This window comes from Ziziphus jujuba, chromosome 12 (genome assembly GCF_031755915.1).
Source record: "Ziziphus jujuba cultivar Dongzao chromosome 12, ASM3175591v1".
NCBI lineage: Eukaryota > Viridiplantae > Streptophyta > Magnoliopsida > Rosales > Rhamnaceae > Ziziphus > Ziziphus jujuba.
In genome coordinates this window covers 24,851,482-24,923,570 of record NC_083390.1, presented here as the reverse complement: position 1 = coordinate 24,923,570, position 72,089 = coordinate 24,851,482, and the positions used below count along the sequence as shown (strand labels likewise).

The 72,089-nt window shown below is 33.2% G+C and overlaps 2 protein-coding genes and 1 pseudogene across 2 annotated transcripts in view; 1 reads left to right on the top strand and 2 right to left on the bottom strand.

The window, feature by feature from the left end:
- Window positions 1-960: 960 nt before the first annotated feature.
- LOC132800177 (TMV resistance protein N-like) lies at window positions 961-2,730 on the bottom strand. Its single transcript, XM_060813206.1, has 3 exons — window positions 2,705-2,730; window positions 2,040-2,456; window positions 961-1,435 (listed from the first exon to the last, which is right to left on the bottom strand). The coding sequence occupies exons 1-3, from the start codon at window positions 2,728-2,730 to the stop codon at window positions 961-963; spliced, it is 918 nt and encodes a 305-aa protein (XP_060669189.1).
- Window positions 2,731-51,245: 48,515 nt separating this feature from the next.
- LOC112493115 (oxysterol-binding protein-related protein 1C-like) lies at window positions 51,246-66,143 on the bottom strand (annotated as a pseudogene).
- A 5,245-nt stretch (window positions 66,144-71,388) lies between these two features.
- Window positions 71,389-72,089, top strand: part of LOC132799086 (disease resistance protein RPV1-like) — an 8,978-nt gene continuing 8,277 nt past the window's right edge. Inside the window, exon 1 of the mRNA XM_048462078.2 lies at window positions 71,389-71,864. Coding sequence (XP_048318035.2) covers window positions 71,389-71,864 — 476 coding nt within the window. The remainder of the gene's footprint in view (window positions 71,865-72,089) is intronic.

Here is a 72,089-nt window from a genome sequence, read left to right as displayed (position 1 = left end):
AAATAAATTAAAATTAATTAAATAATATTAATAATAATATTATTATTTAAAATAATAATAAAATAATATGATATTAAACACGGTTGACATGTGGCATCTCAACATGGTGACACATGGTCACATTTATTAAGTCACACGTGGCACATCGTTACACGTTTAAAAATAATATTAAAATAATACAGTATTTGAAAAACTCTACAGGTCCATAACAACCACATGTCCAAATCGGACGTGCCGCTAGTTTACGGACTCGTATCGACGAGCACTTCACAACCATGCATGAGTCAAAACTCAACTTTGCATGAATAAAAAGTCAACTTCGGCACCCTTGGATAATTTGGACCCCAACTTGTTTTGCTCATAACTTTCAAATCGTAGCTCCGTTTTCGACGTGCTACTAGTCTATGAACTCGTGCCAATGTGAACTTCGTAACGGTACCTCAGTCAACCTAGAATTCCATCCGAGTCAAAAAGTCAACTTTTGACCCCCTTCGGTCAACGGTCAACGGTCAACCTCCGATGTGATTTGGGACGGGGTGTCACATGCACTCATATAAAAATTTGAAAGATATGGATGGCGTGCAATGACATAAATATTTATGCAAAGACAATGTTCTAATTATATAGGATAATTCAGCTTGCTTGACATATACAACTTGCTGCTTTCACTGAACTCTTATGAAAAATTCTGCAAAAACAGAGTCATTGTGAAAAAATAGAGTCCTGACTGTTCTTATTGCAAATTGCAATCACATATGCTCATACTTTCAATGATCTACAAAAGAGGCACCGATTTATCTTTAGTAACTAGATCAAAACCCAAATAATTTTGTACATCGTAGAGTTCATCCACCCTTTAGAATAAACATGCTATGTATTCAAAACACATTTTCTTAACGATGCCATCACCTAAACAGATCTATCAAAACTGACTTGAACTGTGTAGGATTTTCCTTTAGTTTAGCTATTGTGTCTAACCATCCATCCATTGTTCTCCCAAACAAGAAAGATGCCAAACTTTGAAGAGTTAAAGGATGACCTTTTGCTGCACAGCTCTGTATAGTCATCCAAAATACAGTTGTCCTTAAAGGCCTTCCAGTGTAAGAGTTGAAGAGCTTCATTGTTGGTTAGTTTATCAACCTCGTATATGTTGCCCTCTTCATATCCCGGCAACAAGTGATTCTTTGTAGTCGTCACAATGACTCGACTCCTTGGACCTAAACAATCATGTTGCCTTCTCCAGTTTCCTACTAAAGTTTCAAGTTGCTCCAGCTGGTCAACATCATCTAGAGTGATAAGCACCTTTTTGGATTTTAATCTGGTCCTTAATAGATCGATTGCAATATCATCGCTCCAGTTGCATTCGTCAATGTCCGACAAGATTTGGTAAAGATGCTGTTGTAACTGAATTTTGTCATATTTTTCAAATTTCTCTCTTACATTGTTAATAAAGGTGCAAGATTCAAATTTGCCATAGATTAACAATTGTCTTACCAATTCCTCTCTCACCACATATTCCAATGGTGCGGACATCATCATCCAGCGCGCCTAAATTTAATAGTGACTCCATTTTATCCATACGAGAGTCCATTCCAACCAAGAAGTCTTTGTTATCACATGGGAAAGTTCTCTTCAATAGTTTGAAAATATCTCTAACAATTTCCTCAATAAAACCTGATTCGTGGCTGGAAAAGAAAGAAATAGATGTTACAAAATATTTCTATTGTCAAACCTAAAGGCAATAACTAGTTTTATTTTCCTATGTTAAATGTACTGCAAGTCTCAAAACTACTAAAACTTAAACTAAAAAACAGTTTAAGGACTAAAGCATTAGAAAATAAAATTCAGGGATCAAAGTGCAAAAAGAAAAGAAAAGAACAAGAAATTCGAGGACAAAATTTTAACTATAGGCCACAGGACGAATAAGAAAATAACATTATGTTAAATGAATAATTTGGGTTTCAGAGGATAAATGCTGGATTTGTAAACTGGAGAAGAGTAAAGAAAGCAGGAAATAATAAATTTGAATGTATATGTACCTATCTCTCAAATCCCATCCAGAGATATTTGCCACTTCAGTCAAAGCCTTTTTCCACTCGTTCACTTTCTCGATATTTTGTTGGAAATCTTGTTCATGTTGAGAAAAAGTCTTTCCACACTCTTCGGATTGCCGTCTTAAATGTGCTGGATCCATATGATAGAAAATCGGAAAAACAGTCAGTCGCAGCTGGTTCTTGAGATCAACAATCTTGACAAGTTGATCCACCAGCCGAGTTGAATCGGCATATTTCTCTAAAAGAACGATGATTGCAAACCTTGATTCTTCAATTGCATTGGATGATGAATTTTGTGAAGCAAGATTTTGATCTTCGTCCCTGAATGGATTGATTCCTTTCTGATTCAAAGCATGGTACAAATGATCTGTGAAGCTTTTATCGGTGTCCTCCTCTCTGAAACTGAGGAAGACATCATATTTCCATGATAAGACTGATGAAGAATTTGGAGACTTTTCGGTGGGCACGTTGGGAACTTTGTTATATGGCTAATGGTGTCTTGTGAAGCCATTCACCGCCTATTTATATCAAATGGAAACGTAGAGATGACTTTACGCTGCCACACATGTGAATGAATATATAGACGTGTTCCACACGTGTGAATGAATATACATTAATGAATTAAATAAAATATGATATCGCAATTTTACCGACTATCTATACCAAGGATTTGCATCGTAAAGGAATTAATAGTACTTTCAGAGGTGTTGGTTCACTATTACTACAACTACTACTACCACCCTTTGAAGAAATTGAAAAAAAATTAGGATTTGCAGTGGCGGTTCTTTCATTTTCAAGGAAGTTTGATTGTTCAATAGGGTGCTTGGATTAAAACCCGGAAAACTTCATTTCTTTCCGAAATTTGGTTCGGTTTCAGTATCACCGAGAATAATTAGGTTGAATATTGTGGAACGCAAAAAGGAGCAGCGACTGACTCTTTTTTTTTTTTTTCTCTCTCTCTCTCTCTCTCTTGGTTATCTACCATAAGGCCCCTACATCAATGGAAGAGGCAGCTTACAAAATGAATTTTGGGAGGCCTTTGCTGAACATGATCATGTTTCCATTTCCACAGACAATATGACTAGTAGTTGATATATTGGAAAAATTGAATCAAACATGTCCACGTGGTTATAACAAGTTGTTAGTTGGAATGGGTTCTCATATGAAGAAAATGGATTCACTCTTGGATAATGAATCTAATGATGTTTGCATAATAAGGATATTTGGTACACGAGGAATTGGTAAGACAACTATTGCTCATCAAGTTTTTGAAAAGCGTCAAACACAAATTTGATGCTACTGCTTTCATTGCCAACCTAGCAGAGGATTTGGTATATTTCACTTATAAAGGCGTCTTCATAAAGAATCCTTCAACATTCAAGGTTATGTACGGAATGATAGCCCGGTAAAGAATATATTAGAGAGAAATTGCATTCTAAAAGGGTGTTATCGTTCTAGATGACGTCTATTCGTCAAAGTAAATACAAGATTTAGTTGGAAACTGAAAAGTTAAATATTAGTTAGGTCCAAGTAGCGGAGTAATTGTAACAAGTAAAAATAAACACTTATTCAACCAATTTGGAGAGAAGTTGTAACAGCCCAGTCCATCTGCATGAGATATTGTTCGTTTTGGGCACCCTCTTATAAGGCATGCTTCGTTCCCCTTTCCAACCGATATGGGATCTCACAATCCACCCCCATTGGGGCTCAGCGTTCTCACTGGCATACCGATCCAGGTCTAGCTCTGATACTAACTGTAACAGTCCAGTCTACCCGCATGAGATATTGTCCGCTTTGGGCCCAGCTCACACGGTTTTGTCAAAACGCATCTCAAGGGAAAGGTATCCACACCCTCTTTTTAGACATTTTTCGTTTCCCTTTCCAACCGATGTGGGATCTCATAGAAGTACATTTATGAAGTTGATAAACTAACCTATGATGAAGCTCTTCAACTATTGCATGTGAGAGCATTTGCAGATAACTGTAATTTGGATGAGTATAAAGAGGTGTGCAACAATGTTGTAGAAATTGCTCATGGTAATCCTTTAACTCTTGTAAATCCTGGTAACTTCCCATATGGGAGATCCCCAGAAGAATGGTCTGACAGAATAGCTATGCTAAAGGAAGATGAAAAAGAAGATGAAGACGAAGAATGTAATTAATACATTATATATCTGAATCCATACTTCAAGAACCATATATATATGGACCTAAGTATATATGTTTCACTATAATTGAGAACAGAGTCAATCTTGGAGTTAGTTCGGTTTCGGTTTATTTTGTATCGTGTATGATTTTTTTTTTTTTTGAACAATATACCTAAATCACAATCTACCAGAATCTCACCCGTCCAATGACTTGAACTCGTACTCTCTTAGACCACTGGAGCTAATCCTCTTCGTCTTATCGTGTATGAATTTTATTATAAATTAATGTGGCAATGATCAGGCCCGACATTAGGATAAGGCCACCAAGGCCATTGCCTTAGGCCCCAGACTAATATATCTATATGTATATGTCAAATAAAGGCCCCCAATTAAAAAGTCTTAAATGATTATTAGAATTATTTAAAAAAAAATGAAAGATATAATATTTATGTGAGTTTTTTTTAATATTACTTTATTTTTGGTTCTTAATATTTATTAATAGGATCAGTATTATATGAGTTGAAATAAATTCATAGGTGATAAATTGATGGATCTATTTCAACAAGCTTTGAAAAAGTAAAATTGCAGTAAATACATTAATGGTTTTTCCAACCTAATTTGTAGGCAAATAATTGTTAATTATTGTAATGCATTTTTCAAATTTTCCTTTAACAATTAAGAATATATATTTTCATTCAAAAAAAATTGGCATCTCTTTCTCTTTGATGTAACATCCACAAATACTTCTAAAAGAAAAATAAAAAAATTTCATTATATTCAAAGTAAATTGAAAGATTTAGAATATTGCATCAAAGTCTTTTATTTCTTCTCTCAACTTCCAAAATGGGATTTTAATTTTAATTTATATATTTTATAATATTTTTAATGTATGATTTTTTATGAATATTTTAGTGTTAAATATTAAAACAATATTGAGTATAAAAATAAACTTTTTAAAAAAGAAAAAAATCTTATAGGGCTCTATCTTTCTTTCTTACCTAAGGTCCCAGTAGCCTTGAGCCGGCCCTCGCAATGATTACTTAAAGATAATTTTTAGGCTTTGAATTCAACATCTAGTCGTAAAAGCATTTTTCCAATATACTGTCAGGACCCGTTCAGAATTCCTCCCCGGAACCCTAGACAAGCCCTGATCCTAGGGAAATACCACCGAACCTTCCAACGGAAAATCCGGCAGCACCTCCCCTAAAGGTAGGACTAACCAAAAATTACCTGCACTGAAAACACACTTCTAAAAACATTCCCTTATTCCTCCCACGTTACTACAGATTGATTCCACAAATTTCAGCACTTCAAATAACAACAGCAGCAACCCAGTGCATAAAAACAACTACACGTCCAAAACAGTATACAGAACATTATACAATTAAATGTGGAATTTATACAATGACAGATAAAGAAACAATACAAGATGAAGAGGAAAAAGGGAATAAATACTTCTTGGACTTTCGGCAACGAACTGAGACGTTGAGCTCGCCCCGGACAATCAACGTCTCCAACCTGGACCTAGGGGAATGGAATTTAAGAGTGTGAGATGCTAATCATCTCCGTGAGTGACCCTAACTACCGAACACCTTTAACATTAATAATATAAAAATAAAGGAATTTAATTAAGCAATACCGAACAAATAAATAAATAAACATATTATTATTTAAAATAATAATAAAAATAATTTGATATTACACATGGTTGACATGTGGCTTCTCAACATGGTGACACATGGTCACCTTCATTAAGTCACACGTGGCATATCGTTACGCGTTTAAAAATAATATTAAAATAATACAGTATTTGAAAACTCTACAGGTCCATAACTTTCAAACCACATATCCAAATCGGACGTACCGCTAGTCTACGGACTCATATCAACGAGCACTTCACAACCATGCATGAGTCAAAGCTCAACCTTGCATGAATAAAAAGTCAACTCCGGCACCCCTTGGACAGTTTGGACCTTAACTTGTTTTGCTCATAACTTTCAAACCGTAGCTCCGTTTTCAACGTGCTACCAGTCTATGAACTCGTGCCAACATGTACTCCGTAACGGTACCTCAGTCAACCTCAAATTCCAACCGAGTCAAAAAGTTAACTTTTGACCCCCTTCGGTCAACAGTCAATAGTCAACCTCGGTTAACGTGCAAAAATTTCCGACATGGTTCGGGATGGGGTGTTACATATACTCTCTGAATTCAACATCTAGTCGTAAAAGCCTTTTTCTAATATACTCTCTGAATTCAACATCTAATACTAAAGTCTATGAAATTGCATTGCGCTAATAAGGCAGGCATTGAGATTGCACATAATCTGGTATAATATTGTCATACTAAATATGTGGAAATTGATCGTAAGTTCATCAAGAAGAATCTCAATCAAAAAATTGTTCAATTGCCATTTATCAAGTCAAAAGGTCAATTAATAGATGTAGTTGTAAAAGTTTTATCTGAAAAAATGTAATATTTCAATTAACAAGTTAAACATGATAGATATCTATGTTACAACAGTATGAAATGTTAAAATTAATTATTATATTATTTAAATAATTGTTTATTTTTATGATTGATTAGTTTGTTTGATCAGTTGATGATAGATTAATTGATATAAGGTAATTCTAATAATATTTATTTGTAATTAGTTGATTAATTGATATAGTGTACATATTGATGAGAGCTTTAGAATATTGCGTGCAAGTCCTCTTTTTTTTTTTTTTTAATATTAATTAGTTGCATAATTCTGGCCCAAAACACAAAACACAAACGAAAAAAAAAAAAAAAATGGTTGGCATTGGATATTGTTTACAATGGCCGGCCGTCTCTGAGTTCGAGACACTTTGATTTGGTGATTGGTGAACCACCAAAATATATATAATATATTTTCCAACTTTTCGTTTATTTTTTCATATTTAACGATTTTTATTTGTTTTGTTTATTTTATAATAGCTTAAAACATTTGATTCTCGCTAATAAAGATTAAAAAAAAAAAGCTTGAAAAAGTAAATACTGAAGAGGTCCGTGGCTCTGTTGGCCAATGATTTGCAGGGGAAAGAGAGAGCCGAAAAGGATAAGAAAGGAAAAACACACGGGACAAGACATGCGCTTCGGAAGACTAAAAATTAAAAAAATATTAAATGTAGTCCACGTATGGGTAAATCGGTCAATTTTACACATGTTGGTGCACTATTCGGTGGTCCACCAGCTGGGTTTATCTAGGGGCTGCATAGAAGATTTTCTCATTTTTAATTTTATTATTATTATTATTATTATTATTATTATTATTATTATTATTATTATTATTATTATTTTCCTCATCGGTGCACTTTGTTTTTATTGTGTAGTTAAAAAAAAAAAAAAAAAACTACAATAATACTCCGGATATACCAACTCCTGGTGGAATCCATACAGAAGTACACCTAAATTTATTATTTGTAATTTAATTCTAAATGTTGTTTAATTTAAAGACCAGCTTGATTCCTTTGGTAATATAAAATCATACTAGATGTAGAGGATATGCTTTAAAAGAAACTTTATTTTTTTGAACTTTATATACCACGAATATCTTAAAGAAAGTATCTATAAATAATAGAGGGTTAACTACATTTAGGGACCTCTAGTTTGCCTAATTTCAATTGAATACCTTACTGTCAAAATTTTCAATGAATTGCCTTTATTTTCATTTTGGTTTCAATTTATGCTCCATTTAGATTTTTGTTTTTTTAAAGAAAAATTGTTAATTTTAATTTTTCATTCAATATGGATTAAAATTAATAATAATTTTGATGAAAATAAGTATCTTACTATCAATTCAAAATATTATTAACATAAAATATTAAAAATTAAATAAAAAAAAACCCCTATCAAACAAGTTAACAGAAAGAAATAAAACTAAAATCAAAGATTGGAATTAAAAAAGAAAAAAAGAAAAAAAAGAACATGGAGGTCTAAATTGAAACCAAAATGAAAATTAAGATACTCAATTGAAAAAATTAAAACTTGAGGCATTCAATTGAAACTGGGGGCAAACAAGGTTCATAAGTATAGTTAATCCAGTAATTCGTCTCCTATAAGAACACTATGATAAAATTGATAGAGTCTCCAATATCACACGATATGTTGTAGGAAGTTTTTTCACACAATATATTGCGTAACATTGGAAGCTCTACCAAATTTTATTAGGTTATCCTATTGAAAGATTAATTAATTAATTAATCTAATAATAGACGTTTGATAAATTTTTCATTCACAATAAAAATCTATATAAAGTGGTATTAAAGCTTGAACCTAATCAAAAGTGTATTAATAAAGATATTGGGTCACAAAGGAAATGGATTTTAAGAACCATGAATCCTGAAAAATATAGGTGAACATTGTTGTGTAATCCCACATCATTCTAGAAGAAAATAGTAAAAAATAGTAAAGCGACACATATGTATGAACATTGCTCTCACTGGTATGTAACCTTTTGGACAAGCCACTAAAAGTTAGGCCAACAGGACATCCATGGAAACTTTCAAAAAATCGGAACAAAAACAAAACCAAGCGGACAAAACCAAGCCAGCATTAACCACATTCCTTCTCTCTAATCTTGAGGAATGCACGTGAGGATAAGACATCCATGGAAATTTTCAAAATATCCAAACAAAAACAAAACCAAGCCGGCATAACCCGCATAGACATATAACTTCTTTTTTTTTTTTTTTTTCCTGAAAATCAAGAAACATAGAACTTCAATTCGGTAATATGGAATATAATTTATAAGTAAAAATCATTTGCCTGTTTTTAACATAATTTTACTTGACAAAAGAGATTTAAGTCTCCACCAAGGCTCCAATCTTAATCATATTTTTTTATAAGTTTCTTTAATAAATGTGCTTAAGGTTCAATTATTTTATCGACTAAACACTCTCCATCAAATATATTATATTTAAAAAATTAATGAATATATTCTACTTTCCTTGGATAAATTAAATATTTTTGCTCTGCTATAAAAAAAAAAAATTCAATATTTAATATTAAAAATACAATTTGTTCAGCTGGAGTAAATGGTAATTCATAGTCATGAAGGATTAAAAAAATAAAATGCACCTCTTTGGAGTCTATTCATGCATTATATATATATATATATATATATATATAATCAGCAATTGTTCATTCTTTCATCCATATAATTAACACTGTTTTTCCAAGGCAGCTAGCTCTAGCTCTCCAGGTATGACCAGCACAGGAAAAAGTGCAAAATCATCGTCTTCATTATCACCATGGAAACATGATGTGTTCCTGAGTTTCAGAGGTGAGGACACCCGCACAGGATTCACAGACCATCTGTACCATGCTTTGGATGGGAAAGCAATTGACGCCTTCAGGGATACTGAAGGCCTTGTGAGGGGGGAAGCCATTTCACCAGGACTCTTGAAAGCAATTAAAGAATCAAGATTTGCAATGATCGTCCTTTCAGAGAAGTATGCTACTTCATCATGGTGCTTGGAAGAAGTTGTAGAGATTGTTAAATGCCATCGAGTTCGGGGACAGACTATCATTCCAGTTTTCTATCATGTCGAACCAAACCATGTGAGGAATCATTCTGGGACATTTGGGGAGCCCTTTACTCATAAGCATAAAGACCGAGATGTGAATAGGGTTAACCAATGGAGGGAGGCTTTATCTCTGGTGGCCAATATTCATCCATGCTAGGAATTGAAAGACGGCTTGTATGTAATTCTCCATTTTGATTAACTTCTCAATTAATTTTATACAGTAAACACTAGATATTATTCTTAATTTTCTTTTTTTTTTTTTGGGAAAGGAGATATTATTATTAAATAGTTTTTTTTTTCTTGTGGTGTTCTTTAATATATATATATATATAAATGTATATGTAAAATTAAGCTTCCAGAATAACCTAATAGTTTTAATATCATATTTTTTTTTATTTGCTTTTGAATCCTATTAAATATTAAAATTTAAAATTTAAAAATATAAGGATATGGATTTAGTGATATAAATTTTATTTAAAAAAAGTGAATCACATCGAAAAATAATGATTAATAAATATAATTTTAAATTTTAACATTTTATACAATTTAAACGTTGAAAAAAGAAATTATCATATTAATTTTAATATTAAGAATCTAATTTATATTTATATATATATATATATATATATATATATATATCAGAAATGCCCCTTAGGACAATGATTTAAAAGGTGCATTTTAACTGTTATAAGGTGGGATGTTAACCCTTAGGGCGCTATGGCATATGCTTTTCAGGAATTAAATTATAATTTTAAAAAAAACATTAAATAGATATCTAAATTGCTATAAAATTTAAAAAATAAAAAATAAAAATAATTTTTAGACTGCAAAATGACCGAATTAAAATTTACATAAATAAGAAATTAATAAATTATAAATAAATATACCATACAACATGCACTTAGAATTTATAAATAATAATAATCTATACATCTAAACAAGGATAAGATAGGTTTTTATAAAATAAAAAATAAACAAAGTACATTTGTTGTATCTGTGATGCGTATGGCTCATATTTGAAACTTAAAAAGCGCATTTTGATGCCCAAGTTATACGTTTCATTTCCTTTAGACATGTGTCTTACATATGTAATATCCAAATTTTTTTTTTTCTCTCTCTCTTTTTTTTTTTTTTTTTTTTTTTTTTTCGGTTTTTTGGCTCACCTTAAGGCTTGAGGCAAGCCCCACACATAGCCCTGGACGTGCCTTCTAAAACATTTGTTCATGGGAGCTATTTCCCAACTCATTTTGGAGGATATGTTGTTGTAAATATCAAAAATGGACCTATATAATCCCATATAAATTTAAATTTATTTTTGTTTTTCTGTTTGGTTTGTTTGTTTTTTTTTTTTTTTTTTTTTAATCTTTTGGTCGTTTTTGGTTAGTATTAATTAAATTATATTAAATGTGTATAAAAATATTATGAAAAACTATTAAACATATATATAAAAAATTATTAATAAAATTGTTCGGTCAATTTTGGTTAATTGTTGATTTTCCAAAACGAATATGAATAGTTACCACCTCCTTTTTTTTTTTTTTTTTTATTCGTTTAAGCTATCAATTGCGATTGCGTTTTCAATTTGGGTCAGTTTCCTGTTTAATTAGTCAGTTGGTTTTCAATTTTCCGGTTAAAATGCACATGTAACTTTACATGTTAAACACTCATGTCTATCTTTTTAGAGACATTAAATAATAGGATAATTTTATTCACACTTTACAAATTGATACCTATACATTCTATCCAGCTATATTAAATTTTTTTTTTTTTTTTTTACATTGATAAAAATATGTCTATGATAAAAATATGTCTATTTTATTCTAGAAGAATAAAATAAACTTAAATTCACTACATCTCTAATTTTTTAAAAACTCCAAATTTTCCAAGATATATTCACGTTTCCCTAATTTCTCACACACTCCAAATTTTCTAAAAAAAGAAGACATTTTATTTTCTTCATTTATCTTTGATATGCATCTAAAGAAATTCAAGGTTAGATCAAAACAAAAAGTATTGGGTTTCCTTCTACATTTGGAATCCCATGCAAGCCAATTTTTTGATCCGTTGCTCCTCAAAATCGAAAAGTTTTTTTTTTTTTAATTTAATTTCAAGAACTCGTTTGTCCAATTTTCATGAAACTAAATTGCAAAGGGGCTAAAAAGAAAACTTTTTCTTCATGGTGGAGGCTAACTTTTGGTGTGGATTGAAGAGCTTATGTATTAATTTGAGTTCGTTCCTTCTTTGCCCATTTGTTCCAAATCATATATAACGTGCACTAGCTAGCTGTACCTTTAATACCACAGTCAAATAACTGTGATCCCTATTGGTTGTATAGTCAAATAATTTTGATCCTTATTGGTTTTTAGAATTCCTACTTCCCATGAGTTCCCCTCGATTAACATTATTTTTTTTTCCTTTGATGTTGGATGAGTTTAAATACCTATCTGTTCCTATTCATAATCAAAACTCCATTGCCAAGGTTTATTGTTTTTTTCAAAAATGTAAAATACAAAGTAATTATCAATGGTCCGTTGGTAATTTACGTTTGTCCCATTTTTTAAAAACAAATCAACACAATTCAATCCGATAACTTAGATAATATATATTTTCACCAATATCATACTAAATATAATTTTACTAATGATTCTGAATAAAAAAAAAATCCACAGAATGTTTGGAAAAAATGTGAAAATTGCAAAAAAAAAAAAAAAAAAAAAAATTAGTTACCAATGGCTCATCGGTAATTTTTTCAACAGGCCCAAAGTTGCTGGAGAAATTACCAACGGTTTTATCGGTAATTACCGATGGTCCGTCGGTAATTTATGTTTGTCTAATTTTTTAAAATGAATCAATACAATTTAATCTGACAACTTAGATAATGTGTGTTTCCACCAATACCATACTAAATATAACTTTATTAATGATCCTGAACAAAAGAATCCACGTAATGTTTGGAAAAAGTGCAAAAATTACAAAAAGAAAAAATTTGATTGCCGACGACCCATCGGTAATTACTGATGAAAAACGTTGGTAATTTTTTCAGCAAGCCCATGTAGTTGCTGGAAAAATTATCAATGATTTCATCAGTAATTACCAATGGTCCATGAGTAATTTACATTTGTCTAATTTTTCAAAGCAAATTAACACAATTCAATTTGACAAGTTAAATAATGTGTGTTTCCATCAATATGGGTCTCAAGGTATTTGCTAAAAAAATTACCGATGGTTTTCATCGGTAATTACCGTCAGTAATTTACATTTGTCCAAATTTTTAAAAGCACTACATCAATTGCTAATATTACAAAATAACCAATAAACTAAAAGCAAACTAAAAAGCGATGCCAAAGTTTAAAATTGAGAATCAGACATATGACTTCACAAGAAAGAGTTTCTTAAGCTTGTCATGTAAGAAAGGTGATGCAAAACCTACTCTACCCTTTCAATCACTTTGGCATGAGAGCAGAAAACAAGTGACTCATGACACAGTCATTTTATGGTCATTCATAAATAACATTACATCAATTGCTGATATTACAAATAACCAGCAAGAACTCAGTATCCTAACTCCTCAGGACATGCTGGATCTACATTTGAAATTGAACTAACAACCACATCAATGGGTGGCAAAATTGCATGTAAGCCATGAGCCATCACTACCTTGGCTATTCCTCAACTTTCAAAGATAGCAATCCCTCCAATTTCATAGTCAATAGCCCCAAGCAATAGAGCAGTTTTAATCGCATCCTACAAGACATTGTGTATACACAAATTCACTTTGGTGGAGAATTAACTAATAAACATCAGTAAATGTTAACTGGTTTATAGAGTTGAAATCACATTATTTATAGCAACTTAAAGAATATTTTAATACTTGTCCCATTTAATTTATTTCTTCCATATGCATTTTGGCTATACAAAATCAAATAGGACATTCCCTAAAGTTTAAAATGCCTTTGATCCTAATTAAACCAATCCATCTCGCTAGAATAATTTAACCACGTCAATCCATTAGAGAAGTAACACCAAACCATCACACCCAAACACAAAATTAATCTATAAATTCTCTGATAACCAAGACTTCAGAGAGAGTTCTAGAAATTCAAATAATTACCATTTCACTATAAACACCATACCGAAACCCATATTCCATTTTCATAAGAAAATGCAGAATTAACAAGAAAAAAGCACAATTTTCTCCAAAAGAAAAAAAAAAAAGAAAACAAAAAAAACAAAAAAAGAGTAAAAGGGAAGTGCTTGACCAACAACGGCAGCTAGGCGGAAATGCCGTCTTCCATAAGGAGTAACATCTGGGTTCTTCTCTGGAGCTAGTACAACTCCATTTCCATTGTCAGAGTCAGCAGAAGCAGTAGCATTTACAGAAGCATGAAGATGACGGCCATGGAAGTGAAGGCGTTTGGAGTTGAAAGAAGAAGAAAAAGCAAAAGAGGGAGAGAAGAGACATACAGGTCTTTTAAAAGTTTTTTAAGAGTATAATGGATATTACAAGGTAAAACAAAAAAGTTTATGAATCGATGGGTATATATCCTCGAGACCCTTTTAAAAGGAGCATTGGGCCAAATTCTCCATAAAAATTTACCCCCGTGGCTGGGCCCAAAAACAAGCAGCTCTATTAAACCCTCCCAAAAAAAAAAAAAAAAAAAAGGCTTTTTCTCGGTTAAGGGAAACCTAAAAGAAGTGGAGGTAAAATTGGTGCAGGTAGAATACAAAAAGTGAAAGAAATTTTTATCCCCAACTAACAATTAAAAAAAAAGGCTATTTTTTTATTATTTCATTATTGTATATTTAAAAAAAAAATCCAAGTAATGATCAAATGGTAACAAAAAGATAAAAATTGTAAAATATATAGTTTTTTTATTTATTGTTTTTTAAAATTTCAAATCCTATATCCAAATATAAAAAATATATAATATTAATTTTTGAATAGAAAAAGCAATACGCATGTATCAATGAATTAAAGAAATATATATCTATATATAGGCAAAGTGAATTTTTTTATTTTATTAAACAATTTTGATTATATGTCTACACAATCAAATTAAAATCATTTTTATTTTATTAAATCAAAGTGAAAAGATTTTATTTTGACTGTATGGATATATAGATATGTACTTATTTAATTCATTGATGCATGCATAATGCTTTTTCTATTCAGCAATTAATATTATATATTTTTTGATATTTGGATATGGGATTCAAAATTAAAAAACAATAAATAAAAAAATATATTTAAAATTTTTTTTTTTTCTGTTTGACAGCTAATAGGATGTATGTTCTAACTGGATGTCTTTTCAAAGTACACGACAATAGAATAATAAAAAATAATCTCTTTTTATTGTTATTTGATTTAATAAATAAAAAAATTTTATTTTGATTGTGCATATATATATATATATATATATATATACACACATATATACTTCTTTAATGACATTGATATATGCATATTGCTTTTTCTATTCAGCAATTAATATTATATAATTTTTGATATTTAGGTATAGGATTCAAAACTTAATAAAACAATAAATAAAGAAACTATATATTTTACTATTTTTTAGTTTTTTGTTTCCATTTGATGGCTAATTGGATTTCTTCTCAAAGTATATGAAAATGAAATAATAACAAATAACCTTTTTTTTAATTTTACTTGGTGGACAAAATTTTCTTTTATCTTCTTCTATGCTTTGATCATTTGTTGATTGATAAATATTAAATATACATATATATATATATATATATATATATATTATTTCTATTAAGATAACTTTAATAGCGATACGATATTTTTTTGGTTTTCATTTTAGAGAAAGGTATGTCTTCATAAAGTAGACAACTTTTTTAATTGTATATTGGACATAACAATCCTAGCACAAAAATGTAAAAATGTTGGACATAATAAAATATGGCTATATACATATACCATTAGATCACATTAGTATGACATACTAGTTCTATTATCAGAATATTTTTATAAACTATAAAAATATATAAAAAAATAATAATAAAAAGAATATCATATTAATTATTATATCCACTATTACATCATCTATGACATAATATTATCAACTATCATATCTATTATTTTCTAAGTTTTACTAACAGAAAGCCAAACATACCCTTTAAGATTAAATGACTAGTTAGGCTGTCCTTCACATACTAAGCACATATTATTAATTAGTATACAAATATTTTAAAAGTATCATAATATTTAATTTGTTATTTGAACTCTTATTTTAACTCTCAATGAACATCCTCCCTATTGTTAATTGGGAGGCATAATTAATTAGAAGTCTTTCTTTTCTTTTCTTTTTCCTTTTTTTTTTTTTGTTTTTTTTGTTTTTTATATATACGTTCCATTTATATGCACGGCCGGCTCAAGCTTACATGGGGCCATTGGCGAGAAAGGAAGATAGGGTCTCATAGGAATTTGCTCTTTTTTTTTTTAATATAATTATTAGATATATATATATATATATATATATATATATAGAGAGAGAGAGAGAGAGAGAGAGAGAGAGAATTTATTTTTATACTAAATGTTGTTTTTGTATTTAACACTAAAATAGTTATTAAAAAAACAATTATACAATAAATATATTATAAAATATATAAAATAAAATTATAATTTCGTTTCGGAAGTTGAGAGAAGAAATAAAAAGATTATGATGCAATACATCAAATTCTCAATTTATTTTAAATATAATGTTTTCCGTTTTAAAAAAAATTTGAATATAATGAATTCTTTTTTTAGGAGTATTTTTCATGTTACATCAAAAGAAAAAGAGATACCAATTTGTTTTTTTTTAATGAAAATATATATTCTTAATTATTAAAGGAAAAACTGAAAAATGTATTAAAGTAATTAACAATTATTTGCTAACAAATTAGGTTGGTCAAACCATTAATATATTTATTGTAATTTTATTTTTTCAAAGACTTGTTGAAATTAATCCACCAATTTATCATCTATAAATCTATTTCATTAACTCATATAAATATTAATTTTATTAAAAATATTAATTAATATTAAAAACTCGTATAAATATTATTATTTTTATTTTTTTATTTGAAAATACTTCTAATAATCATTTGTAAACATTTTAATTGGAAACCTTGGTTTTACATATATATATATATATATATATATATAATTAGGACCCTAATAATTCTGGGGCCTAAGGCAATGGCCTTGATGGCCTTACCTAAAAACGGGCCTGTTCATATGTCCTAGGTCTTATGGATCATTAGTCATGCCTTGGAATATTATTTATTATTCTTCTGGTTTAGAGTTGATTTGTCGATCGGTATTCTATTAACGCTCGGAACTTTAGAAAGTGTGAAAGGCATATACAAAAATCCTTTTGGTCCGATGTAAGCAAGTCCTGATGGGATTGACTTCTAAAAGAGAGAATCAAAGGAAGGCTCAGCCACTCCCTCTCAAATCTTAAACTGAATATTTATTGATATATATATATATATATATACATGAATATATTTTTTTTCAATTTCTCATTACATAATGGCTCCATTCTCTTATCCTATCAGATTGTTCAGTTCATTAATTTTTTTAATAATATTAAAGTTTTATTTCAAAAAAATAAAGTCAATGGCTAATTAATTCACAAGGTATAACAATTATAATAATCAAAATACCATCTAAGCCATACGGTGGCATGGGCAAAAAAGTTGAATACAGCCTTACCTCTTTCTTCCTCTTCTTTTTTTTTTTTCTTTTTTTCTTTTGTTGGGGGGGGGGGGGGGGGGGGGGCGGTGGAGGAGGGGGGTAATAGATGTCGGGGGAAATTTTTGAGGTAGTTATATATATATATATATATATATATATATATATATATTTTGGGCTCTTTATTATTATATTTTTTAAAATTATTGGATGTTTTAATCTGAAAACCTTATATATGGAATATTGTGAACATTATTACTAAATTGTCTTCATAGGACCGGGCTCTCTAATTACTTCAAGTTTGGTAATCAATCCTTTACTTTGGTCCAAGGTTTATTACAGGCCCCTCAAACCGTTGCATTTTTTTAATCGGCAAAAGACCTTGTTAAATTAACCACGTTATTTATAATTTTATTGTCCATTTGTCCTGCATTAAAATCAAATTTTAAATTAAATGCCTCAATTAAAAAATGTCAAACACATAGATCTATAAAATATAATAAGAGAGTTTGCGTCTTCAAATTTTCTTCATCCTCTTCGTGTTTTTTTAATCTTTCATTGACCGTGATTTAAAAAGTGAGAAAGATATCTTAGTAAACATCTATCACAAATAAATCTAGCAAAATTATATTTATTAATTGTCCAAATTGTAAAAAATTTATTTATGTCATTAAATTTATAATTAATTATTTTTTAAATTTTAAATTTAAATTTTTATTTAATTTAATAATTATCAAAAAATAATTTTAATATGTGGCCCCATCTTTTTGCAACAGAGGAGCACAATTCATGAGAGTATTGAAATTTTGTTTTCATGTCTTGTGACCTTTTTGTGAGAAGATGATACCGGAGGATAAAATTCGTCCCTTGACTGAACCCAAAAACAGAGTGCTGTTCTGTTCCAAAGAAAAAAAAAAAAAACAAAAGCCAGAAAGCTTTTTCTCAGTTAAGGGAAACATAAGAAAAGGGTAGGTGGAATTGGTGCAGGCACAATACAAAAAAATAAAAGAAATTTTTGTCCACCAATTAACAATAAAAAAGGGCTATTTTTTATTATTTCATTATCGTATATTATAAAAAAAATTATCAAATGAAAACAGAAAAATAAGAATGGTAAAATATATAGTTTTTTATTTATTTATTGTTTTTCAAAGTTTTGAATCACATATTCAAATATCAAAAAGAATATACTATTAACTTTTGAATAGAAAAAGCAATATGCATGTATCAATGAATTAAAGAAATATATATATCTACATATAATCTAAGTAAATTTTTTCTTTATTTTATTAAACAATTTTGATTATATATCTACACAATCAAAATAAAATCGCTTTTATTTTATTAAATCAAAGTGGAGAAATTTTATTTTGACTACATAGATATATATAGATAAATACTACTTTAATTCATTGATACATGCATAATGCTTTTTTTATTCAGCAATTAATACTACATATTTTTTTATATTTGGATATGAGATTTGAAATTTAAAATAAATAAATATTTTAAAATTCTTTTTTTTTTTTTCCCATTTGACAACTAATAGGATGTATTTTCAAATTATACAACCATGAAATAATAAAAAATAGTCCTTTTCTGTGGTTACTTCGTTTAATAAAATAAAAGAGATTTTACTTTGATTGTGTATGTTTATATATATATATATATATACTTCTTTAATTCATTGACATATGTATAGTGCTTTTTCTATTCAACAATTAATATTATATATTTTTTGATATTTGGATATGGGATTCGAAATAATATATAAATATATATATATATATATATATATATATATATAGTTTTTTTATAATCTGGTCCAACCTGATTAAAATAGTATGGTCCAAAAATATGTCAAAAATTGTAGTCATTGGATTCAAACCCAACAGCATAGACACTTAGATTTAAAGTTTCCTCATGTAAAAAAAATTATCAAAATTCCCTTCCCCTCTACACCATGGCTCCTGCTCGAACCACCATTTTGGTTCCCGCTCACACCAAAAATAAAGCAAAACCAATAACAAATCCAAAGAGGTTGCTTACAGAAGGAGGAGCTTCAAAGGCTGCCAAGGTGGTCGGTGTACAGAACAATGGGATCAATACCCGTCAGACACAACATAACCATCACCACATTCCTCACCATCGTCTTTACAATTTTTTTTCTTTTTTACAAATAAAATTTTCAAGAAATGAAAAAAAAATTCAAAAAAATTCTAAAACAATGAGGCTTAGATTTCCAATGAAACCTAGAAGATTATTCACAGGAAAAAAAAAATATTTAAAAGAAAGAAAGTGTTTGCATAGAGTAACAGATGGAGGAAAAAAGAAAAGTGAAGCACTTTTACCAGCCAAAACTGAAAAAATTAATAAATAATAAATAAGTTTGTAGCGATACTCTTTTGAAAAAATGTTGCCAAGAGGGAGAAAGGCCGACTCTTATCTTTAAAAAGCATCAGCTATTATAAATGTTTTTAGCGATTCTTTTTTAATAAGTATCGCTAAAAACATATACAATAGCTAACGCTTTTACAAAAAAGCATTGGTTTTTCTTTTTTTTAGCGATGGTTTTTGAAATATCGTCTGTAAAACCCATTTTTTTATTTTTATTTTTTTTTATTTTTTCAAAATTGACAAAGGATGGATCCATTTGAGATGTAATAAGTGATTTTTTCTTTTGCAGATGGTTGTAATCCTTATAGGTTTTATCTTTACTCTTATGCTCATCTAATGTTAACAAATTGTCTCACTCAGTTTGACATAACCCAACTTATTCAAAACTTGTTTACCCTGACATTATTGCTCAAGGCAACGACTTTTAACACTAGGTTGTCTTTCCGTGGGGCCATGGATAGAACTTGACTAAATGATTTTAGCATTCAATGATCCATCACAGCACATGACTAAAGACATATATGTTCAACATAAAAGGCAAAAGGCAGCCAACTTATACAAACTGTAAAATAATGGGTCGGATAAGGGAAAATGAATAGAAATTGCTTAGAAGAAGAAAAGGAAGAAGCTACGTCCTATTCTCTCTCATTTATGTTGCACCCCCACATATGAATCTAATTCCTCAAGTGTAGACCATGTTTATGTGTGTACACATATGAATATTCATATTAAGGGAAAAAGTAGAACTTGAAAGACCATTAGAGAGAACAAAGACACCAACTTGAAAGACCATACAAAGCTGAACATCACACAGGAGAAGAGGAGAAGTGGAAAGGTGGATGGGTTGGATTTGGGGATTTTCAAGAAGGTCAAAGGAATGTTTTTTGTCAAGTAGTTTTTCTTACTTGTGACAAAAAAATAATCTGAACCATTCGAGTAATAAATTAAAATCCAATGATTGGCCATTTTTTTACATTTTTGAACCGTACTATTTTGATCAGGTTGAACATGATCATAGAAAAGGCTATATATATATATATATATATATATATTTTACAATTCTATCTTTTTGTTTCCGTTTGATAGCTAATTAAATGTCTTTTCAAAGTATACGATAATTAAATAATAAAAGATAGCATTTTTTTTATTGTTACTTTATTTAATAAAATAAAAGAGATTGTACTTTGACTGCATACATATGATATACTAAAAGAAATTTTACTTTGACTATGTAGATATATACACACACTAGTATTTAACCCATGCAGTATAACCATAATATATGATTTCATTAATTATTAGTAAAAAACTAATTAATTATAATCAAATTAAATATTAAAGTATTGTATAAATAGCAATTTATAAATAAAATTTTTAATTGGAATATATATAAATTTTAAAAATTATAAATTAATATAACTTCTGAATATTTTGGTACAATAAATATGATAATTATTTCTAGATAACCATTAATCTCACATACTCATAAATTATACTTACGTTTATTTTATCTTAAAAGTAAAAAAATATATATAGCAAAACTCGTCCAATAATGCATGCAAATAAGATTATCATTTAACATTTTAAATTATGGATGAAATAATTCATAGCTCTAAAGCATAATATCAATGAACTTTTTTGCCTTTCCACAAGATATTTAGCCTTAGCATTGTATTTAACAACAACCTTTTCAATTATATTTCAATAAAATTGACAAAAAGATATCATTAATATAAACATAAAACATTGTATAATCAACTTTATATGTACCAAACAATTCATATTCATCATATTCAATCATACTTCAAATAAATAATCTGAAAATAAAATTTTATATTAGAAAATTTTCATCTATAGTATCTACAATATTAAACTTTCGCTATGTCAATATTTTTTTTATATACTTTTTTTTCCATTTTTTTTTCTCTTCTCTGTATTTTTTAACTATTTCTACTATTTTTCCAACATCTTTTTATTTTTTGGTTTCTCCCTCTATTTCTCCTTCTATTTATAAAGTTGTGAGACTTTCGATAAAACATGATTTTGAATTTTAATTTTTTTATTTCAATTTTTGACTTTTATATTTTTAATACTTGAAATTGTTATTTTGAAATATAAATTTAACATATTTATCTCTCCAAGAAAATATAAATTTCAAATGTACCTTATTTTTGCATATAAAAGATTTAATTTGATTAGATAAAGAATTGGATTTATATGGAATAATTGTATTCCCATAATTCTCTTCTATTATCTTTTTTTTTTTTTTTTAATTTAGGGATCTTTCCTTATATATATATATATATTAAAATGTTTTTAATAAAAGAATTATTTTCAATAAATTTTATATATACAAAATATCTTATCTTGTAAATTTTATATATACAAAATATCTTATCTTGTAGATGTTAGTCAAATTTTGTCTAAATATGTATATTTATGATTAATGAAAACCATGCATTGACATATTTTTCTAAAAATTTTCAATTATTTTTTATATTAAATATAAGATATTAGATAATTTAATATTGAATATTAAATATTAAAATTATGGATAATTATCAAGTTTTCAATTTAAATTTAATAAATATCATTATAAATCAAGTTGATTCATTTTTTATACTCAAGAGTATAATAATATAATTAAAAAATAAATAAATATTAGAATCATTATTTAATAATATTATCATTATTGTTAATAAATAAAATTAACACCCCATAACAATTAACATGCAAGATTGAATAAGGTCATAAAAATCAACTCAGTCACAACAACAAATCAATTACATTATATAGTTACTAAAAACAATTTACATTACCTTAAATCCGAAATCCTAAACCCAGAACTCAAAAATATTCAATTATACTTTTAAACACGAAATCCATATTTTATATAAAATCGAGTATTACTCCATATTATTGAAATCTTATCATATATATATATATATAAGTACATTTTGAGCATTTTTTAAAAAATATTGAAAAATGCATTATCCATTTTAAATTTTTGATAAAAAAATCACTTCATTATTAATTATCATATATTAATTTTATTATTTTACAATAAAATTACATTTATTACATATTCATAGACCTGGCAATTTGGATCATGACACGGCGACACGACTCGAAAATGACACAGAATAAATGGGTTTGGGTTTATTATAAATGAGTTCGGGTCATAATCGGGTCAACCCGTTTAACACGATTATTAATCGTGTCATTTTCGGGTTGACCTGTTTAACTCGAAATTGACCCGTTACGACCCATTTATTAAACGTGTCAGTTTCAACCCGACACGATTATATACCTATTACAACCCATTTAAATTTAATTTTAAATTAATATTTTATCACTAATATAATATTTAATAACTAAAAAATTTTATAAATTAAAAATTTTATAAAAATAATTTTCTATTACTAATTTTTTAAAAACAAAAAATACATCTTTAATAAAACAAAAACATAAAAATAAAAAAATAAAAAAAATAAAAAAAATTTTCGGGTTAATAGGTTAATTTTCGGGTTAACGGGTTAATAGGTTAGTTTTCGGGTTAATAGGTCAATTTCAGGTTAATGGGTTAATAGGTCAACACGACCCGTTAAAATAATCGTGTTAAACGGGTCGTGTCGTGTTGACCTGTTTATAAACAGGTCGGGTTAGTGTTTTAGGTACCTGACACGATTAATAAATGGGTCGTGTTCGGGTTAGGTATTTTTGACACGATTATTAAACGGGTTGACACGAACACGACCCACCAACCCGAATTGCCAGGTATACATATTCATATATAAATATGTATTAGTGTATGGAGTTTTTGTATAAAACATTGTTACTAATAAAAATATATTTTATTATATACATGGTTTTTTTTTATCTTATCTTTAAAAAAATTCAAAAGAAACCAAATAAGGATAAAAGAAAATTCTCCTTGCAAAGTTTCATTCCATCACCAAAAACAAAATCTTCGTACTTAGATATTATGGAAATTTTCAAAATAAAAATTAAATTCTTCCGTCCAAGCGTTATGAAGATTGTAGAATTATTATTTATGTAAATTATTTGTGGAGATATTATTTATAAAAATTATGCTAAAATCGTTGTAAGAAAAAAATAAATATAAGGATGATATATAACAATAATTTTAAAATTGTGGAATTTTTAAGACAATTTTATTTATTTTTTTATAATTTTTTTAGAGGGAAAAGAATGAATATAATAATAACATGTGGCAAAACTTTTTGCTCACTATTTCACTTTAATATATTATATAGATTAGCTTCCAACCCATCCGATGCACAACATATATAACTATAATTCATTATTTTAAAAATAATTTATAATAATTAAGTATATTTGAAAACTTATTTAAATATTTTATTTTTAATAAATATATTTGTATTTTTCAATTTAAACTATAAAAGTTTGTTAAGAATAATAAATTTAATATGTGTATATATAATAATATTCAATCATAGAATTCAAATACAAAAATATTTATCTATATAATTTTTTTCATTTATGAATTTTTTCTATCTAATTGTTTTTCATTTATGGAATTTAAATTCAAATTCAAATGTATTTATATAATTTAATTTGAAATCAAAATATTTTTTTAATTCTTACAAATATTAATTTTCATATATTCAATATTCATAATGTAATTTACTTATTTATTTTTATTATTTATTCTAGAAGAACATTTTTACATTATAAGGTAAATTTTTTATGGAATTTAAATTAAAAAATATTTACATATTTAATTTTTTTCATCTATAATATTAAAATTCAAATTCAAATGTATTTATATTATATTTTCTATTTATGGAATTCAAATTCAAATTTAAATATATTTTTGATTCTTTGCAAATAATTATTTTCCTATTTTAAATCTTTATAATATAGTTTAATTATATTTATTATTATTGTTATTATTGTAACCTAATTAACAATAATTTAGATTTAAATATATATATATATATAACTTTGATGTATTGTATATATTTTAGTTTAATATTCATATATTTTGATTATAACCTACATTTAATGTGTATGGCAATATTCATTATAGTAAAATTTTATAGATATAATATTATAAATATATATTTATTGTTTATTTAAAATTTATTTCAAAACAAAAATTGATTTTATATATGTAACACCCCGTACCAAAAAATATACATGATTAAACAAATTTGACCAAATTGACTAAGTTTGACCAAGTTTGACCAAGTGAACAATATATGGGTTCAAGTTGACTTTTTCAATAGCCAATATTTTTGGTTTGACTAAAGTACCATTGTGTAGATCTCGTCGATACTAGTTCATAGACTGGCGGCACGCCAAATTCTGAGTTACGAATAAAAAGTTATGGTTCTGAGAAGTTTTAAGCATAAGTTTTAAATCAGTGTCCAAGCCAGTCCCCAGTTTTTGTCTGTTAGTAACCCAAGGCTTTATATAAGCCTAGGTAAGTGTGTCAAACAGGAAACAAAGCCCAAAATACCCATTTCTTCCCCAAAACCTGAGAAATTCTCTCCTCAGACCCGTGGGTCCGAACTGGGTCGTCTCGACCCGTTTACCGTTGAACCGGGTCACCGCCGTTTTGCCCATTTCCGGCCAACCAACACTTACATGCGCCAGCAACCTAGAAAGTTCACTTGAAAGTAAGCTCAGCCGTGAAATTTCATGGCAAGAAGCAGCCGGAAGCGCCTAGATTGGGCCGGTGAAGTCTGCGGCGGCCAGCGAGGTGGGTCGCCAGATTTTCTCATTTCTTGGCCGTTTCAGGCCAACCCATACACCTTTTCCACAATTTTCGACCCCTCTAAACTCATTTCAGTGGTTATTTTGTCCAGATTCCTCACCGTTTGAAAGATCCGACAACGGGAAGTTCGGCTGATGCTTCAACAGTGTTTTTCGGCCACTGGAGGAAACTTTGGACCAAGGTGACCATACTGATGAGTTTCTTGTCTATTGGGCTTTCTGTCAATATAAAGTTTATGAATTTTAGAGGTTTTTTGATAATTTTTCCATTTTTTGATCAATTAGTTAATTTTCGAATAAGTTGGAGACTGTGTTTGGACAAAATCGGACAAATTAGTTAAAATTGGAGTTGAATTGGTGAAATTGGATATTATTAGGACCCATTAAGTGGTTTTATTTTGAAATATTAGGCTTCGGGTGAAAATTTCCAATTTTGAGTACCGGGTCCTAAGGACATGCGGTATAATTGGACTGTTCGGTGTCCAATTTATGCAATTTTGTAGTACTGTAAATTATTTTGAGACATTTGGATTATACAAGTGTCTCTGGTTTAGTTGTTTGGAGCCTGAGGAATATTTTATTATATTAGAGGCACTCAAGTTGAGCCTAGAGGCGATCCTGTAGAGGAGCAGGCGTGGACATCTACAGTACTGTGAGTGGTTATACCATTTTTAAATGTTTTGGGTATATAGTATAATATATATGTGGTTTAAATATTTTACGTATATACCATTTGATTGAAATGTTGTTTTATGCATATATAAATATTTGCTTTCACATATATGTGTTATCATTTTATATAACTTTTAATAATATTTTAAGTGATTTCCAATTTTAATGGGTCCATAAATGGACTTATGGTATTTGAATATTTTGGTAATTAAATTGAGATTTTAAATCATTTTGGAAACTATTTGGTTTGAGAAACCAGATTGAAAATCATATAATTTTAAGCATGATCAAATATTTTATAATGTTATGTGCTTAAAATTGATTTATGGTAAATATATTTTACTGTGATATTTCTGGTTTTCGTATGAAATGATGTTTTGAGAGTTTTGAAGTATTTAATTAAGCGGTGGAAATTTAAATGTTAAATTATGATTTATGATACAGTATCGTTTGGAAAAGTATATATATATAATCGTACAAGATTGTTTCACGTATACTGTATTGGTTATTTTTAAATTGATGTGCCATGTAATGCCAATACCTTGGATCAGTATTATATTATATTATATTACAGCGCACTGGGTTTACCACTGTAACACCCCGTCCCAAATCGCACCGAAATCCATGCATGTTGACCGAGGTTGACCGTTGACCGTTGACCGAGTGGGTCAAAAGTTGACTTTATGCTCCAGTTGGAATTTCGAGTTGACCAGGGTACCGTGGCGAAGTGCACGATGCCCCGAGTTCGTAGACTAGTAGCACGTCGAAAACGGAGCTATGGTTTGAAAGTTATGAGCAAAACAAGTTGAGGTCCAAACTGTCCAAGGGGTGTGGGAGTTGACTTTTTCTTGTGGTGTAATTTGGTGTTGACTCTTGTACGGTTGTAAAGTACTCGTCAATACAAGTTCACAGACTAGCGGCACGCTTAAAACGGACATCCGGTTAAAAAGTAATGGATGCGTGAAGTTTACCGGATACCGTAATATTTTAATGTTTTTGAGTCGATGAACAGTGAAACGCCACGTGTCAGCTTCTGATTGGTCCACGTGGCATGAACAGTATCACACAGTGGCTTTTATTTGATAAAATTCTCGGGGAAGAGAGAGAAAGAGAGAGAGTCCGACCGGCGCCGGAATTTTTCAAATTTTCGGGCCGAATCACTGTACATGCACCGGCCAGCAAGGTTCCCCTCCCCATTTCCGGAAAAATCTCAAAGTTTCACGGCGATCGGCCGCCGGACGCACCCGGATCGGACGTTCAAAGATCGGCGGTGACTTTTTCCCTCCACCGTCGGCCACCGCCGATCGACCCATTTTCGGCCATTTTCCAGCACCACCTCCTCAAGTCCGGCCGACCAACCAAATTTCACGGCCATCGGACCACCGACGCGCCGGGATCGGAGTGTTTTCCGGTGAGGGGCCGGAAATCTTCAAACCGTGATTTCTCCGCTGTCCGGCCTCCGTTTTCCTCACCGCCGGTCCCGTTGGATTGCTCTCCCCACGATCTACAAATCTGCAAAAAATCACAGCCAACGGCCACCGCACGCGCCGCCGCCGGCGACGGTTGCCGGTGACCGCGGCGGCTCGCCGGAAGTTACTGTTCCGGCGAGTACCCAGTTTTCCGGCCGGCTCTAGTCCACTGTGTTCGATCTCCTGAACCTGAATCCGGCATCCGTTTTTGCCAATTCGCGATGGTTTGGGAGAATTGCGGAGCCGAAACCTGAAAAGATTTTCGGCGAGATTCCGACCCCGTCGGGTCCGATCACCGGAAAGTAAGACCGAATCCGTGATCCTCATCACGGGAGCTTCGATTCGGTATATAACTCGTAACCTTTAGATATCGTTTGGTGTTCACTCCCCGGGTACCCATTTGGGAATTATCCGAATAAAATATTAATATTTTTGGTTGGTACACTGTGGTTGTTTAGGTGCGCGTACGAGTGGTGGAGTTGATCCCGAGGAGGATCTTAGTTGATTTACGTGCTCAAGGTGAGTGACCCACCTTCAAAAATTATTTTGGGCAATTAATTATGTTTAATTGGTATTTAAATTGGTATTTAAATTATGCTCATGTGGTGTGATTTAATTATGGTTTTATTGTGGTTTAATTTATTATGCATGAGCAAAGTGTATTTCGGTAATATTTGTACGTGGTTTTCAGTATTAATTTTTCGGGCATAATTGGGTTAAATATTTTGCGAAAATATTTGTTTAAATTTTATAAATTATGCCCGCGGTATTTTTATGGTTGCATCTCGTATTTCGAGAAAATTGTGGTTTGTTGTTATCAATGTTTCGTACCGGTTTATTAAATAAAAATACGTGGGATGGTAAGTGTGAGAATTTAATGTATTTCCCACGGTAATTTTGGAAAACGGTACGGTTGGTTAATAATGTTTATTTTTAGACTCACTCATACAGTATTGGTGTTCTGGTGTATGGACACGTGGTAGCGCGCAGGTATTATGTGGTTTAGCGCGCGGTTATTATTTCTCCCGTTGTTGCCATTGGACCGTGGGCAGGCAAGTTTGTTATTGCGCACAGCCGCCCCCCTCCTTGGCCAGGAGATGGTTTTAGCAGCGGTACTGTCGGGACGCCGAAGTGCCGTTTGCAGGTTTCTCTCTTTAACCCCCCCGCCAGTTGGTGCTCGGGACGCTGGGTATCGGAGGGCATCACCGGTATATGGTGTGGTGCGTCAGGTGTAATTTGCAAATAATATTTCAAACCCCAAAGGTGTTCAAAAATTTATTTATATAGTTTATTATATTTTAATTAAATATATTGGGGTATGTATTTATTTATTTATTGTTTATCAACTGGTTTAATCCCTTGGTTTTCGGAAAGTATGTACATCGGGTTTTGTGAAATTGTTTTAAAAAGGGAACATTTCAAACGGAGCGATTGGTGAGAGTTTTGAGGGAAATTATTATTTCCAACAGTTGTCATTATTTATTTATTATTTGTTGGTATTTATTCAATTTCCTTAATTGTTATTATTATTATTTTATTATTATTAAAAGTGTTCAGTAGTTAGGGTCACTCATTGAGATGATTAGCATCTCACGTTTTTAAGTTCCGTTCCTTTAGGTGCAAGTGGTGGTAGACGTTCTTCCGGAGCGAACCAAGTTTTCCGCTGCTGTTGTGTTTCGAGAAGTACTTCTGTACTCTTTCATTTCAATGTATTATTTCTTTCAGCCTTGTTGTATTTCTGTTGATTAGCACTTCTTAAAGCTCTGTATACTATTGGGACACTTATGTTTTATTTATGCAATGGACTGTTGTTATTGTTGAGAAGTGCTGAAATTTGTGGAACAATTTGTAGTTTTGTGGGAGGAATAAGGGGATGATTATAGAAGTGCGTTTCAGTGCAGGTAATTTGTGGTAAGTCCATCCCTTAGGGGAGGCTCTGCCGGATTTTCCATTGGAGGGTCCGGTAGGGTTTCCCTGGGATCAGGGCTTGTCTAGGGTTCCGGGGAAGGAATTCTGGACGGGTCCTGACAACCACGGTTTCGTGAGGTTGGTTTCATCCAACGGTTATATATTATTACCACGGACTGTGAAGTCGGGTTTGCCCGATGGTTTATTATTATTACCACGGTGACATGAGGTTGGTATCATCCAACGGTTTATTATTGCCACAGACCGTGAGGTTGGGTACATCCCGATAGTTATTTATTATTTCCACGACATCGTCCATATATTGAGGGTCGTAGGGTGGTTGTATCCCACGGTTTACAGATTGGTACATCGTATGGTATATTGTATATGTTTGTATATATTGTTGATTTACAAATATTGTGGTGATTTCTGCATTTGTATATTTATTTGGTGGAACTGTATTTATTATAGTTTATGCTCAAATGTTTATATCTTGATTTGAGACATTTCATAATATTACAATGATCGTTCATTCATACTTTTGAGCATCGGTTTTTATGATATTAATCGGGGTACAAGTTTGGATTTTGTGAAATGATTTTTAAACGGGGAACTTTTCAAACGAGTGGAATGAGAGGTCTTGAGAGAAAGATTTTTCAGAAATAAATCATTATTTTTCTATTATACTATGCCACTCACTGAGATTTTTTTATCTCACATTTTATTGTTTTAAATTCGTTCCCCTAAGCCCAGGTAGCTAGTAGTAATATACCTCGCGCACAGCTTATCGTTTTGTTCCTTCCACAACAGCAGCCGTATTTATCTTTTCTTTATCTACTGTTAGGTTTTGGATTTATTTATTACTTATTTGTACTCCTGGACTTCGTTGATACTCTTAGAATGCTTTGAATTTAGATATGGGACTTAGTAGAGACCATGGTAATTATGCGTGTAGTTATGGCCTGTAGTACAGTAGGCCGGTTGTAGACTTTATGCTGTTGTGGATTTATTCATTTTTTTTTTATATATATACATATTGAGGTATTATTGTTATCGCTTGTGTTTGTCCATGTTTTACGATGAGGTTCCATTGGATATTCTCTAAGGATTTTCCAGTGGTATTTCACTAGGCGGGGTCATCCGGGGGATCCTGAGAAGGTTCCCAGGACGGGTCCTGTCAATATATGTTTAGGTACAACCGTAAAAGGTAAAAAAATTTATATTTTTTCAATCAGTTATCTGATATTATGATAATAAAATTATATGTTTTTGAATACAACCAATAAAGGTAAAAAGTTTTAAATTTTTAAATCGTTGCTTCATTTGGTACAAATTAATATTTTGATAAAATCATAAATAATAATAAAAAAATATTTTTTTATTGATGATTTTGGAGGAAATTTGGAATGACAATATGCTGACACGTTGCACATGACTTTTCTACTTTTATATATTGTATATAGATATTTCTTTAATTCATATATATATATATATATAATAAAAGCAATATGCATGTATAAATCAATAAAAGCAATATATATATATATATATATATATATATTATTTTGACTGTGCAGATATCATAAAAGCAATATGCACGTATCAATAAATTAAAGAAGTGTATATTTGTATATATCTACATAGTCAAAATAAAATTTCTTTATTTTATTAAATCAATTTTGATTATATATTTACAAATCAAAGTAAAACTTCTTTTATTTTATTAAATCAAAGTAAAGAGATTCACTTTGACTATTCATATATATATATACACTTCTTTAATTCATGATACATGCATAATATTTTTTTCTATTCAGCAATTAATATTATATATTTTTTGATATTTAGGTATAGGATTTTAAACTTAAAAAACAATAAATAAATACGACTATATATTTTACAATTCTTATCTTTTTGTTCCCATTTGATAGCTAATTGGATGTCTTTTTAAAGTACACGACAATAGAATAATAAAAAATTGTTTTTTATTCTTATTTGATATAATTAATAAAAAATTTATTTTGCCCGTATATATATATATATACTTCTTTAATGACACTGATACATGCGTGTTGTTTTTTTCTATTCAGCAATTAACATTATATAATTTTTTATATTTAGGTGCGGGATTCAAAACTTAATAAAATAATAAATAAAAAAACTATATGTTTTACTAGTCATATTTTTATGTTTCCATTTGATAGCTAATTGGATGTCTTCTCAAAGTATATGAAAATGAAATAATAAAAAATAGCCTTTTTTTATTTTTACTTGTTGGACAAAAATTTCTTTTATCTTTTACCATGCTTTGATCATTTGTTTATTGATAAATATTAAATATACATATATTTATATATAATATATATATATATATATATATATATATATATATATTCCTCTTAAGATAATTTTAATGGCGATATCTTTTATGTTTTCATTTGAGACAAAGATATGTCTCCATAAAGTATGACAATTCTTTTTATTTTATGTTGGACATAATAACCATAGCAAAAAAACAAAGTATGGACTGTATACATATATAACTAGATTACATTGGCATGACATGATAGTTATATAATCAGGATATATTTTTATTAAAATATAAAAAAATAATAATAAAAAGAATATTACATTAACTATTATATCCACAATTACATCAACTATAATATAATATTATCAATTATCATATTTATTATTTTCTGAGTTTTACTATGAGAAATCCAAACATATGGTTTATGATTAAATAATTAGTTAGGCTGTCCGTCACATATTAAGTACATGTTATTAATTAGTATATAAATAAAGTATTGTAATATTTAATGTGTCTATTATGCTCTCTATTTCAACTCTTGTTGAACATCCTCCCTATTGTTAATTGAGAGCCATAATTAATTAGAGGTCTTTCCTTTTTATTTTTTTTTTTTCTTCTTTTTATATACATGCCATCTATCTGTTCTCGGTCGTGATGGATCACTAGCCATGCCTTGGAGTATTACTCACTATTCTTCTGGTTTAGAGTTTATTTGTTGATCGATACTTTATTAATGTTCGGAGCTTTAGAAAGTGTGAAAGGCATATACCACAACCCTTTTGGTCCGGTGTAAGCAAGTCCCGTAGGGACTAGTTACTAAAAGAGAGAATCAAAGGATGGCTTAGCCTAGAAATGGTAATTTGTCCTGTATAAAGCTACCGTAGGGACTAGTTAATTCTCTCTAAGGGGCTGGTTTTTTTCCGAAAAATCAGGGTTGGAGATGGGCTCAGGACAAAATTATAAAGTTCGAATCGGGATCAAGCCGTGATCGAGGAATAGCTATCTCAGTCCAAACTCGACCCAATATATGTATTTACTTTTTTAATAATTTCATTTGTGTAATTAAATTTAATATTTATTTTTTTTTCTTTACCTTTTTTTTTTTGTTTTTTTAACTTTTTTAGTTAGCTAATTATATGTACCCGGCCTTCATAAAACAAATTTTTTTATATAAATTTTTTAAAAAATTTCAATTATGAAAAAAAGAGTTGGTGGTATGGGGAATGCGTTGTGCCGTACGTAATTGGAAAATTCGTATCCTGTTCTCTATTAAAAAAAAAAAAAGAAGATAATCGCACAGATGAGATTGAAAATTCCTCATAAGGACGGAAATGAAATTTTAAAAGTCGGCCTCACCCACTCCCGTTGATGCCGACCATTTGTGGAGGGTGAAAATCCATTCAAATCTTAAATTAAATATTCTCCTTTAGCTAACCAGGATTTTTGTTATTGAGTAATTTAAAAGGACCTAAATTGTAATAAATTAAAAATAAAAAGGCTAAATTAATTCAAAAAATTGGGTTGAGGATGAAGAAGAAAGTTAGCAGATCCTCTAAACTAGAACGATTAGTGGTACTGCATGATTAATAGGATCAAGTACTTCTATTTAACAACATATACTATTTTAAAATGGTCGTTTTTTTTTTTTTTGTTGGTTCCATTTGAGAGTCAATGGCTTCACAAGTAGGTATGACGAATAAATAAACAAACAAACAAAATTAGCTATGAGTGAATAATTAGAATATGAGTGAATAATTAGAATAACGGTTAATTCATATAAAAACTTGTTTCTGGTGGTTATAATGAAAAGTTTTAAAATGTAAGGTTGACTAAGGGTATTTATAGGCTGTCCCTGGCGTCCAGCACATGTGAAAAAACAAACAAAATACCTTCGATTTTTTTTTTCTCTCCCGGATAAAGGTTGGGCGATAAAGTTATAAATAAAAGACTCACATAAAATTGCAATTTACACCTCTGCCTCCATTCTCATCCTCTCACTCTGCTCTGCTTGGACTGCCTGTACTTGTCGGGGAACCACTAACCGTGGACCTTTTTCTAGGAAACTCCTTGATTTGTTAGAGAGTGGTTGGAATTGAAAGCCCTCATTACATTTATTTTTTGAAAAGCAAGTGGTTTTGAGAGAAACTAGTGGTTAATTTGAAAAACAAGGGTTGTTGAGAGAAGAAAGAGACATACAAGTTAGATTCAAAGGCGTTATTGGTCATAACTAACCAAAGTCCAAAAATGACCTCAGAAACATGTTCGAATTCATCATTTTCACCATCAAGGGGATATGATGTGTTTCTGAGTTTGAAGGAGGAGGATACTGGCAAAAGCTTTGCAGATCATTTGTACAATGCTTTGATTCAGAAAGGAATCTTTGCATTCAGGGATGATGATCAAAAGCTCGGTTCATCAGTAGCCTCCAGAGCAGTTGAAGAATAGAGATTCGCAATCGTTGTTTTCTCGAAAAATTATGCATCTTCAACTCGGTGCTTGGACCAACTTGTCAAGATTGTTGAATGCATGAAGGAACTACGACTGGAGGCTGTTATTCCAGTTTTGTATCATGTGGATCCAACCCAGCTGATTGCTTGCTTTGCTGAACATCAACAAGTTTTCGAAGACAATGTGGAGAAAGTGAAGAAATGGAAGGGGGCTTTAATGGAAGTGATCAATCTCTCTCGCTCTCGGTGGTTTTGAAAGACAGGTACGTATATATATAATTCCGTTTATAAATAATTGTCGATGGGTTCTGAAAGACAATGTTGGAAAGAACAGCATGATTGGTTAGGTCCTGTGAGTAGAGTCATTGGGACAACTAGAAATAAGCACTTGTTGTGGAGCTATGGGGAGAAATACATATACCAATTGATCATGTTGGAAAAATAAATAAATATATAAGAATATACATGTGGATAAAATAAATATAAACAAAGTACAAAAAATTAATAATATTAAAATTATAACCTGTGTGTCCTTGTTAATGGTAATCTGGGCTTTGGAAGCTTGATCGAAGCCTGTGTAGTACCACAGTTTTTTTAAGAAGTCTTTCGTCCACGGGTGCAGGAGTTTTATGATGAATGTTTCCCAGAATACAATGGCTACAAAGATCTTGGACACGGCATCTCTAAAATATTTCCTACAAACTTTATGCGTATGTTCACTTTACTACACTATACAAATAATTGTGTTTCTCTCTTATTTTTACCGTAATTTGTGTGTCAGGACCGGTTCAAAATTCCTCACCGGAACCCTAGACAAGCCCTGATCCCAGGGAAGCCCTACCGGACCCTCCAATGGAAAATCCGACAGAACCTCTCCTAAGGGTTGGACTTACCACAAATTTCCTGCACTGAAAACACAATTCTAAAATTCATCCCCTTATTCCTCCCATAATACTACAAATTGATTCCACAAATTTACAGTACTTCAAAGAATAATAGCAACTCAGTGCATAAATAATAACTACATGTCCAATATAGTATACAGAGCATTATATAAATGAATGTGGAATTTATACAATGACAGATAAAGAAGTAATACAAGATGGAGAGGAAAAAGGGAAGAAATACTTCTTGGACTTTCGACAATGAACTGAGACGTCGGGCTCGCCCCGGACGATCAACGTCTCCCAACCTGGACCTAGGGGAACGGAATTTAAAAACGTGAGATGCTAATCATCTCAGTGAGTGACCCTATCTACTGAACACTTTTAATATTAATAATATAACAAATAAAGGAACTTAATTAATACTAACAATTAAATAAATAAATAATAATAACAATTGAAGTAATATTTGCTCTCAAAACCCTCACTATTCACTCCATTGGAAATGTTCTCCTTTTTAAAACATTTTCACAAAACCCGATATTCGTATTTCCTGAAAACCAAGGGATCAATTAATTTATTAAACAATAGATAAATACCCCAAATATAAATAAAATGTAATAAAATATGATAAATAATTTTGAGCACTTTGGGGTTTGAAATTTCCATCCAAAAATTTATACTTGACGCACCACACCATATACCAGTAATGCCCTCCAATACCCAGCATCCCGAGCACCGACTGGCGGGAGATTAAAGAGAGAAACTTGCATACGGCACTTCGGCGTCCCGACAGTACCGCTGCTGAAACCGTCATCCCGGCCAAGGAGGGGGGCGGCTGATGCGCAATATATAAGACTTGCCTGCCCTCGGTCCAATGGCAACTCACGGGAGACATAATAACTTGCGCGCTAACCACATATACACCGGATCACCAATACCGTATGAATGCATCTAAAATAATTATCAATTTAATTATATCGTACCGATTTTCCAAAATCACCGTGGGAAATATACCAGTTTTCAAATTTACCATCCCACATATTTTCCTTTAACATACCCAGTACGAAACCATCAATAACAATATAAAAATAATTTTTCTCGTAACACGAGATCCAACAAATAATATTCCACGGGCATAATTATAAAATTTAAACCACCAATTTAAACAAATAATTTTCTTAAAATATTTAAACCAATTATGCCCAAAAATAATATTAAAACCACATACGATTTATTACTGAAAATACATTGCTCATGCGTAATAAATAAAATTAAATTACAATAATAAAAATTGGGGTTTTTGAATAACCCAAAATTCCATTTAGCACCAATAAACATACACGTACGTATAAAATAATATTTTTCCATAATTATAATTAAATTTCACCACATGAGCATAATTGCAGATATCAATTAAACACCAAATAAATATAATTAATTACCCCAAAATATTTTTAAAGGTGGGTCACTTACCTGGAGCACGCAATTAAACCACGATCCACCATAGGATCGATTCCACAAAGCACATGTGCTCCTAGAACAACGATTCACACATAGTCAAATAAATTAATATTTTATTCAGATAAATAATACCCGGTACCCGGGGGGTCTAACACAAACGTTAACCAAAATTGACAAATTATATGTCTATGGAAAGCTTGTGAGATGAGGATCACATTACCGACCTCCATTGGGCTCAATTCAACCGGCGGTGGCCTGAAAGCTTCGGTCGGTTTTGATCCCTTCGTATCTTGCAAATCGACGGGAATTGAGTTAATTGGAGCTCAGAATCGGAATCAGAGGGTCCAAATTAGTGGGAAAGGACCGATTGCACGACCGGTGGCTGCCAGAAAACCAGCAAACCAGCGACACACCGGCCGCCGGCGTTGGAGGCCGATCCCCGCGAGTCCGCTGGCCATTCGGCCGGAGATTTGGCCGCCGGTGTCGTCCAGCTACGGCCTTTCATGTCGGCCGGCGCGTGGATCCTTTCGGTGGCTGGTGAGAACAAAAATGGTGAGGCCGAGAGGGAGAAAGGAAAGGAAGAGAAGAAGAAAGAAGGAGAAGGAAGAAGAAGAAGGAGAAGGGCCCGTGGCCCTTTTTTCCCACGTGGGGAAAAAAAAAAAAGAAAAAAAAAAAAGAAATAAAAATAAAATAAAATAAAATAAAATAATTAAATAATATTATTATATAAAATAACAATAATAAAATAATATGATATTAAGCATGGTTGACATGTGGTATCTCACCATGGTGACACATGGTCACATTTATTAAGTCACACATGGCACATTGTTACACGTTTAAAAAATAATATTAAAATAATACAGTTTTTGAAAAACTCTGCAGGTCCATAACTTTCAAACCACATGTCCAAATTGGATGTGCCGCTAGTCTACGGACTCGTATCGACGAGCACTTCACAACCATGCATGAGTCAAAGCTCAACTTTGCATGAATAAAAAGTCAACTCCGGCACTCCTTGGACAGTTTGGACCTCAACTTGTTTTGCTCATACCTTTCAAACCGTAGCTCCGTTTTCAACGTGCTACTAGTCTATGAACTCGTGCCAACGTTTACTTCATAACGGTGCCTCAGTCAACCTAGAATTCCATCCGAGTTAAAAAGTCTACTTTTGACCCCTTCGGTCAACGGTCAAAGTTGGAAAATTTCCGTTGTACTTTGGGACGGGGTGTTACATGTGTCTCTCTGGTTTTTCACGTAATTTTTTCTCAAAAACTTTTCTCTGTCTTTGTTGAAAAACTAAAAGAACATTAAAAAGTTACGTGATCCCTAAAACCTCTCAACATAGAGTCCCATATCCTTTAAAACTCTCAATCCACTATTTTCAAAAATATTATTTGATTTATTTATTCAAATAAATATTATTTTATCAAAACAAACAGTTAGAAATAAAAACAAATCCCAAAGCTTTTATGGCCCAAATCATTCACATTTTTAAGCCAAAAACTATAACAGGTCAACTAACCGACGATGAAGCTTTTCAACTCTTAGGGCATGAAGCATTCAAGAAAAACCGTAGCCTAATTGAGTTTAAAGTGTAATACGATAAAGTAGTAGAATATGCTGATGGGCAGCCTCTTGCCCTTAAACTTTGTGATCATTCTTAGTTAAAGATAGTGTTGATGAACGGTCAGAAGCATGTTAAATTAAAGGAAAATTCCATTAATGATCTTTTTGATACATATAAGCTATGTATGCCTAATTCACTACAGGAATTTGGTCGGAATATTTTTGCTCAAAGAACCAAGCAAACTAAGTAGGTTGTGGTCAGCATAGGTAATTTTAGCTTGAAGCGGTTTAAATTTTGGTTGAACTGTGTCATTTGAGGTTCAAAGTTCTTATTACTGTTGGTATCATATGCTCTTGAGTCTTGAAGTCATTCATAAATAACACTTTATGAAATAAAGTTTTATTTCGTGAATTTTATTACATATTGATTTTATGGACAACTTGTGTCTTATTTAGTACATGATTAAATAAACATATTAATGTGTTGAAGAGTTTCATGGCTGGCTCTTTGTTGAGACTTAGTGATACATCCAATATATTAGTAACTTGGTATTCATTTTATTTTGTTTATTTATTCATTACATGCATGTGCCTGAACATTTAATATACTAGGTAGCCAGTTTCTTCTTTTTTTATTTTTATTTATTGATTTATTTATTTTTGATAATATACTAGCTAGGTAGCCAGTTGTTTAGTTGGTTGTCAAACCTTGTGGAGTCATTAACTATCAAATAAATACATAAAGAAAACAATTGCAAGTTTGCATTTCTTTTTTATTCGTTTTCTTTATGACTTGTAGTTCACATAAAAAGTTTTGCAATTTATTTATTTATTTTTATTTTTATTTTTCAGGCATGAGACAGATTTTATTAAGGAAATTGTTAAAGATACATGGGAAAAGTTGAATCAAACATGCCCACGTGGTGAAAACGAGTTATTAGTTGGAAAGGATTCTCGTGTGGAGAAAGTGGTTTCACTGTTGGCAACGGACTCGGATGATCATCGCATAATAGGGATATTTGGTGCAAAAGGAATTGGTAAGACATGTAAAATCCCGTCCCAAAGTACAACGGAAATTTTTCAACTTTGACCGAGATTGACCGTTGACCATTGACCGTTGACTTTGACCGTTGACCCAAGGGGTCAAAAATTGACTTTTTAACTCGGATGGAATTCTAGGTTATTGAGGTACCGTTACGAAGTACACATTGGCATGAGTTCATAGACTAGTAGCATGTTGAAAACGGAGCTACGGTTTGAAAGTTATGAGCAAAACAAGTTGAGATCCAAATTGTCCAAGGGATGCAGGAGTTGACTTTTTTATTCATGCAAAGTTGAGCTTTGAATCATGCATGGTTGTGAAGTACTCGTCGATACGAGTCCATAGACTAGCGGCACGTCCGATTTGGACATGTGGTTTGAAAGTTATGGACCTGTAGAGTTTTTCAAATATTGTATTATTTTAATATTATTTTTAAATGTGTAACGATGTGCCACGTGTGACTTAATAAATGTGACCATGTGTCACCATGTTGAGATGCCACATGTCAACCGTGTTTAATATCATATTATTTTATTGTTATTTTATATAATAATATTATTTTTAATATTATTTAATTATTTTATTTTTATTTCTTTTCTTTTTTCTTTTCCCCACGTGGGAAAAAAGGGCACGGGCCCTTCTTCTTCTTCTTCTTCTTCTTATTTCTTTCCTTCTTTTTTCCTTCCCACCGGCCATCTCTCTCTCTCCCGTGTTCATCTTTCTCCGGCCACCACAAGCCACACACACCGGCCATCGTCCAAGACCACACGCCGGCGAGCTCATTAGCCAAATTTGGCAGCCGACCGGCCGGCAATGCGCCCAGATCGGGCTGGTGAAGTCGACGATGGAGGGTTGAATTTTTCCGGCGATTCTCGCCTTTTCCGGCCAGCCCACATCGTTACACGTTTAAAAATAATATTAAAATAATACAGTATTTGAAAAACTCTACAGGTCCATAACTTTCAAACCACATGTCCAAAAACTCTATACGTCCATAACTTACAACCATGCATGAGTCAAAGCTCAACTTTGCATGAATAAAAAAGTCAACTCCGGCATCTCTTGGACAATTTGGACCTCAACCTGTTTTGCTCATAACTTTCAAACCGTAGCTCCATTTTCAACGTGCTACTAGTCTATGAACTCGTGCCAATGTGTACTTCATAATGATACCTCAGTCAACCTAGAATTCTATCCGAGTCAAAAAGTCAATTTTTGACCTTTTCGATCAATGGTCAAAGTCAAAATCAACGGTCAACGGTCAACCTCGGTCAAAGTTGAAAAATTTCCATTGTACTTTGGGACGGGGTATTACAAGACAACTCTTGCTCATCAAGTTTTCGAAAGGGTCAAACACAAATTTGATGCTACTGCTTTCATTGGCAACGTAACAGTGGAAAGCAAAAAAAATGGTACAAATCACTTACGAAAGCGTCTTTATAAAGAATCCTTCAAGATTCAAGGTTATGTATGGAATGATGGTCCGGGAAAGAATCTATTAAGGAGAAGACTGCATTCTAAAAGGGTGCTTATTGTTCTCGATGACGTCGATTCCTCCAAGCAAATACAAGATTTAGTTGGAAATTGGAAAGTTGAAAATTGGTTAGGTCGAGGTAGCAGGGTAATTGTAACAAGTGAAAATGAAGGCTCATTAAACCAATTTGGAAAGAAGTACATTTATAAAGTTGATAAATTAACCGATGATGAAGCTCTTCAAGTGTTAGGTATGAGAGCATTTGCAGATAACTATATTTTGGATGGGTACAAAGAGGTGTGCAACAATGTCGTAGAAATCGCTGATGGTAATCCTTTAACTCTTGTAAATCTTGGCAACTTCCTACGTGGGAGACCACTAGAAGAATGGTCCGACAAAATAGCTTTGCTAAAGTCGAAGATGAAGAATGTAATTAATACATTATGTATCTGAATCCCTTAGAGCATTTTTTAAAATAAAGAATAAATCTCTAAGAAAGCTCTTTGACAATAATTTTAACAACATTGTTAATTTGCTCTTTAATTATTTATTTTTTTTATAAACATTCATTACTTTTTGTACAATCTCTTTTTCATTTTATATGAATTATTTATTGAATAATATAATGTTAGCATTGCATTAAATTATATCACTATAATTTTGAAATAAAAAATGAATTTAACTTTGTATGTGAAGAGTTAAATCAATTTTTTTTTATTTTAGAAAGTCAAAAAAGAAAATTTATTGAAGTTATTTTTTAAAATTTAGCTTTTAAAATAAAATAATGTGATATATTTAAATAATCATTTGAAAATACTTTAAGAGTGTTTGTTAGGTCTATACCAGCAAACTATTATATGTATTTGTGAGGAATTTATGGATGAATATAAAATTATGGAAGTATATATATATATATATATATATATATATTAAGGTGGTCGTTTTGGTGAAAATATAAATTAAGGTGACAGATATAGAGGAGTTTTAGAAAATAACACCTCGTACCCTAATTGATTGATAAGATAGTCCAGGACAAATGAACATGGGTAGAAATGATTAAATAAATCAAACATCTGCTTTCCTTGGTTTTTAAAGGTGAAGGGAAGCTGAATTTTAATCTATCGTCAACTTGAATTTTAATGGATCGTCAACTTCTTAGTTAAGAATTAGTTTCGAAGCAATTTTTAAATGACTAAAATTGCTTTTAAATAAGCAAGTATTTGGTAAAAAACTATGTTGAAATTTAATACAACCTTACCTCTTTTCTTTTTTCTTTTCTTTTTTTTTTTTTGGGATAACAGGAGTGGGGGAAATTTTTGAGCTAACTATACATCTTTATGGGTTCTTTATTATTATTATTATTCTATTTTTTAAAATTATTGGGTGATTTAATCTCAAAACTTTGTGTATGGAAGATTATGAACATTATTATAAAATTGTCTTCATAGGACTGGGCTCTCTAGTTTCTCCAAGTTTCGTAATCAATCCTTTACTTTGGTCCAAAGTTTATTACAGGCCGCTCAAACCGTCGCATTATTTTTTTATTTGCAAAAGACCTTGTGAAATTAACCACCTTATTTATAATTTTATTGTCCATGTGTCCTGCATTAAAATCAAATTTTAAATTGAAAGCCTCAATCAAAAAAATGTCAAAAACATAGATCTATAAAATATAATAAGAGAGCTTGCATCGTCAAATTTTCTTCTTCCTCTTCGCGTTCTTTAATCTTTCATTGACGGTGCGTTAAAGAGTAGGTAGGTATCTTAATAAACATCTGTCAAAAACATATTATATATATATATATATATATAGCGCAAATAAAGTATTAAAAATTTATTTAAAATGTTTATTTTTTAATTTTTAAATTGTATTTAATTTAAAATTATATTTAATAACCATAAATAAAATTTTAATATATTATTAAATTTTTATTTAATTATTTTTAAATTTTAAATTAATATAATTCAATTATTATAAAAATAATTTTAATAAGTGAACCCCACCTTTTTTTAAAAGCGGAGCACAATTCAACGAGATTATTGAAAATTTGTTTCATGTCTTGTATATGGGCCTACCTTTTTGTGAGAAGAGGATCCTGGAGCATAAAAATTTATGGAATTTGGCCCAGTGTCTCTTTTAGAAGGGCTATGATGATATATATCTCTTTATTGGTCAACTTTTTTTTTTTTTCCCTTTAATATCCATTACATCTTTAAAAAAAATTTAAAAGATCTGTATGTTCTTTATTTTAGATTTAATATAAGGAAACTTTTTGTGACTCCTCCGATTTGGTTTCTAGGTTCTCATCAAAAACCAATGCTGAGATTAGAAAGAGGACCAAATCTAAAGACAACAAGTTTGAGTTCGAAGAAAGCAATGCTCAGATCTTCAGGCTAATGCTCGACGATGCCCATCTTCAATCCCGCCTTTATTTCTACGAGTATCAAAATGCTTTTACCTTCTCACTTGTGGTTGTTTCTTCTCTGCTGCTTCAGAAATACTTGAATGGTGGATCGGAAGAATCTGGGTCTTTAGCAAATGGTGGTTTTGTTTCGGTTCTACTAGGATTTGCGGGTGTTTTTAAGTTTCTAACGTTGCTCGCCAAGGTTTCTATTGAAAAATCAATGTCAAGAAGGCCGGAGAAGCCGTTAATAGAATCACCAAAAATTCTGAAAACATTATTAAGTTGGCAAAAAAATTTGATTACTGTAGGATCTTCGGTAATTACCGATGAAATCTACGGTAATCAACTGGTCCTTGCTAGAGAAATTACCGTAGGTTTCATCGGTAATTATTGAAACCCCTGTGGTAATCATATTTTACTAATTTTTTTGCCTCCACAAGTCCCCTAATGTGTGTTAAATGCAACAACATGCAAAATATACATTCTTTAATGATCCTAAGGAGAAAAAATTCCAAAAGTTCGGAAAAAGTTCTCAAATTGCCAAAAAAAATTTATTACCGTAGGGTCTTTGGTAATTGCTGATGCAACCTACGGTAATCAATTTGTCCTTGCTGGAAATATTACCATAGATTTCATCGGTAATTATCGAAACCCCTATGCTAATCACATTTTACCAATTTTTTAGCGCCCAGAAGTCCCCTAATGTGTGTTAAATGCAACAATATGCAAAATATACTTTCTTCAATGATCCTAAAGAGAAAAAATCCTAAAAGTTCTGAAAAAGTTCTCAAATGGGCACAAAAATTTGATTACCATAGGGCCTTCGGTAATTACCGATGAAACCTACAACAATCAATTTGTAGTTGCTGGAAAAATTACTGTAGGTTTCATCGGTAATTACCGAAACCCTTGTGGTTATCATATTTTACCCATTTTTTGGCCCCCACAAGTCCCCTAATGTATGTTAAATGCAACAAAATGCAAAATATACATTCTTTAATGATCCTAAGGAGAAAAAATCTAAAAAGTTCTGAAAAAGTTCTCAAATTGCCAAAAAATATTTGTTACCATAGCGTCTTCGGTAATTACTGATGCAACCTACGGTAATCAATTTGTTCTTACTGGAAAAATTACTGTAGGTTTCATCGGTAATTACCGAGACCCCTGTGGTAATCACATTTTACCAATTTTTTGGCGTCCACAAGTCCCCTAATGTGTGTTAAATGCAACAACATGCAAAATATACTTTCTTCAATGATCCTAAAGAGAAAAAACCCTAAAAGTTCTGAAAAGGTTCTTAAAGGGGCACAAAAATTTGATTACCGTAGGGCTTTCAGTAATTACCGATGAAATCTACGATAATCAATTTGTAATTGCTGGAAAAACTACCATAGGTTTCATCGGTAATTAACGAAACCCTATGGTTACTGCATTTTACCAAATTTTTGGCCACCACAAGTCCCCTAATGTGTGTTAAATGCAACAACATGCAAAATATACATTCTTCAATGATCCTAAAGAGAAAAAATACCAAAATTTTTGAAAAAGTTCTCAAATTGGCACAAAAATTTGATTACTGTAGGGCCTTCGGTAATTACCAATGAAACCTATGGTAATCAATTTGTAGTTGCTGGAAAATTTATAGTAGATTTCATCGGTAATTACCGAAACCCCTATGGTTATCACATTTTATCAATTTTTTTGGTTATCACATTTTATCAATTTTTTGGTCCCCTAATATGTGTTAAATGCAATGACATGTAAAATATTTTCCATTTTATTCGACAATTAATGAGAAATGAGGGTAGATGAGAAATGGAAGATGGTTCCATTTATTCGACACTTTCATATCCATTTATTTAAATATTTTCCGCAACTGCATAATTAATTCCCTCCTAACTACTCTCTTTTGGACATACTACCATGGAGCCGCATTTTAAAAGAGATTGGAAGAAGCTTTCAAGTTGGGAATAGCTTCCAATTTAAAACTAACTAAATTTCAATACATACCATTCAAACAAGTTCAAATGGTCCCAAACTAGAGAGCCAATATTTGAGAACTCAATTACCATCCATTTAAATTCTCATCCTTCTTATTTCTTACTTTTCTACATCTCAAACAATATGGAGAATTTAATAATGAAATTGGATCCTTACACTTCGTCTTGACATGAGAATCATGTAGAAAAACTACAAACTAAATCTGAATTAGCAAGAGAAAAATGTACAAGTGTTTTATGAATAAAATCTAGAGAATATTACAATTCCTACAAAAGGCTCTGTCGGTATCAATCCTAATTTGACCCAAAGTTCCCCATCAATGTCAAAATCTCAAACACCAACTGGCGCCACAATTGGTACAATGCCAAACTTTAGTGACAGCATTAAAAGCTTACGGGGCACCTCCACTATAACAGAGATCGATTTGATACCTGGATGAAATCAAATGAAATATTTGCGGTTAGTTATAATATTTAACATACAAGTTTCAAAGAAAATAATTAAATACCTAGAGTATCCATAAAGAAGTATAAAGATTCAAATCTAACAATTGAGGCAATAGCTTATACCCAGTAATAATAGAGGAAAGTAGTAAAACACACTTGCCTTCATGAACATTAAGGTAAAACCCAATTTCGTGGCCCATACCATGCCGATAATCAAGACCATTTTTTTGTAGTGGAACTCAAGCAAGAATGTTTAGGGCACTACCTGTAGGAAAATGAACATCTACCCTCCTATCACACAATCTTACAAGAATATAGTCAATACATTTCAATTAAAATGAAATACATAATTTAAAAAATAAAATAAAATACCATTGGTTCCATTAGGAAATTGAGCATTCCCAAGTGTAATATGACCCTTGAGGACCTGCAAAATGAAGCAAACAAAATTACTTTGCAAGACTTGAAAAAATATAATAATAATAATGATAATAAAAAGGAAAAATAAAATAGATTAGCACTTACTACAGTATAGCATGCTTTAAATAGATTAGCACTTACTGCAGTATAGCGTTTTCAACTATATCACTTTTTAACAAGAACATTTGAAAGTAGTTGATAAAATATGAATTAACATATCCATGTCAAAGTTCATTTTAAAAGTGGAAAACCCTTTATTTCTCTTGATATATTGGAATTTGTTATGCATAGAATGTCATGCTAGCTTTTGAAAGTGGTTGCTTGTCAGGACCCGTCCAGAATTCCTCCCCCGGAACTCTAGACAAGCCCTGATCCCAGGGAAATACCACCGAACCTTCCAACGGAAAATCCAGCAGCACCTCCCCTAAGGGATTTACTTACCACAAATTACCTGCACTGAAAACACACATCTATAAACATCCCCTTATTCCTCCCACAAACTACAAATTGTTTCCACAAATTGCAGCACTTCAAAAAAAATAAAACAACAGCAGCAACCCAGTGCAAAAATAACAACTACACGTCCAATACAGTATACAGAACATTATACAAAAAATGTGGAATTTATAAAATGACGGATAAAGAAACAATACAAGATGAAGAGGAAAAAGGGAAGAAATACTTCTTGAACCTTCGGCAACGAACTGAGACGTTGGGCTCGCCCCGGACAATCAACGTCTCCAACCTGGACCTAGGGGAACAGAATTTAAGAGTGTGAGATGCTAATCATCTCCATGAGTGACCCTATCTACTATACAATATAATACCACGGTAATACAGTAGATAGATAATAATTAATTGGAAAATAATAATTTCTCTCAAAACCCTTACAATTCTCTCAGTTGGAAAAGTTCCCCTTTTAAAACATTTTCACAAAACCCTTGTACGTACTTCCCAAAAACCAAGGAACCAAACAAATTAATAAACAACAAATAAACAAATAAATACCCCAAATATAAATAAACTGCAATAAATTATAATAAATAATTTTAGAACACCTTTGGGGTTTAAAACATTATTTGCAATTTATACCGACGCACCACACTATATACCGGTGATGCCCTCCGATACCCAGTGTCCTGAGCACCGACTGGCGGGGGGTTAAAGAGAGAAACCTGCAACGGTCACTTCGGCGTCCCGACAGTACCGCTGCTGAAACCATCACCCGGCCAAGAAGGGGGGTGGCTGTGCACAACAATAACCTTGCCTGCCCACGGTCCAATGGCAACTCACGGGTGAAGTAATAACCGCACGCTAAACCACATAATAACCGCGTGCTACCACGTGTCCATACACCATACACCAGAACACCAATACTGTATGAGTGCGTCTAAAAATAAACATTTATAAACAACCGTACAGTTTTTCCAAAATTACCGTGGGAAGTATACCAGATTTTCACAAAACAGCATCCCGCATATTTTAATTTAATAACCCGGTACGAAACATTGATAACCAACAAACCACAATTTCCTCGAAGTACGAGATGCAACCATAAAAATACCGCGGGCATAATTTATAAAATTTAACCAAATATTTTCGTAAAATATTTAACCCAATTATGCCCGAAAAATTAATACTGAAAACCACGTACCAATACTACCGAAATACACTTTGCTCATGCATAATAAACAAATTAAACCACAATAAAACCACAATTAAATCACACCACATGAGCATAATTTAAATACCAATTAAACATAATTAATTGCTCAAAAATGATATAAAATCCAGACACAATCAATTACTGAAAATACTTACTCATGTGTAATAAATACCGTTTAATCACAATATAATAATAATCGGGAATTTCTAATGACCCAAAATTTCATTTAACACCAATGGGTAAATATATATATAAAATAATATTTTTTCCGATTATATTTAAAATACACCACATGAGCACAAATTACAGATATCAAATTAATACCACATAAATACAATTAATTACCCCAAAAATATTTTTAAAGGTGGGTCACTCACCTGGAGCACGCAATTAACCCATGATCCACCACGGGATCAATTCTACGACTCACCGGTGCTCCTAGAACAAAATTCATAGACAGTCAAATAAATTAATATTTTATTCGGGTAAATAATACCCGGTACCCGGGGGTCAAACACAAACGTTAACCAAAATAGGCGAATGATATACCGAATTAAAGCTCGTGGGACGAGGATCACAAATCCGGTCTCCATCGACCCCAATTCCGCCGGAGGTGGCCGGAATTTGGTCGGGAAGCTTCGGCCGGTTTTGATCTTGAGGGATCTTTCAAATGGTGGGGATTTTGGGCAATCTAACCCCGGAAATGGACTCAGCGGGGTCGAAAATAGTGGGATAGAGGTATGGGACGGGCTGGGTTGGTCGGAAACGGCGAGAATCGCCGGAAAAATTTCACCTCGCCGCCGTGACTTCGCCGGCCCGATCTGGGCGCGTCCGGAGGCGGCTGGCCGGGAAATTTGGTGGCCGAGGTCGCGAGATGGTGGGCTTGGACGGTGGCCGGCGCGTGTACTGTATGGGTGGCCGGAAAAAGTGCAGCAAGGAGAGAGAGAGGGACGGCCGGTGGGAGAAAAAAACTGTGTGTTTTGTGTTTTGGTGCTCGGGGAAGAAGAAGGAAAAAAAAGGAAAAAAGAAAAGAAAAAGAAAAAAAGAAATGGTGTTTTCCCATGTGGGGAAAAGAAAAGAAAAAGAAAAAGAAAAAGAAAAAGAAAAGGGAAAATAAAACAAATAAATTCAAATTAATTAAATAAAAATATTATTATTTAAAATAATAATAAAAATAATTTGATTTTACACATGGTTGACATGTGGCTTCTCAACATGGTGACACATGGTCACCTTCATTAAGTCACACGTGGCACATCGTTACGCGTTTAAAAATAATATTAAAATAATACAGTATTTGAAAAACTTTACAGGTCCATAACTTTCAAACCACATGTCCAAATCGGACGTGCCGCTAGTCTACGGACTCGTATCGACGAGCACTTCACAACCATGCATGAGTCAAAGCTCAACCTTGCATGAATAAAAAGTCAACTCGGCACCCCTTGGACAGTTTGGACCTCAACTTGTTTTGCTCAAAACTTTCAAACCGTAGCTCCGTTTTCAACGTGCTACCAGTCTACGAACTTGTGCCAATGTGTACTTCGTAATGGTACCTCAGTCAACCTAGAATTCCAATCGGGTCAAAAAGTCAACTTTTGACCCCTTGGTCAACGGTCAACCTCGGTCAACGTGCAAAAATTTCCGACATGGTTCGGGACGGGGTGTTACATTGCTAAAGTAGGAATTAGCATATCCATGTCAAAGTTCATTTGAAATTGGAAAACACTTTATTTATCTTTATATGGTGAAATTTGCCATGCTTGCTTCAGAAGCAGGTTGTGCCCATGCAATACAACTTAAAAACCATTACCACTGATGTGCGTAAATGACAATGTCCGAGATACCTCTTTTGAAGTTCACAGATATCATATAGAATTTTCAACCATTACCACTTATTATCATATAGAATTTTCATTTGAAGTTCACAGTACCTTTTTTACTGCACAAGAACTCTCTAGCTTATCGCTTGCAGTCACCTTTATCAATTTAAGTGTTTGCCTGCAATCATTGCATCATTATTTGATTAGTGTGTATTGAAACTGCACAAGCAGAGCATTGCATGCAAACACATAGAAATATACACAAGCTGTGTACTGACAAGTTGTCTGATACGGTTTATGTCCTTTTACATTCCTCTTTCAGGCAATATTTAGGCCACAATACATCTCAACTAGTATTTCAATCAAATGTTAGATGTTGCATAACAACCTAGAAAACAAAAAAACAAAAAACAAAAAACAAAAAATGAACTTACAGTTGCTTTTTCTTAATCACTTCGTCTCCCTCCAAGAAGTAACCAGAAACCCCATATATCTCCTGCATCTGTATATGCACTAAAGGCTTAGACATGTTTTTATTTATTTATTTATTTTTTAGTTTTATTGTTTTCATAAAAAGCTTTTCCTCCAAAAAGGGTATTGACTACTTGTCCAAGAAATAAACAGATGCACAAGTTTCACGGACTACCTGCTTATCCAACCAGACAAGATATTGCATCACTGCAACGCCATCTCGAATGTGTGCTTTTTTCAAACTCCACTGGGTTCTAAGTTTTTAAATTATCAGCTATAAATAAAATAAGGAAGAATCAAAATTCAAACCAAATAAATTGATTGCAAAAAATTTATTCATTCTAAGATATCAAAATGCAAATAGAAAATTAAACGTGACATATTTTTACTGGAAATTGAACAAAAGTCAAATCCTTGGATAAAATCATAGGTTTAATTATATCAAGTTTTTAAACATTTTAAATTTCCTCGTTATAAAAGGTTATCTGACTATTTAAGGGCTATCTCTAATTTGCGTTGCCACCTTGTCTTTTAAAAGGCAAGGTATAAAGTTCAATAAAGCATCTAGGATAAGAAGTAACCATCCCTTGAAAAGAACAAACTTGTAAGAACTGCCAAATTTAAAAATAACTTCTTGTCTTCTACATATTGTCTAAGAAATATGAAATGGACATTTTACATATTACATCATGACATATGTCCAACCGTATGCACCAATCAAAATATGCATCTTAAATATGAACAGAAATCCACGACAAGAAATGCACGATCAAGTTTAACATACTTATCAAACATGCTCTGTAGTATGCACCAATTTAAGGTCCACTCAAGGGTTTTAGTTAGTATCAAACGCTGACACTTTCCCTTTGAACCAGATTTGACGGTTGGACCAGCACCAGGGACCCATTTTGAGATTGGAAATGCAAGTACTCCCTTGTTAAGCATTCCGATCAAGTAGTTTTCCTTCCGCATCAATTGCATCACAACATCATGAGTAGAAAGATCCTTAACCACACAAAGCTATTGCGAACTTTGTGGCTGGACAACCTTTTCAAGAATCGCTGCCCATGGCATGGTTTGAATTTCATTATCTGTAACATCAAGACTACAAGAAAACATAATAATCAACATGTTGTTATGTACCTCAGGATACAAGCTTTAGGAAATTATAACTTAAATTATAACTTAAATGAAAAATTTAACAACAACGGTTACTTAAATGTATGTTACCTGTGACGAGGGATAAAAAGTTGTAGCAATCAATGTCTAGATACCTTTGATCAGGCCTGAGCCTTAAATCTATAGGGGACAACTTTTCTTGCAACTAAAATCAAGATTAAGAAGTCCTCATCCACTCACACAATAGTAAAATTAAAAGCACTTGAGTGATTTTATTTTGTTTGCATGTTCTAAAATCTCTTGTCATCAGTTCATGTCCATGCTAAAAATGCAATTGGGAAAAAGAAAAAAAGAAAGAAAAAATGTTCCAATGTAGTGTTTCAAACCAGGGCATTAAGTAATAGTAATGAAGTCATCGAAACTACCTTTAATCCAAGGGTGAGTTCATTCATGGTGATGGCAAAGTGTGGCAAGTTATATCTTGTAGGAAATTGGGATGGCTTGCTCCTTTTCCAAAGCAACTAGGATCAGGTCAAGACTCCAATCCTTTTCCCTTCCCAGAACAATTTCCATCCACATAATGCATGCTCTCATCCAATTTTCCAAATAGTATTGCTATCGTTTTTCCATTTCTATCTTGAACTAAACCATGTACCTGACCGAAAAAGAAAACAATAATAATTTTAAAAGAACAATCCTTAAGCTTGTTAACAATATTATAATACTTATTAACAGAATCTATACCCTCAATGTAACACCCCGTCCTGAAGTACATCGGAAATTTTCCAACTTTGACTGAGGTTGACCGTTGACCGTTGATCGAAGGGGTCAAAAATGGACTTTTTGACTCGGATGGAATTTTAGGTTGATTGAGGTACCGTTACGAAGTACACATTGGCACGAGTTCATAAGCTAGTAGCACGTCGAAAACGGAGCTACGGTTTGAAAGTTATGAGCAAAACAAATTAAAGTCCAAACTGTCCAAGGGGTGCCAGAGTTGACTTTTGTTCATGCAAAGTTGAGCTTTGACTCATGCATGGTTGTGAAATCTCGTCGATACAAGTTCATAGACTAACGACACGCTTAAATTGGACACCTGGTTAAAAAGTTATGGACATGCAAAATTTTTCGAATACCGTAATATTTTAATATATTTGGCTTGAGTGAACAGTATGTGCCACGTGTCGCAATTTCAGCCAATCCCGTGAGTGAACAGTGTCACCCACGGGTGGCTTTTATTTTGGCAAAAAACGTGAGCCGGCGGGGAAAGGAGAGAGAAAGAAAGGAAGGGAGAGAGAGAGAGAGAGAGAGCTAGAGAGAGAAACCAACCGGCCACCGCCGTTCACCTATTTCCAGCCACCGGAACAGTACACACCCCACCCCACCTTGAAGCTCACCTGAAAACCGGCCGGCCAGCCAAAAATCACGGCCAACCGACCGCCGACGCGTCCTGATCGAGGTTTTTTCCGGCAGCAACACCGATTCCTTCAAACCCAGATTTCTCCCTATTCCGGCCACCGTTTGCCTCACCGTTGGTCCCATTGAGTTACCCATCACCAGATCTACCTTCCCACCAAAAATCACGGCCAGTGACCACCGGACGCGCCGACGGTGGTGGCGGATTCCGGTGACCACGACGGCTCGCCGAGAAATCGACTTTCCGGCGAGTTTCCGGCTGCACCACCCCTCTTTTCCCACTAATTCTGACCCTCTGAACCCAAATCCGATGTCCCCTTTCCTCAGATCTCAACGGATTGAGAGAATCGAGAAATTGAATCCCGAAAGCTTTCCGACGAGATTTCGGCCACCATGGGTCTGATCCGCGGGAGGTAAGCCTTAATCCGCGATCCTCGTTCCACATGCTTTGATTCGGTATATTATTCGTCAATTTTGGTTAACGTTTGTGTTAAACCCCCCGGATACCGGGTATTATTTATTCGAATAAAATATTAATTTATTTGAGATGCGTAATGTTGTTGTTCTAGGAGATGGGTGCGTCATGGAATTGATCCCATGGAGGATCTTGGATTAATTGCGTGCTCGAGGTGAGTGACCCACCTTCAAAATTATTTTTGGGTGTTAAATTATATTTATTTTGCGGTAATTAAATGTTCGGATTTAATATTTATGTGTTAAGTACTTAGCAAAATTATATTTGAAATTTTGATGGCACAATTTGAATAAATTGAAATGTATATGTGCATTAAATCATATTTTGATTTTTGACAAATTATGAAAATTTAGATTTTATGGAAATTTGATATTTAAAGGAATTGTGTAACACCCCGTCCCGAGGTACAATGGAAATTTTCCAACTTTGACCGAGGTTGACCGTTGACTTTGACCATTGATCGAAGGGGGTCAAAAGTTGACTTTTTGACTCGGATGGAATTCTTGGTTGACTGAGGTACCGTTACGAAGTACACATTGGCACGAGTTCGTAGACTAGTAGCACGTTGAAAACGGAGCTACGGTTTGAATGTTATGAGCAAAACAAGTTGATGTCCAAATTGTCCAAGGGGTACCAGAGTTGACTTTTTATTCATGCAAAGTTGAGCTTTGACTCATACATGGTTGTGAAGTACTCATCGATACGAGTCCGTAGACTAATGGTACGTCCGATTTGGACATGTGGTTTGAAAGTTATGGACCTGTAAAATTTTTCGAATACCATATTATTTTAATATTATTTTTAAACGTGTAACAATGTGCCACGTGTGACTTAATAAATGTGACCATGTGTCACCATGTTGAGATGCCACATGTCAACCATGCTTAATACCATATTATTTTATTATTGTTATTTTATATAATAATATTATTTTTAATATTATTTAATTATTTTATTTTATTTTTATTTCTTTTCTCTTTTCTTTTTTTTTCTTTTCCCCCACGTGGGAAAAAAGGGCCACGGCCCTTCTCCTTCTTCTTCTTCTTCTTCTTCCTCCTTCTTCTTCTCTTCCTTTCCTTTCCTTCCTCCTCTCGGGTTCTTGCCCTTTTTTTTTTATTTCCGGCCACCACTGTAACATCCCACATCGATTGGAAAGGAGAACGAAACATGGCTTATAAGCGTGTGGATACCTTTCCCTTCAAGAGGCCTTTTGCCAGTGAGACTGGCAGAAACAAAACCGTGAGGGGGGCTACGGCCTGAAATACCCCAAAGCGGACAATATCTTGATGCGGGTGGACTGGGCTGTGACAGTTGGTATCAGAGCTCTAGGTTCTAGTATTCCTAAGGGACTGTGCGTTGTTGTGCATCCCATCCGTGTCTATTCTCTCGTTTTACCCGTCTTAAAGCGTTCTTTCCGTTTGTCTCGAAGCAAATTCTTTGCCCGAGTTTGAATAACTCTAATCTTCGAGGGTGTGTATCGGCTATCAACGGTTTAGCAAGGTCATCACCCATAATCGATACTTGTTGTCGAGTGTGGATGTGTGTCGATCGATTTCAAAGCGTCAAAATATTTTTCCGATCGATTATCAAAATTAAATGCTTTTCAAAGTGGTATTTGAAAATTAATGGTGTTTTATTCAAGTATTTTTGGTTTGTGTTCGTACATGTATTTGTATGTATATTGTTTGATATTATACTGCACCATATGGAGGCGGCGAACCAATGTGGTCCATGTAGAGCTAGCCTGTAATCATGTTGCCTACAAGTCCAGGGGATTGGACGGCCAATATAGGCAACCATCCTGGTTTGTATTGGTAGCAGTGTGTCGGCGAAAGTTGGAATCATGGATTACGTAGCATGTAGAAGGTGTCGTACGTACCTCCATTACGAGTGTGCATATTTTATTTTATACTATGGATTTTAAGATTTGTTCGTATGCGTTTCGGTGACGTAAGAAATTTCGAGGATAAAATTTTTGTAAGGGGGGAAGGTTGTAACACCCCGTCCCGAACCATGTCGGAATTTTTGCACGTTGACCGAGGTTGACTGTTGACCGTTGACCGAAGGGGTCAAAAGTTGACTTTTGAATCCGATTGGAATTCTAGGTTGACTGAGGTACCGTTACGAAGTACACGTTGGCACGAGTTCGTAGACTGGTAGCACGTTCAAAACGGAGCTACGGTTTGAAAGTTATGAGCAAAACAAGTTGGGGTCCAAACTGTCCAAGGGGTGCCGGAGTTGACTTTTTATTCATGCAAGGTTGAGCTTTGACTCATGCATGGTTGTGAAGTGTTCGTCGATACGAGTCCGTAGACTGGCGGCACGTCCGATTTGGACATGTGGTTTGAAAGTTATGGACCTGTAGAGTTTTTCAAATACTGTATTATTTTAATATTATTTTTAAACGCGTAACGATGTGCCACGTGTGACTTAATGAAGGTGACCATGTGTCACCATGTTGAGAAGCCACATGTCAACCATGTGAAATATCAAGTTATTTTTATTATTATTTTAAATAATAATATTTTTTTATTTAATTATTTTTATTTTTCCTTTTTCTTTTTCTTTTCCTTTTCTTTTCTTTTTCTTTTTCTTTTTCTTTTTTCCCCACGTGGGAAAACACTTTCTTTTTTTTCCTTTTTTCTTTTTTTTCCTTTCCCTTTCCTTCCCTTCTTCCCCGAGCCCGACAGAGACAAAAATGCAGAAAAATTTTTTCTCTCTCTTTCTCTCTCCTTTGACTCTCTCACCCTCTCTGTTTGACCACCGTCTGGCCGGATTGCAGTCGCCGGAACGCCACACGCGCCGGCCACCGGTGTAGCCCGTCCCGCCGCGACCTCAGCCACCAAATCGCGGCGGCGAGGTGAAATTTTTCCGGCGATTCTCGCCGTTTCCGACCAACCCAGCCCGTCCCATATCTCTATTCCACTATTTTCGACCCCTCTGAGTTCATTTCCGGGGTTAGATTGCCCAAAATCCCCACCGTTTGAAAGATCCCTCAAGTTGAAAACCGACCGAAGCTTCCCGACCAAATTCCGGCCACCTCCGGCGGAATTGGGGTCAATGGAGACCGAATTTGTGGTCCTCGTCCCACAAGCTTCGATTCGGTATATTATTCGCCTATTTTGGTTAACGTTTGTGTTTGACCCCCTGGGTACCGGGTATTAATTACCCGAATAAAATATTAATTTATTTGACTGTCTGTGAATTTTGTTCTAGGAGCACCGGTGAGTCGTGAAATTGATCCCATGGTGGATCGTAGGTTAATTGCGTGCTCCAGGTGAGTGACCCACCTTTAAAAAATGTTTTTGGGGTAATTAATTGTATTTATGTGGTATTAATTTGATATCTGTAATTTGTGCTCATGTGGTGTATTTTAAGTACAATCGGGAAAAATATTATTTTATATATATATATTTACCCATTGGTGCTGAATGAAATTTTGGGGTCATTAGAAATTCCCGATTATTATTTTATTTTGATTAAATGGTATTTATTACACATGAGCAAGTATTTTCAGTAATTGATTGTATCTGGATTTTATATCATTTTTGGGCAATTAATTATGTTTAATTGGCATTTAAATTGGTATTTAAATTATGCTCATGTGGTGTGATTTAATTATGGTTTTATTGTGGTTTAATTTATTATGCATGAGCAAAGTGTATTTTGGTAGTATTTGTACGTGGTTTTAAGTAATATTTTTCGGGCATAATTGGGTTAAATATTTTACGAAAATATTTGTTTAAATTTATAAATTATGCCCGCGGTATTTTTATGGTTGCATTTCGTATTTCGAGAAAATTGTGGTTTGTTGTTATCAATGGTTCGTACCGGTTTATTAAATAAAAATATGTGGGATGGTAAGTGTGAGAATTTAATATATTTCCCACGGTAATTTTGGAAAACGGTACGGTTGGTTAATAATGTTTATTTTTAGACGCACTCATACAGTATTGGTGTTCTGGTGTATGGTGTATGGACACGTGGTAGCGCGCGGTTATTATGTGGTTTAGCGCGTGGTTATTACTTCACCCGTGAGTTGCCATTGGACCATGGGCAGACAAGTTTGTTGTTGTGCAGCCGCCCCCCTCCTTGGCCGGGTTGATGGTTTTAGCAGCGGTACTGTCGGGACGCCGAAGTGCCGTTGCAGGTTTCTCTCTTTAACCCCCCGCCAGTCGGTGCTCGGGACGCTGGGTATCGGAGGGCATCACCGGTATATGGTGTGGTGCGTCGGTGTAAATTGCAAATAATGTTTTAAACCCCAAAGATGTTCTAAAATTATTTATTATAATTTATTGCAGTTTATTTATATTTGGGGTATTTATTTGTTTATTTGTTGTTTATTAATTTATTTGGTTCCTTGGTTTTCGGGAGGTATGTACATCGGGTTTTGTGAAAATGTTTTAAAAGGGGAACATTTCCAATGGAGTGAATAGTGAGGGTTTTGAGAGAAATTATTACTTCAAATATTTATTTATTTATTTATTAATTGTTCGGTATTGATTTATTATTCCTTTATTTTTTTATTATTAATATTAAAGGTGTTCAGTAGATAGGGTCACTCACTGAGATGATTAGCATCTCACACTCTTAAATTCCATTCCCCTAGGTCCAGGTTGGAGATGTTGATTGTCCGGGGCGAGCCCAACGTCTCAGTTCGTTGCCGAAGGTTCAAGAAGTTTTTCTTCCTTTTTTCCTCTCTATCTTGTATTGCTTCTTTATCTGTCATTTTATAAATTCTACATTTGTTGTATAATGCTCTGTATACTGTATTGGACGTGTAGTTATTCTTTATGCACTGGGTTGCTGCTGTTGTTTCTTTTGAAGTGCTGCAATTTGTGGAAAAATTTGTAGTTTGCGGGAGGAATAAAGGGATGAGTATAGAAGTGTGTTTTCAGTGCAGGTAATTTGTGGTAAGTCAATCCCTTAGGGGAGGCTCTGCCGAATTTTCCATTGGAGGGTCCGGTAGGGTTTCCCTGGGATCAGGGCTTGTCTAGGGTTCCGAGGAAGGAATTCTGGACGGGTCCTGACAGTCTGTAGCAGCCCAGTCCACCCGCATCAAGATATTGTCCGCTTTGGGGTATTCCAGGCCGTAGCCCCCCTCACGGTTTTGTTTCTGCCAGTCCCACTGGAAAAAGGCCTCTTGAAGGGAAAGGTATCCACACGCTTATAAGCCATGTTTCGTTCCCCTTTTCAACCGATGTGGGATGTTACAATCCTCCCCCCTTGGGGCCCAGCGTCCTCGCTGGCACATCAATCCGGGTCCGGCTCTGATACCAACTGTCAGGACCCGTCCAGAATTCCTTCCCCAGACCCCTAGACAAGCCCTGATCCCAAGGAAACCCTACTGGACCCTCCAATGGAAAATCCGGCAGAGCCTCCCCTAAGGGATTGACTTACCACAAATTACCTGCACTGCAAACACACTTCTATACTCATCCGCTTATTCCTCCCGTAAACTACAAATTTTTCCACAAATTGCAGCACTTCAAAAGAAACAACAGCAGCAACCCAGTGCATAAAGAATAACTACAAGTCCAATACAGTATACAGAGCATTATACAACAAATGTAGAATTTATAAAATGACAGATAAAGAAGCAATACAAGATAGAGAGGAAAAAAGGAAGAAAAACTTCTTGAACCTTCGGCAACGAACTGAGACGTTGGGCTCGTCCCGGAAAATCAACGTCTCCAACCTGGACCTAGGGGAACGGAATTTAAGAGTGTGAGATGCTAATCATCTCATTGAGTGACCCTATCTACTGAACACCTTTAATATTAATAATAAAAAAATAAAGGAATAATAAATCAATACCGAACAATTAATAAATAAATAAATAAATATTTGAAGTAATAATTTCTCTCAAAACCCTCACTATTCACTCCATTGGAAATGTTCCCCTTTTAAAACATTTTCACAAAACCCGATGTACATACCTCCCGAAAACCAAGGAACCAAATAAATTAATAAACAACAAATAAACAAATAAATATCCCAAATATAAATAAACTGCAATAAATTATAATAAATAATTTTAGAACACCTTTGGGGTTTAAAACATTATTTGCAATTTACACCGACGCACCACACCATATACCGGTGATGCCCTCCGATACCCAGCGTCCCGAGCACCGACTGGCGGGGGGTTAAAGAGAGAAACGGGCTGGGTTGGTCGGAAACGGCGAGAATCGCCGGAAAAATTTCACCTCGCCGCCGCGACTTCGCTGGCCCGATCTGGGTGCGTCCGGCGGCGGCTGGCCGGGAGATTTGGTGGCTGAGGTCGCGGCGAGACGGGCTACACCGGTGGCCGGCGTGTGTGGCGTTCCGGCGACTGCAATCCGGCCAGACGGTGGTCAAACAGAGAGGGTGAGAGAGTCAAAGGAGAGAGAAAAAAATTTCTGCATTTTTGTCTCTGTCGGGCTCGGGGAAGAAGGGAAGGAAAGGGAAAGGAAAAAAAAGAAAAAAGGAAAAAAAAGAAAGTGTTTTCCCACGTGGGGAAAAAAGAAAAAGAAAAAGAAAAAGAAAAGAAAAGGAAAAGAAAAATAAAAATAATTAAATAAAAAAATATTATTATTTAAAATAATAATAAAAATAACTTGATATTTCACATGGTTGACATGTGGCTTCTCAACATGGTGACACATGGTCACCTTCATTAAGTCACACGTGGCACATTGTTACGCGTTTAAAAATAATATTAAAATAATACAGTATTTGAAAAACTCTACAGGTCTATAACTTTCAAACTACATGTCCAAATCGGACGTGCCGCCAGTCTCCAGACTCGTATCGACGAACACTTCACAACCATGCATGAGTCAAAGCTCAACCTTGCATGAATAAAAAGTCAACTCCGGCACCCCTTGGACAGTTTAGACCCCAACTTGTTTTGCTCATAACTTTCAAACCGTAGCTCCGTTTTGAATGTGCTACCAGTCTACGAACTCGTGCCAACGTGTACTTCGTAACGGTACCTCATTCAACCTAGAATTCCAATCGGATCAAAAAGTCAACTTTTGACCCCTTCGGTCAATGGTCAACAGTCAATCTCGGTCAACGTGCAAAAATTCCAACATGGTTCGGGACGGGGTGTTACAACCACCTTGCTACACGTGCCGGCCAGAGAGGAGCGGGGGACGGAGGCGAGCTCGGCTACAAAATTTCACGGCCACCAGTCGTTGGACGCGCCCAGATCGGGCCGGCGAAGCTCGGCGGCTGAAGTTTTTCTCTCTCCTCGATTTATGTGTTTTCTGGCCAACCCAGCTCGACCCATACCTTTATCCCACCATTTTCGACCCCTCTGAGTCCATTTCCGGGGTTAGATTGCCCAAAATCCCCACCGTTTGAGAGATCCCTCAAGTTTAAACTCGGCCAAAGCTTTCCGGCCAAATTCCGGCCATCGCCGATTGAATTGAGCTCAATGGAGGTCGGTAATGTGATCCTCATCTCACAGGCTTTCCATAGATATATAATTTGTCAATTTTGGTTAATGTTTGTGTTAGACCCCTCGGGTACCGGATATTATTTACCCGAATAAAATATTAATTTATTTGACTGTGTGTGAATTGTGTTCTAGGAGCACGGGTGAGTCGTGGAATTGATCCCATGGAGGATCTTAAGTTAATTGCATGCTCTAGGTGAGTGACCCACCTTTAAAAATATTTTGGGCTAATTAATTATGTTTATTTGATGTTAATTTGGTATTTAGAATTTTGCTCATGTGGTGGAAATTTAATTATAATTGTGAAAAAATATTATTTTATAAGTACGTATATGTTTATTGCTGCTAAATGAAAATTTGGTTATTAATGGATTTTTGATCATTATTGTGATTTAATTGTATTTATAACACATGAGCAAAGTATTTTCATAAATTAATTGTGTTTGGATTTTTATATTATTTTTTGGGCATAATTGGTTTAAATATTTTAAGAAAAATATTTGTTTAAATTGGTGGTTTCAAATTTGATAATTATGCCTGTGGAATATTATTTGATGGACTTTGTGCTACGAGAAAAATTATTGGTATATTGTTATCGATGGTTTCGTACCGGAACTGTTAAAGGAAAATGTGGGATGGTGAGTTTGAAAATTGGTATAATTCCCACGGTGATTTTTGGAAAATCGGTACGGTAACAATAAATTTAATAATTGATTTTTGACGCACTCATACAGTATTGGTGTTCTGGATGTATATGTGAATTAGCGCACAAGTTATTATGTCTCCCGTGAGTTGCCATTGGACCGAGGACAGGCAAGTCTTATATATTGCGCATCAGCCGCCCCCTTCCGTGGCCGGGATGCCGGTTTCAGCAACGGTAGTGTCGGGACGCCGAAGTACCGTATGCAAGTTTCTCTCTTTAACCTCCCCGCCAGTCGGTGCTCGGGACGCTGGGTATCGGAGGGCATCACTGGTATATGGTGTGGTGCATCAAGTATAAATTTTCAGATAGAAATTTCAAACCCAAAGTGTTCAAAAATTTTTTATTTATAATTGGGTTATTTAATTATTATTATTAAATTAATTGATCCCTTGGTTTTCGGAAAGTACGAATAATCGGATTTTGTGAAAATGTTTTAAAAGGGAAACATTTCCAACGGAGTGAATAGTGAGGGTTTTGAGAGAAATTATTACTTTCAAATGTTTATGATTTATTTATTATTTAATTGTTGGTATTAATTAAATTCCTTTATTTGTTATATTATTAATATTAAAAGTGTACAGTAGATAGGATCACTCACTGAGATGATTAGCATCTCATATTTTTAAATTCCTTTCCCCTAGGCCCAGGTTGGGAGACGTTGATCGTACAGGGCGAGCCCGACATCTCAGTTCATTGCCGAAAGTCCAAGGAGCATTTCTTCCCTTTTTCCTCTCCATCTTGTATTACTTCTTTATCTGTCATCATATTAATTTCATATTTATTTGTATAATGCTCTGTATACTGTATTGGACATTTAGTTATTAATTATGCACTGGATTACTGTTATTCATTTGGAGTGCTGTAGATTTGTGGAATTATAATGTAGTAACGTGGGAGGAATAAGGAGATGTATATAGAAGTGTGTTTTCAGTGTAGGAAATTTGTGATAAGTCCAACCCTTAGGGAAGGTTTTGTCGGATTTTCCATTAGAGGGTCCGGTAGGGTTTCCCTGGGATCATGGCTTGTCTAGGGTTCCGATGAAGAATTTTGGACGGGTCCTGACAAATTGTGATTTTAATATTAATTGATTTATTGTGGAATTTATTTGTGAGTTTATTTTGATTAATAAAAAATGCATTTATATAAATTTATGCATTGTGGAAATTATTTTATGGTATTGAGGATTTGTGGAATTCAATTATATATGAAATTCCTGTGGTTTTAATATTATTTTAAGGCATGATTTGATTTTAAATATTTCAAGAAAATATTTGTTTAAGTTTGGTGGTTTCAAATTGTATAATTATGCCTTGGAATATTATTTGATTGATTTTATGATTTGGGAAGAAAATTATTTATATATTATTATCGGTGGATTTATGCTGGAAATGTTAAAGAAAAATGTGGGAGGTTGAGTTTGAAAAATGATATAATTCCAACAGTGAATTTTGGAAAAAAATTACGTACTTTTAATAATAAAATTTGGTTATTTATTTTAGACGTACTCATACAATACTGGTATTCTGTACTGTATATGTCGATGAGCGCACAAGTTATAATGTCTCCCATGAGTTGCCATCGGACTGAGGATAGGCAAGTTTTATATGGTGCACATAAGCCGCCCTCCTCCATGGCCGGGATGATGGTTTAAGCAGCGGTGCTGTGGAACACCGAAACGACCGTATGCAAGTTTCTCTCTTTTTAACCTCCCGTCGGACGATGCTCGAGACGCTAGATATCGGAGGGCATCATTAGTATATAGTGTGGTGAGTCAAGTATAAATTTTCAGATAAAAATTTCAAACCGTATTTAAATTAAGTACATTTAATTTGTTTTATCATGTATTTATAATTATTTAAATTATATTTTGATGCTGTTATCTTAATTTGTTTAATCAAATTATATGAATTATATATTGAATTTTTTTCCTTTATGTTATATTTCTTTCATGCAAGTATTCCAAATTTATTTTGTTATATTTCATTACATTTTATTCATATTTGGACTATTTAATTATTTATTAAATTAATTATTACTTGATTTGTGGGGCATAAAATATTGGATTTATTTTTGTTCTTATGCCAAATTTCTTTAATATAAGTATTATTTATGATTTTATTTATGGTATCCAATGATGTCTTATTCTATTTTTTCCATTATAAATTTGGATCCTTCAATTCTTGTATTTTATTCGAAATTTAGTTAACTAATTGTTTCCTTGGTTTTCGGAGAATACAAATAACGGGTTTTGCGAAAATGTTTTAAAAGGTAAACCTTTCCAACTGAGTGAATTGTAAGGGTTTTGAGAGAAAATATTATTTTCAATTAATTATTATTTACTTACTTATTTATTCTTAATTAATCAAATGTGCTATAATTATCGTGACTTTATAATTGTACAGTATATAGGGTCACTCACTGAGATGATTAGCATCTCATATTTCTAAATTTCGTTCCCCTAGGTATAAAGATTGGGAGACATTGATCGTACGGGATGAGCCCAACGTCTCAGTTCATTGCCGATAGTCCAAGAAGCATTTCTTCCCTTTTTCCTCTTCATCTTGTATTGCTTCTTTATCTGACATTGTATTAATTCCACATTTATTTGTATAATGCTCTGTATACTGTTTTGGACATTTATTTTTTAATTATGCACCGATTTACTGTTATTCATTTGGAGTGCTGCAAATTTGTGGAATTATATTATAATAATGTGGGAGGAATAAGGGGATGTATATGGAAGTGTGTTTTCAGTGCAGGAAATTTGTGGTAAGTCCAACACTTAGGGGAGGTTCTGCTGGATTTTCCATTGGAAGGTCTGGTAGGGTTTTCCTGGGATCAGAGCTTGTCTAGGGTTCTGGTGAGGAATTCTGGACGGGTCCTGACACTCAATCCATTCTATTCACCCAAAAATAGAATCTTTTGGTTTGATGTATTTATTTTTTTAAAAAAAATAGCTTTCTTCTAGAAGCAAAATAAAACCAAAGGGGTAAGAAAATGATTCATGCTCTGCCTCTCATAATCCATACATATTGTTCTTGCAGACAACTTCAACTCCCATAAAGGATTAACTAATAAAAATTTCTGTTGCTGTCAACTCCAACCCCTTTGGAGGATTCGGAGTTGGTATTATCATATTCAGAAACTAAAGGAATTATATATCCAATATAATGGGATTATAGGCTGTCCAGACTTTATTATATATTAGGCTTTCAAAAAAATAAAATAAAATAAAATAAATCCTTTGTCAACAAATATGGAGTGAGATTTCAATAATTTGATAGCCTCCACCTAGTATAATTTCAGTCAAATTAAATTAAAGTTATTAAACAACATAATTATATCTCATTCCACAAAGAAACAAACCAAACAATTGAAGAAGACCTCCAAATATCCATATAAAACTATATGCAAGTAAAGCATTTAAAAATTAAAAGATAAAGAAAGAATACCTGGTGAGGATTTTGGTCAATGATAGATTGCTCCTTGAATTTCAGCTTGCAAGAATAGTTATGATTCCCCTGTATACGCATTGTACCACAATGGTCACAATAGAGCTTTCCCAATATAAGGTTGTTAATTGATGTTGTAACCTGGCAGAAAAAAGAACAAAAACACAACAGAGAATAAATAATATAAAAAATATTTCTTTTTAACAAAAAAAAAAAGGGGGAATATTAGTCGAATCATTAGTCATTATCTTACTCCATTGAAAAATTTCTTTGTCGTCAAATTCCACCTTTAAAAGAATAACATGATCAAGCTGAATTGAGTGACCCTAAAATTTACTCTTCAAATTGCTATCACCCCAAAATTTCCATCCTTTACCCTCATAGTGGCAAGCAACAATCATTGGATGATGATTGACCTGACGCCAAAAAGATGAAGAATATTCAGTATGTATGCACAAGGTTTTGAATGTCCAGAGTCTGTTAAAGGAAGTATACAAGATAGATTAAACCTAGGTACCATTTGTTCTTCCTCCTTTCCTCCCTCACAATCTAGTATTTACAGGGCTACTTTCTATAGAGGATTACGCTAAATTCAGCTATTGCCAGCTATATATTCTACAATATTTTGGCTGAGGTAGTCACCTTTAGGTGAAAATAATTACTGGTCTTAATATCATAAAAATAAGCATGAACTTCCTTTTCTCTCACAATAACTCCTATTGCTCTCTCCAAAATTTATAAAGCTATCCGTTTCATTGTCACTGTAGCACATATCATAATAATGTCATCAATTTTCCTTTTCAAATTATGTATAGTAATGCTTGCGTGCGATATATGCATTTATGTTTAAGATGAAATATGCATACCACATTGTGTCTAGCTTTTAAATACAAATGATTTATATAAAACTAGCCAAAGTGCTCCTAGTATGAAATTTGTTTGAAGCAGAACTGTAGGTTCGCGTTTGAAGGCTCCCCAAACCTCCTTTTATAAGGAATCCCATTGGATTGAGCTTCAAATCACAGTTTCTCCTATTTCCATGCCCCAATAAGAAAAAAAAAAAAATTTGCATGGGTTTTGAAATTTTTTTGAAGCAATACCCTATTCAAGTGAGAAATTGATGAGAAATTATAGGAGATACCCGGAGACAATGTAGCTTGAAATTTCCATGGTTTAGACAAAATGTCAGAAACAAAAGAGAAAAGAAGAACTGGAAAGACAAAAAATGGGGTGGGAAACGAAAAGTTATAATGTGTATTTTTTTTTCTTATGAAACGAAAACTCACCCGAAATGCTTCTTTTGTGCTGGAATTTCGATCGTACCCTCACTTTGGTCCGTAAGCGAAACCACAATGGTGTTCTCCATTAGGTTTTCGCCACATAACCACTGCCGATTTTCGAAAAGCGCGAACCTTCTCGAATCCTCAATCGGCGACTTGAGGTGGCTTCTCTCCATCTTCGATTCAAATGGTGCTAACCTCTCTTTACCTCCTATCGCTAGCAATGACCTGATTCTCTCTCACTTTCTCTTCCTCTTTTCTTCGTGCTTCATCCAAGTTAGAGAAAAAATGGAATACGTCTCATTAGTTTTTTCTTTTTCTTTTATATTTGAAAAGGGTAATATAGAAATATTGAAAAATTAAAGGGCAAAACAAAATCATTTGAGATGAGAAGGGCAAATATCCTTGTAACCCTTTAAAAAAGGGTATTGGACCAAATTCCATAAAAAATTTCTCCTGCACTGAAGCCCAAAAACAAAGAGCGCCTTGTTCCCAAAAAAAAAAAAAAATTAATAATAATAAAATATAAATTTTAAAAAAAAAATCAGAGAGGTTTTTCTCAGTTAAGGGAAACAGAAGAGAAGGGTAGGTAGAATTGGTACAGGCAGAACACAAAAAATAAAAGAAATTTATGTCCACCAAGTAACAATACAAAAAAAAAAAGGCTATTTTTTATTATTTTATTGTTGTATATTTTAAAAAGACATTTAATTAGCTATCAAATAAATAAAATAATAATAAAAATGGTAAAATATATATTTTTTTATTTATTATTTTCTTTTAAATTTCAAATCCATATTCAAATATCAAAAATATATAATATTAATTGTTGAATAGAAAAAGCGATATACATGTGTCAATGAATTAAAAAAGTATATATATCTATATGTACATATATATATATATATACGGTGAAAGTAATTTTTTTTTATAATATTAAATCAATTTTGATTATATATCCACAGTAACATATCTTTTATTTTATTAAATTAAAGAAAAAAGATTTTAATTTGACTGTATAGATATATATATATATATATATATATATATATATATATTTATATTTCTTTAATTTATCAATTATTATAAATTTTGTTACCATCCATCAAGTAGTTCTATTTTATTAGCATATATCCGTGCATAATTTCTTTCTTTGGCTTAATTTGTTGTTGCAGTGAGTACGAATCTTTGCGGACGAACAAGTTTTTGTCAAGTATTCAACCTATTGACGAATACATTTCAGCTGCTGCATATGAGAAATCTGTTCCATCTGAATCTTTTGTAGTCCACTCAAAAACTTTTTTTGAATCTTCATATCAAGGGATTAATGCAAATAGCACTGGTACTTTAAGTTCAAGAGATTCAGAGAAAGGTTTGCTTCATTTACAGATAATGGCAGAGAGTCTGCTTCATGAAAATGATTGGCTAACCTGGAAAAATAATCTTGAAGATTTCATTCAGCTTCACACCAGCTATAATGTCATCATTACTCTCAGTCTCAAGGGGCATATTATTTCTCTTGTGAAACCTTTTCATCCCTTCTTGCCATACAATATATGCTTTCCTCTAAAGGAAACTCCAGAGTGGTTTAAAGGTTGGAAAGTTAACATGCGAAGGATGGCAGTTAAACTACCGCCAAATCTCAATGCTGATAATAATTGGAGGGGGATTGCTATATGTGCTTCCTTTTCGGTATACGGGAATCCATATGCTATCTCTGACTCTGAGAATGACTTTTTCAGACTTCTTTGTCATTTGAGAACAGATAAAAGACAATGTTTAAATGCTGCCCCCATGTTTCGCATCACAAAAGACAAATTCAAATGGTTATTTGTACATGGATTCATTTGGCTAACGTACATTCCTAATTGTTTGTTGCTTGCAAAATTGGATGGACAAGAGTCCGAAATACATGTTGAAATCTTTAATGAATGTCCAGGTCTACTTACGCAGGGTGTGGCAGTTCGGCTCTTGTATGAGCAAGATGTGGAAGAATTTAGAAAATCAATAATCAAATGCACCACATCATTCCTTGACAATAACCTAGAACTCATCCGTCAGTTTGTAGACAATGACTATGAGATCCCATATAGTGAAATGAGCTATTTTTTTAAGCAACCCACTTATCCACATAGACTGGTAAGAAATTATAATTAGCTTTGCTCTTTTCAACTCTCAATTATCTCTCTCTCTCTCTCTCTCTCTCTCTCTCTTGTAGCTTATCAGTACAATCTTATAAGTTGTATTTAATTTACAGGACTTTGATTGAGACACACTAATGCTATCATGTTGCCCTCCTACTGAAATTCTAGAGTGGTTCACCCATCATAGTAGTGGCCCTTCAGTGATGATCCAGCTACCGCCATATTTATGTAGGGGTGCCACTTAGATAGGATTAGCACTGTGTACATATTTTTCAGACCTTGAGCATACAACTGAGTTTGATCCTAAAATTCCTTACAACCTTGCTTGCCACTTGGAAACCGATAGAGTTAGTCTGCGTCCTTTGCATAAGAACTTCAACATGTTACATGGTGTAGAATTCATGTGGCTGTCCTTTATACCACGTATCTGGTTTGGAGATGAGCTGAACAACTGCAATTTCATTGAGGCTTCATTTGCAAGCGAGAGAGGAGGCTGGGGGGCTCATAAGTGTGGTCTCCGCCATATATATCTGCATGATGAGGAAGAGTTTAAGCAGACAATAAATCATTGCATGGCCTCGGCGTACAATGATCCAGATGGTCAAGAAGGGTGTAGCAAATGTGGCAGCAATAATATCCGTGATACACAACAAACAAATAGATTGGATAAGATCCATGTCGAGCTTTTACATTGTGGTCCTCCTATAACAATTAATAAAGATGTGCCAAAGTTTAGTCAAGATTTAGATGATACATCATCTAATAAAAAACCCAAACTTAACATCTGTTGATCATTACATGCATTTACTCGAGAAAGAAAGTGAATTAGAAAGATCCAGTGATGTTAAGGTACTCGAATCCCACCATCCTCCTGTAACTCATTCCTTGAGAACTGCACATCGACCTACCAACCAGCTGAGAAGAGATCTAGAAGCCTTATTTTCAAGAGTATTCTTTGAGGTGATCAATCATTCTGTATTTCTATTTCTATTTTAAGAATTCTATGCCTTTAATTCTCTGACAATCTTTATCTCTTTTTCCATCATAACTAACAAATTTTATCTACTTTACAGGGATCTTTTTATGCAGGCAACATTCCTATTAGTTTTCCTTCAACAGAATTTGCATTTGGTTGGTTCTTCCACCACAGTGTGGGGCCCTTTGTAGTTTGCTATCTTCCTCCAAACTTACTTGATGACAAGTCATGGGTAGGATTCAGCCCGTATGCTGCACTTATATTGTGTCCGTCTGATTTGCATAACAACCATTTGGATTCGGGATCTCCTCTTTTGCTTCACATAGACTTTTATTCCCATGGAAGTAGTATTTCACATATAAAAACGATTAGTAATCTCCCCGTTTTGCATTATTCACACCAAACTATTCTATTTAGCGCACCTCGAGTGTATTTCAAACAATGTTGGGGAGTAAGCGCTTCGTTTAGAACCAGCACCCCAAATTTGGAGGTCGAAACGGAAAATGTGACGGCTGAACCCAGTTTCCTTGGAAAAACTGGCATGGTAAGCAACTAATAAAAAGCTAGCTCAGCATTTTTTCCATTCTAAGGTCTCTCTCTATCATCAGAATTTATAATCTATAAATTTTGCAGGAATTCGATCAAGACATGATATATAACCCATGCTTCCCTCACGGCAGCGGTCCTTTAGCCAAAATCCAACTACCATCAAATCTATATGATGGTGATTGGCTAGGAGAGGCTCTTTGTGCATATTTTACATATCATGAGCATCCAAGAATCTTTCTCGATAATTTTGAACCAGAAATTCCTCAGTTCCTTATTTGTAACTTTGGTTTGGATACTCTGCATCTTTACCAGATGACCAATGAAGAAGTCAAGAAGATAAATGGAGAATTCATATGGCTGTCCTATATACCGCACCTCTGGTTTTTAGATCAGTGGAAGCACTGCAGTCTCGTTGAGGCTTCATTTGCAAGCGATATAGGAGGCTTGTGGGCTCAAAAGTGCGGTCTTCGTCTTCTGTACAGACATGGTGAGGAAGAGTTTAAGCATACAATAAGCTACTGCATGGCCTCCATGATTGACAACAAAGATGCACTCTCTCATGCTAAAGCTGATAATGAGGGAAACAAGGTGTTGGATGATGGTCATGACCCTCAACATGAAAGACGGGAAAGAGCTGACAATGCCAACCCCATGGATAAAGGTAAACAAGTTATGGAATAACCTCTCTGCCCCTCTCTGCTTACCAGTAGGCAGAGATCACTATTCTGGAATTCTTTTCTACTCAATGCTGGGAATTTCTATCTTAAGCTTCACTCTCTTCTATCTTCTTTGTTGCTTCCCATTTGGTGTGTTGATTTTTCGCTTTCTTTTTCTTTTTCGTCGTGATTAGAGAAGGACTTCAATCTTTCATGGTAAATGTTTAAGTTGTGCTGGAATAATCTATATTTCTTTGGGTTTTGCTTCAATTCTCACTTTCAAAGTATAATTTATGCTCCATAGATATATAACTTCCGGTCCACTTAATAACCGGCCCCCACTTAATCGTTCTGGTTGAATCAAACCTGCATTTGACAAACTAGTTATAAAAATATCAATTCAGTTCAGAGACATGCAATAAACTCCATTGCAAACTAATGCATGTATAATTCTATGGGGTTTTTAATCCATTTTTAACGTTTCTTTAGTCTAGAAATTTTAATACCGTGAAGGATATTTCCTAGTGTTATATCTTTCATACATTTGTATATATATATTATGTTTTACAATTCCACTATGGTATATATATATATATACACACAAACTTAGAATATAAAAATATCATTAAAATTTAGTTAGTGCGAATAGAGTCATTTATTATTATTTTTTTTTTTTGATCTTTTATTGACTTCAAAGTACTACGTGAAAATCCTCACAAATCTTAATTTGAATATTCATTGATAAATATATATTTTTTTTCTTCGAGTTCTCATTGATATGATCTTTCTAGGGATCCGTAATATTTTTGTGCTTGTCTCTGTTTGATAGTCAATTCCTAACTAATATATCCACAAGATACGAAAATAATAGAAAAACCAGCCAAGCCATATAGCACCAGATCTAGTTCGATCATCTTGAAGTTTTCAATTAATAAGAATAAATTTTTTAAGACGATCAAGTACGGCAGCAGTGGACTCTCTGCAGATAATTGGGCAACAGTACCATTCATATACTATAGCTAGCTACCATAAATAGCTCGCTCTCTCTCTCTCTCTCTCTCCCCCCGCCGCCACCACCCCATCCCCCCCGGCCCCAATGACAGGTACCGAATCACATTCATTGAAACGTGATGTGTTTCTGAGTTTCAGAGGTGAGGACACCCGCACCCGATTCACAGACCATCTGTACCATGCTCTGCATCAGAAAGCAATCGACACCTTCAGCGATAATGACGGCCTTGAGAGGGGAGAAGCCGTTTGGCCAGGACTCAAGATGGGGATTCAAGAATCGAGATTTGCAATCGTCGTCCTTTCGGAGAAGTATGCTACCTCATCTTGGTGCTTGAAGGAAGTTGCAAAGATTGTCAAATATTGCGATCTAGATCGGCGACGGACTGTTATTCCAGTTTTCTACCATGTCCAACCAAATCATGTGAGAAATCAGAGTGGGACATTTGGGGAGCCCTTTACTGGTGCGCATAAAGACCAGAATGTGGATACGGTTAACAAATGGAGGAATGCTTTGACTCGAGTGGCCGATATTGAACCACGCTGGGAATTGAAACAAGGCCGGTATGTTATTCTCCATTTCATGATCTCTTTCTTAATTAATTTTTATTTGTTTGTTCTAATCTTGTACATTTGTTATTATTATTATTATTATTATTATTATTATTATTATTATTATTATTATGGTCCGTAAGTAACCATTTTGCACTTTGACTTCTAGTATTTTATTTTTTTAGCATTTTGGTCACTAATCCCATTCCCCCCCCCCCCCCCCCCCCCCCAATTTCT

Bases quoted from the DNA above. Each gene is read 5' to 3' on its own strand.
- LOC132800177 (XM_060813206.1), bottom strand. From the start codon at position 2,730: ATGCAAATCCTTGGTATAGATAGTCG. The intron at 2,457-2,704 runs GTAAAATTGCGA...TGTCTTCCTCAG, and splicing joins ATCCTTGGTATAGATAGTCG to TTTCAGAGAGGAGGACACCG. The intron at 1,436-2,039 runs GTACATATACAT...TAACAATGTAAG, and splicing joins GGATGGGATTTGAGAGATAG to AGAGAAATTTGAAAAATATG.